This window comes from Homarus americanus, unplaced genomic scaffold (genome assembly GCF_018991925.1).
Source record: "Homarus americanus isolate GMGI-L3 unplaced genomic scaffold, GMGI_Hamer_2.0 scaffold25483, whole genome shotgun sequence".
Lineage (NCBI taxonomy): Eukaryota > Metazoa > Arthropoda > Malacostraca > Decapoda > Nephropidae > Homarus > Homarus americanus.
Genome location: NW_024726235.1, coordinates 6,530,230 through 6,602,318, shown reverse-complemented (window position 1 = coordinate 6,602,318; position 72,089 = coordinate 6,530,230). Strand labels below are relative to the sequence as shown.

At 37.6% G+C, this 72,089-nt stretch overlaps 2 protein-coding genes across 2 annotated transcripts; one reads left to right on the top strand and one right to left on the bottom strand.

The window, feature by feature from the left end:
• Nucleotides 1–1,302: 1,302 nt before the first annotated feature.
• LOC121865486 (paraplegin-like) lies at nucleotides 1,303–23,431 on the top strand. Its single transcript, XM_042364980.1, has 15 exons — nucleotides 1,303–1,361; nucleotides 2,031–2,154; nucleotides 2,794–2,915; nucleotides 4,061–4,325; nucleotides 4,502–4,639; nucleotides 5,082–5,315; nucleotides 5,696–5,863; nucleotides 6,309–6,460; nucleotides 6,855–7,077; nucleotides 7,287–7,449; nucleotides 10,944–11,074; nucleotides 12,733–12,912; nucleotides 15,097–15,216; nucleotides 20,964–21,155; nucleotides 23,161–23,431. Exons 2-15 carry the CDS (start codon nucleotides 2,044–2,046, stop codon nucleotides 23,311–23,313), a joined length of 2,352 nt encoding a protein of 783 aa, XP_042220914.1. The 5' UTR covers nucleotides 1,303–1,361; nucleotides 2,031–2,043; the 3' UTR covers nucleotides 23,314–23,431.
• A 3,761-nt stretch (nucleotides 23,432–27,192) lies between these two features.
• LOC121865485 (zinc finger protein 277-like) lies at nucleotides 27,193–67,627 on the bottom strand. Its single transcript, XM_042364978.1, has 13 exons — nucleotides 67,531–67,627; nucleotides 62,980–63,176; nucleotides 61,318–61,489; nucleotides 53,259–53,461; nucleotides 52,332–52,467; nucleotides 51,339–51,512; nucleotides 44,641–44,757; nucleotides 37,746–37,867; nucleotides 33,843–33,948; nucleotides 32,457–32,720; nucleotides 31,523–31,644; nucleotides 28,619–28,724; nucleotides 27,193–27,664 (listed from the first exon to the last, which is right to left on the bottom strand). Exons 1-13 carry the CDS (start codon nucleotides 67,531–67,533, stop codon nucleotides 27,545–27,547), a joined length of 1,842 nt encoding a protein of 613 aa, XP_042220912.1. The 5' UTR covers nucleotides 67,534–67,627; the 3' UTR covers nucleotides 27,193–27,544.
• Nucleotides 67,628–72,089: the final 4,462 nt, after the last annotated feature.

The following is a 72,089-nucleotide window of genomic DNA, read 5'->3' as shown; positions in this document are numbered from 1 at the left end:
GACTTGTGGAATTTTCCTTGCGGCTGCCCTAAAATTCTAATTGTAATCTTATTTCTTTGTGATCGCTGTTCGTCCCCTACCTCGACATTACTAATGAGGTTTTCTCTGTTTGACAGAACTAAATCGAGTATATTATTACCCAGGGTGGGTTCGGTTATGTTGGCTTAGGAAACAGTCCTGGATTGTTTCAAGAAAATTCTCTGATTCTGAGTTACCCGTAAGGTCAATCCAATCTATTTGGCTAAAGTTAGTCGCCTACTATATAGACTTTGCTATTATATGGAAGCCCTGTGCATTTCATCCCAAATAAGTCGCTCATTAACTCTATCAAGATTAGGAGGTCTATATATTACTCCTGTGATTAATTTTTCCCTACCATCGATTAATTCTATCCCAATTGTTTCTGTATTCCGCTGTTTTTATTTCCTTATTTATTTCACACTTCAGATTATCCCTGACATAGATTACTACTCCGCCTTCTTTCCTAATCTGCCTATCGGTATGGAATAATTTGTAACCTGCAGTTTGGTATTCGACAGGTAACTCACCTGAGTCTAGGTTTATTCGTGTTTCGGTGAATGCTAGTCTATCGATTTTTTCGGTACATACAAACGCCATGATTTTCTTGAACTGAGTTTGCCATAGGGCGTAAATAATAAAGAAAAGGATATCAAACATGACAGTTTATTAGTCTCTGCATCTGAAAATATTCAGTAATCATAAAGTACCTTTGTGCTAACTTTTACCTCGTCAGTGCATTAAAAAAAAAAAAAATAAAAAACACACGATGCGGCCAGTCTATTAACATAATAATTTATACAATTGTACCAGAATTTGGGTAATCTCATGTCAGTGGTGGAAGTACCGGCGGGGAGATCATTGAAGAAACAAGAATGGTGGAGAAAAAAAACTAACAACACAATTATCAAAACGAATGAAGATAAACATACCAACACCTGTGGATATAGACCAAGGGTTCTGCCGTGTTCTATTTGATCCAATTGTTTTCATCACCACCGCCTGAGTTTATTGGGATGATTTTTTTGTTTATGTACTGTAGTAAACTATGAGTTGTGTTGACAGTAAGCGCCGCCAACAACTCTGCCGCTCAACACCAGTGACCAAACGACAGTCTGTCTGTAGCCGGAAATCATGTTATATTATGAACATAATAATATTTATTTTAAATTAAATTTAGCTGCAAGAAATTGTCGATTAAATATGTTTTTATTCTATAGATTTACGTATTTATTTACCAGCTCAGGGAGATAATATTTGTCATTACTTACCGTTAACAGCTGACCTTACACAAGGTAAACAAACGGATGGTTGACGTCATATAACTTAACACACACTGCCTGGTAAAGAAGGGGTTTTCATAATTCTCATGTAAATAACAATTATGAATAAGAAAAGACGTGTTACACTTGGTACAGCACAGGCATAGAGTTGCCACTTTTCTCGTAATATTTGAATAATCTTTCTGAAGAGTAAGGTTTAGTGTATTCAGCTTGGAGGACAAACAAAAAATGAGTGTGGACTAACGAAATTAACGTTATGAAGCTATAGGAAGTGTCGTGATCTTGTTAGTAACTCATCCAAGGTTACCTAATGATCTTAGGTAATTTTGTAGGCACAGGATATAGATACAGCAGCCGTATGCGAAACCTCGATCTCTATTGGTACGGCAGCCTAATGCTCATGCGTGGTGGACAGACTATACAATGATAGTAACTATGGTGGCCTCTCTGACTAACTTAACCATGAACAACACCTGATATCCAGTGTGGTTTTTAGCTTATCTTCCATATCCACGGTGTTATATACCACTAAGCAGGTCTACTGTATATCACAATAAATTATTTGTAATTTTCATCCTGTTGAAAAATACTGTACTTGGTTAACATATGAATTATGTATCTTTTCTGCCCCTTTTTTTTAAATTATCAACTGTGAAATAGTTAAAAATGGTAAGTGTTAGTCTATGGAGTATTTCACTTACTGATTAAATGCTTGTCTTCTTTCTACAGATTATTATTAATCATGGAAAGAGTAAGTCGAACACTGCTCACTGCTTTGCTGGGTCATCGCAGGACTATATGTTCCCTAATACACAGACTACCCAACATAGTCACTTGCAGTGCACAGTCACAGGTACAGTATATAAATTATTTCATACCCTTCATCAATTTCAGACTTATTTTTCTAGGGAATATTTTATGGCTTACAGTACATGTTGCAATTGATATGTGAGATTACATTGCCAGAACACCCATGACAAAGCCTGTCATCCAGGAGTATAGGAGCACCCGTTCTTACGATTGGGAGCCCAGTATATTATCACAAAAATCTGTATTTAAATTTGAATACCGTATTAATTTATATTTAACATCACTTTATTTACAGTATTTACATTATTTGTTATGTATGGTATATATGATTGTTGTTTTGTAAGGGCAGGGTTGTGTTTTAACAGAGGGCTTTTATAGCTGAGTACCCTGGCTATTTAATATGGCAAAGCTGGCATAGCCGAGTACCCCAGCTGTTTAATGGAACTGTTTGCATAGTCATGTACCCCTAATAGCTAATACAGGATTTTAATTTACAGTTTACTGTAATATATTATGTTAAGTTACAAATTCTAACATTAAATAACCGGGATACCCTGCTACACAAACTGGGGTACCCAGCTATACAGGATTTTACATTTTATTTGTAGGGTACCCGGCTATGCAAGCTCGGCCTTAAAATAATCAAATTATATTATTTACTTGTAATTTTTATATCACCCAGAAAAATATTATGTGTGCACCTTTAAGAAGAAATCTTATTGAAAGGTCTTCACATACATTGAGCGCTGTAGCATGGAAAACCCTCAACCGTGAATTTATTGCTGTTACTAAGCTTTTGGAAAGGTAAGATTATTTCCTTTTGTTCATATTTTTCATAATTGCTTTACTCAGTGTTTCAAGGGTTTAGAATTATTATACTGTATGATAATTTGTTATACATGGCTATATCTAATATTTAATAGCTAGACTTGCTAGAGGTTGTCCCACTAAGAGAGTAATCTTATAAACTGGTAGCCATTACCTTTGATAAAAAAATTATGTAAGAACAAAGGATTCCAATAGAGAATAACTGGTTAGACTATAGTATACTGTACAGGTAACACTGTTTGAAGACTAAAGGTGCCAATAGGCAGTCACTAGTCAAAGAAAAATAAGCAGCATTAATTAAAGAATAAGAGACAAAATAATACCAACCAAGACTTTTTTTGAAGCAGAAGGTTGGGCCTTTCAATTAGCTACTTAACAAAACATTGGTGAAATTAATATAAAGATTGCTATTGTAGGTTATGAAGGAATATAGACTGCTTTTGTGGGTTGTAGAAGTGCAGAATAAGCATTTAGGAATTCTAAATCTTTCATAAATATTTGAGATGAGTTTTCTTAGCCCAGGTGTGCCCATAGGAGTTGGTTTATTTCTATGAAAAAAAAGGCAGAAGGATTTAAGTGATTTATCAACTCAAACAATCATACTGGGAGTGAGACAACCCATTCTTTACCTTAGCTAATGATCATAAACTTACCTCCCATTATTTCTGCTTTGTTTTGGTGTTGAACCACATAGTCTTTTCCTTTCTTTAGAAACTTTTCTCTGATGTAAACACTTGGCCCACACATCCTCTTGTTTTTCTGGATTCCTACTGCTGTTCGTTCCTGTAATACACTAACTTTTTGCTACAGTTCTGTCTGTAATAATAATTTTTACATTTAACCTTGTCACCTTTCCCAAGGAGACTTTAAATTCTCTCCATTATTCCTTCGATGAAAAGAATAAGTTGTATAGTTCCAAAAAAGTTGAGTGGAATTTTTCAGTAGAAAATTTAAACCTGTTGAAAGTATCAGTGGACTACTGAATTATTTTCAGGTTAATGTTAGAAGACATTAGACAACACAGTAATTAAAGTAAAAATCTTATTTTTCGTTTATTTGTGTTTTTATTTCATTATAATTTTATTCTCAAAATACTAAGATGACTTATGTTTTCTGAAAAGGTCTGGGGTGCCCCGATCAGAGCAGATGGCACTGTTACAACGCAGTTTTCACACCTCTGCCTCTCAGTTCAATCAGCCTGGCCGAGGTGGGCCAGCTGGAGGAAGTGGAGGTCCATCTCAGGGCAGTAATGGTGGTAATGATAATAAGAAAAATGATAATGATGAAAGGAAAGGTATGTTAGCCAAGGCAGCCCTGTGGATGTTGACAGCATATATGTTTATTGCCATCATCTCCCTCCTCTTCCCCAGCAGTAACCAACCTGAGGTCAGTAAATAAATCATTTGATGTGTTCTAAAGATCTTCATGATAATTCATTTATATCATATTGATGTACATTCTAGTTTTCTTTTTTCAATGTAAAATCAAAATGCATCATTATATAAGATTGAAGATCAGTTTTATCCTAAAGCCCCTATACTGCTTCTACACTCTTATCTCAGATGGCACGTTATGTCTCATGGAATGAGTTTGTCCATCACATGCTGGACAAAGGAGAAGTGGAAGAAGTAATTGTGCGCCCAGATTTAGACATTGTTACCATTATCCTCCATGAGGGGGCAGTCATCAAAGGCAAAAAGGTGAGTGTCATTGTTGACAATAAAATAGACCGTAGATGGATAAATTTGGCTGACTTTTATAAGGAGAGATCATTATCCTCATTTGGCTTTTAAAGTATTTTATCAGATAAGATAGTCAATAAAATCTTTAATTTTACTAGTGTTTAATACAGTAAGCTTGTTTCTGCTCAGCAAAACTCTGGAACAAGCATCTTCCTCCTGTTTTTCCTCCACCACACAAACCTTAATTATTCATATTTTACATCAACCATTTTATTCTCTCCTAAGCTTCATCACTCCTATCTTTCATGTTTCTTTTATCTTTAATACAGGGTATAGTAGCCTATTTATTCCCTCCTGTGCCCTCTACAAAAAAAATCGTAAATACACAGTTGTAATAATAATAATAATAATGTGTACAAATATACCCTTGAGGAACATCAGTTTATATTTTGAGTTACAGATGGAACAGAGAACTTTCCACATGAACATAGTTGATCTTCAGCACTTTGAAGACCGTTTACGTGAAGCTGAAGCCAAATTAGGAATTCGGCCAGATCAAGGAATACCAGTAGTGTATGAGAGAAGTGGAGATACAGCAGGTAGACTTCTAGCATCTATCATTGTTGTGGCTATTATTGTCTCACTTCTCTCAAGGAACATGAATATCAAGGGACCACTCAGCATCGAGGGAATGGTTAGTGAAGGCCAGTGATTATTATCCAGTGTATTTCGTTTTCTAGAAAAGAATTAGATTTTTAAGACAAAATTAAATCACTGATGATATGGTAAGTTAGACGTTCACATTTCCATAATCTTTGGACATAAGGCCAAAATAATATATTTTCATAACTGTACTGTATATCACAAAAAAAAAACAAGGTAGAAAAGGGAAACTAGAACCTCCAGGGCTATCTTGATCTAAGGATGGATTGTGCATCCATGTGCTTGAATCATAAAGTGACATGTGATCCCACGGGTATTATTTTTAATTTCACTTTTGGAAATGCAGTGATTTTGTACTCAGACAAGTAATTATTTACAATTATTATTATTATTTTTTATTCTTGTTTTCAGTCTCAGATGACACGAGCAAAGTTCACAATCATTGACCCTCTTATGCCTGGGTCTGGACGAGGAGTCAAGTTTTCTGATGTTGCTGGATCAAAGGAAGCCAAGCAAGAGGTTATGGAATTTGTTGACTTTTTGAAGAATCCAGATAAATATAGGTCTCTTGGAGCAAAGGTGAGTATTTGTGTTTTAAATACTTACTCAGATACTAAGGGGGGGTATCTTGGCCATTGCTGCCCTGATATTCCAAAGTGCATACACACTCACTCACACATTTCAAACCATATCTAAATGTGGATGAGAAAGATTGAGTTATTTCATAGTTCCCTCCACTCTATTGTATTCTCTGGGCGGTAGTCTTTGGTACACAAGTAGAAACCAGTTTATAGTCAGAGCTCCTGGTAGCTCTCATTCTGATCTTGTCTTCATTACTCCTTAGCCACAAAGGGAATTTTACAAATCAAGTATTTTCTTTCTTATTATGTTATTACTTACATAGAGATTCATTCTCTACACATTTTGATACATAAAATACTGTATGTACTTTAAGGAAGATTAATTTTAACTGCTTTGTTTTTCACTGTCCATTCCTAATGCTGTTTATGATTTCTCATGGCAGGTTCCAAAGGGTGCTCTCTTGTTGGGTCCTCCTGGCTGTGGTAAGACTTTACTGGCAAAAGCTGTGGCTACGGAGGGTCGGGTGCCATTCCTAGCCATGAATGGATCAGAGTTTACTGAAATGATTGGTGGTCTTGGTGCTGCAAGAGTAAGGTGATTCAAATATCCAGTAATTTTGAGGTGTGAGATTAACAAAAATATATGGAATCTTTAATGATTCTTTGCCTCAAAGCAGAGGTAGTAACTGTTATGGACCCAGTAAGTGGATAATTTAGAAATTATTAATAGTCCCACTTATAAAATTCTTTGTTTCTTTGTCGGTGTTAAATCATAACCTCTTTCATCACTGTAATATGAGAATTTTTTTGGTTACACCCTGTATACAGCATTAGTATCTACCTTCAACCCTTGCTGTTATTCAAGATGTTAGTTCTCCATCATGTTCAAACAGTTAGATAAATGTCTTACACCAAGATAATGAACCCATATAGAAACTTGTCTGTGCTGTAGTTGGATACTTTTTTATTACCACATTGTTGTTTTTCAGAGACCTTTTCAAAGAAGCAAGAAAACGGGCTCCATGTATTGTTTACATTGATGAGCTTGATGCAATTGGTCGCCAGCGCTCCAGTAATGTCAGTGGGTTTGATGGTGGGTCAGGTGAATCTGAACAAACATTGAATCAGCTTTTGGTGGAGATGGATGGTATTGGTTCAAAAGAAGGAGTTGTCCTTTTATCTTCAACAAACCGTCTTGATATACTTGATAAAGTGAGTTTTAATTGATTTAGCTGTAGAGAATACTGCATAGCCTGTTTGCAGGTATCTTAAAACAGGTTCATTACTAATGCTATTATTGGGTGTAATAACTTGAATTAAATTATATACCCATACAGTACTGTACTGTACCAGCCTGCTGTAACTGCTGTTAGTCGTGTATTGGCTGTGATATTTAAGATGGGTTTTTATTTTTATTTTAGGCACTACTACGGCCTGGAAGATTTGACCGCCACATCTTGATGGATCTTCCAAATATGGAAGAACGCCGTGAAGTTTTTGAACATCACCTGAAGAGCATAGTTTTGGAGAAACCATCGACTTACTATTCTCGACGAATGGCTTCTCTTACTCTAGGATTCAGTGGTAAGGACTTGAAAGCACATTAATATATAAAACCTCACTTTTTATATCTATTACAGTAGGCTCTCGCCAGTAACGTCTAATAGGTGCCTGAAAAACGCTGTAATTAGCGAAAATGTTATTTGTGTGACATTGAAATACATGTAAAAAGGGTTTATTGGTGCTGCCGCCCCAAGAATTTCACCCTGCTAAAATAAAAAGATTTGTTATTCGATCATCAGAATAAAGAATTTGAGTAATATAACACTTACCCGTAGCTTGGGGGAGTTTTGAGGTGCTTCGTGTGTTGATTGTTCCGAGGCTGGGCATGGAGGCTACTGCGTCGAACCTCCGTCCCCGTGCTGGTCTCTCGCACCCGGTTCACCCACTTCCGCTAACACTTCATCAAACCCCACAAAGTCAAAACCTTCAGGCATTTCCCCAATGTCATCAATGTCTTCATCAACTTCAACCTCTCTCTGTTGGTCTTCCTCAGCTGGCCGGCGTTGTGAAAGAACGCGAGTGATGAGTGACTGCTGCCGGGCATGCACTCGCTCGTTGTACTGCGTCTGGTATTTCCTTGAAATATATTCTATAACTCCAATCACTTGCTCCCTTTCACCTGATTCACTCTCAATGTCTTGGATCATCTCTTGAAGGCTGGTAAAGACACCCAATAAGAGTGACAGCTTCTGTGTCGTCACTTTCCTCTGCTCGGTCTCCCCTGCATCACCACATTCTTCATCCTCCAGGAGACCCTCGACGTCATTTGTGTTACCTTCTTGCATCATATCTTCTAAATCTTCCCGAGTCACTTCTTGAAATCCTGGGGCTGGGATACTGCGGACGGTTTCCAACACTTGGTTCATTCGCTCTGCTGGCTGCTGTCTCTTCGTCTCGGCAAACTTGAGTTGTGGCAGGAGTACCGACCAGGCATGCCTAACGGTTGCTTTCGTAGTATTTCCCCAGGCTTTTACAACGAAATTGACTGCCTGGCGAATGTTAGAATTTTTCCAGAAGGCAGTAACAGTCATTGTGGAGGTTGAAGGTATGCCAGGAGGAGGAGTGGAGGCGGAGGCTGTGAGTGAGGCAGGGGGAGTAGCGGAGGTGGAGGGTGTGAGTGAGTCATGCAGAGCAGCGGAGGCGGTGTGTGAGCCAGGCGAACTAGCGGAGGCGGCGAGGGGTGGACCCTCCTCCTCCTTGCTACTGCTCACAGTTAAAGCGATTTCCTTCACTTCTTGCTTATCAGTTTCCTTCCTCATCTTGTCATGGACATATTTGTAGTACAGCAACTTTACATTCGCTATGATTTCTTGGTCTAGTGGCTGTATTTTGGAGGTTGTATTTGGTGGTAGAAACACAACCTCAACGCTAGGGTGACGCCCTACTAGAAATCGTGCATGACTGGGGGCATTGTCTAGAAAGAGCTCCACTTTGAAGGATACGTTCTTCTTCCGGCAGTATTCTTTGGCATCCTTAACAAAACAATCATCAAACCACTTCTTTGTTAACTCCGTGGACATGTAGCCTTTATTTGTCTTTTCCCAGTAGACATTCAGTTTGGACATATCACATCCCTTGTAAGCTCTTGGTCTTTTATATTTGTAGACCACCAGAGGCTTCATGAGGCAGTCACCTGATGCATTACAGGTTAGGAGAACACTAAAGCAATCCTTTGCCATTTTCACACCTTTTGCCTGTTTTTCTTTCTTAGAGATAAATGTTGCTTTAGGGGATTTTTTCCAAAACAACCCGGTCTCGTCACAGTTAAAAATCTGATTCAGGGTATAACCTCCCTTTTGAATGATTTGATTGGCAATTTCAGGGAAGGAATCTGCAGCCACTAAGTCAGCAGACGAAGCCTCACCCTGATACTTTGCATACTTTGTGCCACTTCTAGCCTTAAACTTATGCAGCCACCCTACTGAGGCATATTTCTAAGCCAGTGCAATACTCTTCTTGGTCTCCTAAGTTCCTCTTAATATTTAGCGCTGTAGACTCAGGACAGTTCAATTTCTTCACAATATCAATGTTCCGTGCACCACTTTCAATGAGCTCATCAATCTGTTCTTTATCCTTGACCGAGTAGGCATGCTTCTTGTGGCTTTGTCTCTTAGCTTTGGGGTCTTTTTTTTCATTCACTTTAAAAGTTTCCGGGCATTCAGGCGGTAAATCACTCCCTCCACCACCTCCTCCAGCCCCCACAGGCAAAAACACGGAAGCCATTGTTGATCACCGACCCTCGCAACCACTGGTTATAGAGGCGAAAATCTCACACGTGGGCGCAGTGCTGTATTCCACAGAGGGTGTGTGAGAGTGAGGCGGAGCGGACAACTACGTCATCAACATGGCGGCCAAACAAACGCTATCATTGATGCGCTCGGACGCTTCCCGCGAAATCTCCGTTATTCAAGAGAATCCAGACGTTATTATTGAAAATGGGTATCTATTGTAACTTACCGTTAATGTCGAAAACGTTATTGTGGAAGTCGTTATTGGCGAGATCCTACTGTATATTCTTTCCTACCAGTCAGGTTACATAGGATAAATCAATCAATCCTGACATTCCCAGTCCTTACACTTTTCCATACATGCATTTATGCTAACACTTCTCAGATGAGATCTGCATGCTTCTTGGGTTAAACTATCTACCTAAGTCTCAAGCTCAATATGCATCTTGTTATTTTATTACATGATTTATATATACCCTGGCTTGTTATCCTATTTATATCTCCATTAACTCTAAACTTCATTCTATTAACCATCATCTCTAAATGTTTGATTCCTAACATCTTCATTTTATACCCTTAGGCGATCCTGGGTGACAATCCTCAACTTTCTTAATTTTTTCATCATATTGTGAATGTCTAGGCTGGACAAAATACTTTAAATGGGATATTTATTTACTTGGCAACTCAACTTGTATGTAATCTGTCTCAAATCTAGTGGTCCAGTTACCCACCAGTTATCAGGATGGATGCACATCCTTCAACATCTCGAGACCCACCTCGCCCCTCTACACCCTCGACAGTGGTGCTATTCATCAAGAGTTGCTTGATTTGAGTGGCATTGATATAGTATTGGGTAATGAAGACAGTGATGGGAGGAAACAGACCCAGATGATGTCGAGTTTGTTGAGGTGGCGTTTGCCTCTTCCTGTACAACCTGCTTTAGTTCTCTGCCAGCTTGTCCAGTAATTAATTTTTCAGTATGTAACATCTCAACCTTCCTGTCTTTGAAATCATTCCTGGACCTAATCCTTATCTGTTTCAACCCGGATACTTTTTTCAGTCTAATTTAATCTTTATTAATATGTCAACTCTTTCAATGTGTTTTTCCTAAAGCATCAAAAAGTACATGCACACTTTTAATATTTTAATTCTTTAATATTTTATCTTGGGATATCCTAGGACACAATAAAGACATGGAACTTGACTTGACTCAACAAAATGTACTTGTAGACATGTGTGTTGTGTATACAAAATATCATTGATTTGGAGTAACTTTTTTTTCCCTAGGTGCTGATATAGCCAATGTTGTCAATGAGGCAGCACTACATGCTGCCAGATATGGCAAGAAGATGGTAACAGCCCTTGATTTGGAGTATGCAGTTGAACGTGTAGTTGGTGGAACTGAAAAGAGATCTCAGGTAAATTCAGATATGTAAAGGCAATTTAATGTTTTCTCAAATGTTTCAGTGAGTGTCTTATGTGTTGGTGTGCATTTGGTAGTCTTTTCATGATAAGAATACTTGGGCTTCTTGCATATGTGGCATACTCTCCATGCACCTGCCTCCACAGTTATGGGTATGCTGTGAGATCCATTGTCACCTATGAGACAAAATAGATAGACTTTATCAAGATACAAAAAGTAATACTGTACAGGCATCACAGCACAGTATAGTCTCGATTTACACAGATTTTGTTTACGCGTTTCGTCATTTACGCGGTGCCTTGCCAGAATAAAATGTTTGAATTACGTGGAAAATTTCATCATTTACGCGACGAGCGGCTGGAGAGGTCCAGCCATTTTGAAGCCATGTGCACTTGATATTAGGAGATATTCTGCAGTCAATAGTAAATTCTTTTTACTATACAAAAATGCCTGAGTACAATACTGCATTAAAGAAAGGGTACTGGAATTTTGTGGTGAAAAGGGAGAGTCCGGATCCCCAGATCCGCCCTTGTGAGCTCTTTATGAATGTGCATTTATACCACTATTGCCTCATTTAAATCACTGTTAACCGTATTGATGCCAAATACTGTCAATAATATCTTCTTTTTTTTCATTTTCCTTGTTTTTATTTTAATTTTAAGAGCACAACTGATGATGAAAACATTATTATTAAAAGAAATAAAGAATTTCACTTTTCCCAGGTATCTATTGTATATGAAGGCAAAAGAATTTTGTTCACTAGAAATTCTCAATGTCCATGGCTAAGGTCTAAATGCCTGTTGCTTAAATGGGAACATATGTTGTTATTTTTCAGAACTGAAAGAAAATAAGTAAAGTCTTTGTAACAAATATAATACTGTATCTGGGTTCCTTGAACAATGACCATTATCAGGAGCACTTGATGAAAATTCTACCAGTGGGCTTTTCCTCTGAGCTGTTGGGGCACATTACAATCAAATGAATGCACCTTGTTGACAAGTGTTTGTTTACACTAAAACAATGGGGAGTCACCATCATGCATGTGTTGTGATGATGTCTCCAAAATTTTCTGAATTTTACTGTAAAGCATCCTCCTTGTCCTTCAGAATGTCAACTTTTTATGGCTAGAAATGAAAAGCTATGGTTTGACATGCTTAATAAAGAAGAGTCAGTTGATAAATCCCTACCTTAGCATCTAAAAAAAAAAATAGAATGGTTGGATTACTTGGCCAAGAATGGTGATCATTCATTGCTTTTGATGGGAGTCAAGGATATTTACACTGCAAGTAAAACCTCTTAAATGTTATTTAAAAATTACATTTTAGGTATGATAAAAATTTTAAGAGCGTTCTCCTTCTAACCCCTTTCTTCCCTTTAGATGTGGACTTTGATCCATTACAAATCAAAATTATCTTAACTCCCTATTTAACATCCTTTAGGGATCGCTGTATTTAAATTATGTTACATCTTGCCGAAGGCTTAGGAAAAAAAATTGACATAATAATAATGACTGTTTTTATGAGGAGAAAGGTCTCATTCTGTTGAACTTTGTCGGATTTACTTTCCAAAGTTAATTAACATATCAAAATCATCTGTGCTTTATATATTTACTGGGTAGTGTATTTGTATTGTATCTAAGAATCATTCCTACAGGCACTATCTCCAGAGGACAGGAGAGTTGTTGCTTTTCATGAGTCTGGCCATGCCTTGCTTGGCTGGTTGCTTGAACACACAGACTCACTGCTCAAGGTCACCATTGTCCCAAGAACTAATCAGGCACTTGGATTTGCTCAATATATACCAAAGGATCAAAAGCTCTACACTCAGCAACAGGTAAGCAGAGTTATTTTAGTTTCCTTCTTATGCATAATGGTAATATTATAACAATAGAGTACTTAGTTATTGAAGCCCCTTCCAAAATTAGAAAGGAAAGTAAGAATACCATAGTACATAATATTCCCAATATTAAATAAATTTTTTTATCTAATGTACAACTATAAACTTGGCTTGTGATACAGAGCTTCAATTTTGTGGTTTTGCACTTCAAGCGAACATATACTGTGCAGCATTTCTACAAATCCATAAAAATATCTGTTACTGTACAGCAGAGGTGGCCAGACTTGTGTGTGACTGGATCTGCTTTTTCCATTGTTATCCAAATGTGACATACTCGCAAAAATTTTCTTAACCGCCAACAGGTAATACAGTTGACCCTCGTTAATTCGGACCCCTTTAATCCGGATTTCGGATAAATCGGACGAAATCTGAGCTGTCAGTATCAAATTTCTGGTTCTGGGATTGTCCCAGTTGCAATTGGGATTGCAATTTCAAATTCTGTGTCACTACTAAGGAATAACGAAGTCTCTGGTACACTGCACTCTAAGATTAAGAGAAAACGGACGACTCAGGCGTCCTGAAGTGAGAGAAATCGGAGTCCTATGACGGGGCACTCAAATAAAGAGACATGCCTACATGTTTTGTGGACTACCCACTGTACAGTATTGATCATATAATTTTCATCACTTTGTAATAAACCTAGTCATGCCTATGTGTGTTTCTGATAATTACCATAACATTATATATTTATATATTTAGCAGTTGTACAAACACAAGGCCTCACACATGCCACTCAGACTGACAGACTTGACAAGTTTTACCAACCATAAAGACAGTTGAAGCTTTAAACATCGTTCACAATGGATCTTGCAAATTCTAACTGTAATCAGACATACCTAAGTTAACTCAACAATTGCAACCCCAGTTGCAATATCAAATTCTGTGTCATTACTAAGGAATAACGAAGTCTCTGGTGCACTGCACTCCAAGATTAAGAGAAAACGGAGGACTCAGGCGTCCTGAAATGAGAGAAAATGGACTCCTATGACGGGGCACTCAAATAAACATACACATAGCTGTATAATGCAATATTAACCCCTAATTCGGACAATCGGCTAAAACGGACATCCTCCCCCCCTATTAGTCCGTTTTAACGAGGGTCGACAGTAGATAAATTTTGAGTCATTTGTTGAGAGGGGGTAACCAATAATAAAATTAAATGAACGTACAGTCTCGTTCAAGATTTTTCGAACACTGCTAGAGACAGCTGGCAACTCAAGGTCGTTTGTTTACTATATTACGCAGTAAAAATTACGATTCAATGTAAAAGTGATCGGTGATTGGTCACTTACTTCCCCATTGCTTAATTAATGGTTGGGCTTTGTTGTTTTGTATTATATTATATTACGTACTATAGTAAACAAACATCCATGAGTTGCCAGCTGTCTCCAGCAGTGTAAAGAATCTTGAACGAGACTGAACATACATATTTTGTCAAATGTTTATATAATTTTCAATGGATAATCATACATCTAATAATGATATGGGGAAGAACTTACTTTACTGATGTGATGATTTGCACTGCATGGTGTCAGCAAGGTGAAAATTGACGGATTTTTCTGTTAGCGGTATCATTTTCTGTGACATTATTAATTAATTATTCCCCAAATTATTTAAATGTGTCCTTCCTTGGTGAATTACTTTTAGATGCAAAGGCAAAACAGGTCTTGAATGTTGCTACCAATAATGAAGATAATTTTATTTATTTATTTTTATTTTTTTAATAATGGATGGGTCGCCCATCTGGCAATTTACCAGGTCATGATCGACATTTTGGCCACCCCTTCTGTACACGGATTATACTTTATGGATATCCATAGGGCAAACCCATACCCTAATACAGTACCAATTTTACATAATAGGAGTACAGGTACTGTACTGTATTAAGTGTTACAGCATTTAACCCAAGTCATTTATGCACCCATTTGTGGTTTTATGTGATTTGTTGTGAGATTAGGGGGGTGAAAAATACATAAATAAAATGTGTTATTTCGGATAAGCCAGTTACTTTTAGTCAGTTACTCTCAGTGAACTTAGTATATTTTCAAAAGTAACAAATAATATTATATTTTGTAGTCATTAAAAAATATGGATAGAAAGTAATTGCTATTTTATTTTCAGATATTTGAGAGGATGTGCATGGCTCTTGGAGGTCGTGTTGCAGAATCTTTGGTATTTAATCGAGTAACTACAGGTGCACAAAATGATCTTGAAAAGGTCACCAAAATGGCATATGCCCAGGTAAATTTTGTACATCTTGATCAGATTGATTTATGATAAGAATTTAGTTTTAGTGGTTATTCCCTACAATGCCCTTCTTTTTTTTTTCTGCCAACTAGTACAGTATATCTCTCAAGGACTTCAAAAGTTGCCACATGTAGAAATATTCTCAAGCACTTCAAACTACTAACACTTATGTGATATTCCCACTGATTTTAAAGTGTGTTGTCTCAGATATTTTTAATGAACAACTGCATATACAGAGAAGGCATATCGACTTGAACATGTTTCTAGAAATTGTTTTGTAAATAAGACAATTTTCCCATCAATTTAATGTTATAATTGGAAGGTGCATTCCTGGACCAAACTATTGGACAGGATGCTCATGTCTCCATCCGTACAAAGTTTCACTCACTATAATGTCTTCATCCTCCTCATTAGAGCTTTTCTCATATTCTGAATCATCAGGATCAGACACCTCACCAATCCCACTATGTGTAGGTTCATCACGGTCTGGACCACTATGAGTGGGAAGCCTGAATAAAATCTCGTGAATAGCCAGAGTCTGGAATGAGCATAACCTTGACATTGCCAAGAAAATCAGATGACTAACATCTCCAGTACTCTGCCTGCAGTTTGAAAATATGACATAGAGGCTTCAATGTGACTAATTATATACTTCTCAAATATTTTAGAACTATCCTGCATTCTGCTGAATCATTCGGTTTACAGATGTAACCTGCAGAGGGTGACATCAGTAGCCCATGATATCACCAGCATAACCACAAACGGGTTAACAAACATAGATCATTTGCTAAAGTGTTTGCCTCACAAGCAAATGGTAGCATGTGTATTTACCGACCAGAGTGGAGGATTGGGTTACCTCCTTGTACATTGGCATGTGTGCACTCGGCAGTAAATGAGTACAGTAAAAAAAAACATAATTCGAAGTAACGGCCCTTATGAATTTTGGGATTTTACGAATTATGAGGGACACCCCCCTGAAGGAAAAACAAACAAAACAATGGTACTTTTCCCTTAAGTGGCCCAATCACCATTTTAACATTTCTAAGTACAGTACCAGATTTAGGGTTATCAAACAATGGCTCAAACACTGGACAATGATGTAAAAACAAGTAGAAAAGGCTTGCGCGGTAGACCATAGATGTGTCCACGACTGACCCACGTGAACTGACCGACAGGTCCGACACATGTATTGTATACTGTTTAGACTGAGGTGGGCGGTCGCATCTCACAGAGACATGTGCCTTATACATACAGTATTTGTAAATGTCTCTCATAATTCACAACTGCAACCACAATGCATAATTATCACAACCTGTACTCAAGTGTACCAAGTTAATTACTAAAATTGTTATGTCTAGTGCAAACTGTAGGATGTTTATACTCAAATTAATTACTATCTCGCAAGAATTCTAGCAGTACACGTTATATTCTGCTAAGTCAAGTCGGTGACATTTTATAAGCAAAAAAAACTTAAAATCCCTGTCTTTTATAATCCCCAGTCCCTCCTGACCCCTCCACTGATAACTACACACCCACCTCCCTCTCCCCTACCAGCCAGCAGGGGAGGCAGATGGCAGTGGGTGATAACAATTAATGGGATGAAGGTGATTTTAGGCTTAAAGTTTTTCTCTTATGAAATGTCAGACTTGAATTAGCAGGATTTAACTTGCATTGCTGGAATCCCTGCAAGATAGCAATTAATTTGAGTACAGTATAAACATCTCAAAGTTTGCACTAGAGATAAAAAGTTTAATCCTTTAGCTTAGTACATTTGAGTACAAAGTGAGTACAGTAAAAAGTTGCTCAAAATTATGACTTTTTCACAGAGAAAAGTCTGTATAACTAACCCCAGTGGTCAGGATATTATGGCATTGAATGTTCAGAGTATTTCAAATAAAATCTTTGTTTAGTTCTGTACATAGACTGGTGGTGGAGGAGGAGGGATGGAGACCCTTAGTGTGAGAAACTGACCGTTCACCCCCCACCCCTGCCTCTTGTCATTCTTACTGTAATTCAACAAAATACTGTTTATTTGTTATTTATTAATTAGTAAAGATATGTTACTGTAATAATTTGAGCTTATTAATACCAGTACCCTTCATATACAGTATATTTATTTTTTCTAAAGCAGTATTTAATATTTTATATTATCAATTATAAAACATACACCATAAGAGGCTGATCATACAAGAATAAATAATAATAAATGTTGGAGGGTGGGTGTGTGTATGTGATGTTGAGGTGTGTTCCTGACACACACACACACGAATTAAGAAAACACGCAACTCTCTAATCACCCACACCTTTCTGCTTTCTCACTCCATATTTTAAAATGTTATGTACAGTAATACCTCGCTTTACGCGGTCAATTGAACCCACAGAGGCCCGCGTAAAGTGAACAACAGAACATATGGGATTAATTGAAATAGAGACTGGGCCGACCCCCAAACTCCACTTTTTCAGACACAATACCTACGTTGTAGTAAAAATAACTTCTTAATTTTATGATGGTATGCACACACAATTAATAATTAAGAGAAATATCAATAATATTAGGTTTTTTAACACTTACGGTAGTAGAAAAACGTTAGTAGAAAAGATGGCTGGGCACACGGGGATGGGGGGTTGGTTCCGAGGCAGAGGGCAGATTATTGGCCCTCACCTGTATCAATTGTATCACTATCCACCACAGAGGCTTGCAGGGCCTCTTTGTCAAACCCCTCAAAGTCCATATCCTCACTATCACTGACTTGGGCCGGCTGTGGTGGGTGGCGGGTGAAGAACTCGGTAATGTTTTGATGACTGGGCGACCTTGTGCGCACCCTGCCCGCGCCGCTTCCCGCGTATATGAGTAGATGCACCGCGTAAAGTGAACATTCTGGTTCTGGCGAGGTACCACGTAAATGTAGAAACGCGTAAAAAAAAAAAAAACGTGTAAAGCTGGGTATTACTATAACAATGTTGAAGGATACAACTTTGCAAATTTATACTTATCACATCTCCTAAAAATACTTTAGCTTTTGTATTTTTTCAAGACATCTTCAGGTCATGAGACCCACTAATCCCCACCCAAGAAAAAGAAAAGGCAACCTGAAATTCCATCCCTGTAAATTCAACTGCCTCTGAAGATTTCTTGAATAAAGACAAAAGCTAAGGTTGACAGAGAGCTCGATTTAGCGGAAATTTCAATTCAACGAATAGGGTTGGCTCAAATTAATTCATTAAACCAAGAAAATACTGTATTTCGTAACAGCAAAACATTACAAATTATGAGTGATTTCGAATTGAGGGAATATGAATTTTTTTTTTGTACTGTATACTATTGATACTGTACTGTAGGGGGCAGGGAAAAAACACTTTTATTTGAGTTGCAGGCTGCACTTTTCAGGCATCGTTTGTATGGCTGTAACAAACACCTGTGCAAAATTTCATGCCATTTCATGCATACTTACCCTGCCGCATCGCGAACTACTTTTTGTCAACTTTTAGTGTATACCAAAAATTAGGTGTCATTTAATGTTTTCCAGGATAATGATAAATTTTACATGGGTGACATCGATTTAATTCACATGTTATTTTACAGGTACACCGTATAGAAAATCATTACAAGTTCATATTGAAATTCTTTTTTGTGCGGAACCTTGGCATCATTTTCCTAGACAATAATCTTTGCCTAATATATCCATCTCTCGATTCGTATCCCGTCACTTCAGTGCAAGCTTCAGTCATCACTTTTATGCCTCTCTCGACCGCCTGAGTGCTGTTTGGCCACTTGGGCACCACTAATGGTGTCTGAAGAATGTCATTAACCTGTAGATTTGACAGAGAAGCAATGTAAGGAGGCTCAGTCTTGAGTTCATTCCTCCAGTTAATCATGGAATGATAGTTTTTTGCTTGCCACTTTAGTTTCGGAGTCACCACCTTTCTCATGTTGACTACAGGAGGCACATCCTCATTCCCATCTCCATCTTTACCCTCCTCATCAGTATAGTTTAACAAATTCTCGTCAACAGCAGCATCAGAATCTTCCTCCTCCTCTTCAGATCTGCCAGTGCATTCTTCCTTTTGCTGATTCTCCTCTCTAATTTTTCTTATCATTGAGACAGCTTTTTCTCTAACAGTCATGTCCTCATCTGCACACATACCAAGAAGAAGTTGATCTGTGTGGGCGAAGTATGCATTTCTCTGGACAGCCTTCTTCACTATCGTCTCCTCCTCACTATTCAGGTGTTTCATATATAGCAGGGACTGGAATACGTTCCTTGAGCCGTGTGTTACGTAAGGGTGTATCTTGATGTAAAACCACATTGGAGCACTGAACTTTATTATTGTAATGACAATTCTTTTCAACTCATGGCTGGGTCTTGATGTTGCTACATACAGCCTGAGGATTCTACTCCATAAGGTGTTCCACCTTGACACACAGGGAGAACCTGGCTCAATAGCAGCCAAGTCATCTTCAACAACACCTGTGATAACTCCTTTACAAATCCTATACAGGTATTTCTGATCCCAGGACAGATCTTTCTCCACTTCATCATTAAACACAGGGAAATCAGGGAAACTGACTGGCTGGAAGGCGACAACTGGAAGCTCAGACAAAGACTCCTTGATCTGCTTTCCAATGGGACCACGCCAATGCTCAGGACCACTTGGTTTACCATCATAGTGATAAAAAACTGCGCGGAAAGGCAGCTCATTTCCGTGAAGCTGACATATGAAATAATGGAGTGGGTGACCAAGTAACATTTCAAGATGATGAATGACTCCATTTTCTGATCCTACATTTACATTGGTTCCATCACAACCAACACACACAATGGGCTGCTGGGTTAGATTTTTCTCCACCAGAAACTCGTGAATAGTTTTGGCAATCTGCTTTCCGTGTCCAGTCTTGGGAGTCACATGTGTGAGATATTCATTGCCAGGCTCAACCATGATGACATAATGATCTTTCACCATCATCCTCGAACTCCATTTCTCGGTCTTCTCATTCTTTATCATCACACGAGTGGCGGTCTTCTTACCATCAAAATAGAGTGACGTCAAATTATGAAAAAAAAAGTTGATAAACACTGAACAGAACATTGCACCGCCACAGCGGCTGTTTGGCTAGTACTGTAGGTAAATTTAAAAATTTCAGTAGAAAATGCGGAAGACTAAACCTCGACATATCAGCTTCAAATTTGGCATGGAGTCTTAGATATGTATAAGGAACAATGCCTGAAGAGTGCAGCTTTGAGCAAAATTTCACTGCCCCCTACTGTACTGTATACTATTGAGAGCACTTGGCAGTGGTGGTACAACTCCTTAAGTAGACTAGTATCTTTCCAAGTGAGTGGTGGGTATATTATTATTTGCTGAACATAAAAAAAATCAACAGCAGCCATTGTGCACCACAGAAAGAAAACATTTGCATTTGTAATAATAGTAAAAGCAAGGGGTTTCACCCAGAAATGTAATATTGTCTCTCAAAGTAATTGATATCCTTTTCCATTAGAATTGACCTCTGCTCTGTAACCATGTTTTTAATTTAGGCATGTATCATCATATAGTTGGGCAATTTACTGGTTGAAGGCGAATGCACTTGAATACTCAAAATTACATTTTTATTTTAATGAGGACGGACTAATTTCGTTACCTTTCATTGTACAAATATGCCCCTCCTGAGCCAGGCATGTGTGTGAAAGGCACTTATCACATTTAGACAAGAAAATAAAAAATCTCAAACTTTTTTTCAGATACGATCATTTGGGTTCAGTGAATTAGTTGGTCAGGTGTCCTTCCCTGAAGAAGAAACTAGGGAAGTTGGGCGACGGCCATTCTCTCAAAAGTTAGCAGCAAGTATTGATGAAGAAGCTTCCCGGCTAATATTTGATGCATATAAAAAAACAGAAGAAGTCCTGAAGGCAAATATGGATAAATTAAGACTGGTGAGTACACTAGAATTGTTCAAGTAGGAAAACAGCTGTAGTTGGTAAACTTGATTATGAATCAACAGACAATACATCTAGTATTACAAAGTGAATATATTTGGATTAGGCCCATTATGTAGTCCCGCCAAAAAAGCATTGTTAGATTTTTAGTCGCTACAATTTGAAACGCTAGACAAAGTGCTTTGATATGATCCCCAGTGCATCATCATAAGTTGGTATGCCCACCCATCATATCAGCAACAGCTAGTACGGCATACTAAATACTCCAATATAACAAAAAAATCTATTAAGTATATTAATGTATGTATTGTGTTGGGTATAAGCAAGGCATATGTAAACAAGTCACTGACTGATGATTACAATAACATTGAAACATACAGTACAGTGACCCCTCCGTTAACGAACTCAATCCATTCCAGAAGGTCGTTCGTTAACCGAAAAGTTCGTTAACCGAAACCATTGTTTCAATGGGTTTTTGGGTAATTGGTTCCAGCTCACCGAAAATTTCCTAAATTCAACAAAAATGGTAGAAAAGTTCACTTACTTTGAGGTGTGTATGTAGAAGGCTCCTGGATGATGATGATGATGATGGGATTTAGAATGGGGGTGGAGGAGAAGGAAGAAGAGAAGGCATTGGGGTGGAAGAGAAGTCACCCCATGGCGCCATTTCACCCATAAAATTTTAGCTCTCTTGGTGTAATTCAAGATTATTTTCTTTAAATCAACACTGCACTGCATTATATATTGTCAATATGTAAAATATATTTCAAAATGACCAATAATTTGCTTGGAAACACAGAAAAAAAGTGTTTAGTTGAAGAGAGTCTCAAGCAAGATGTTACCTCCAGTGAAAACAGAGAGAGACTAACTCCTGTTTGCTGTGTTAAGAGGCTGGATGCCGCGCATTAAACTAGTCACTTTACCTTCAATTATGTTCAATAATTGTTAAAATGACTAAAAAATTGAATATTAAACTTTTAAAATTATTGAATAGTATAAACTTCTTGATATTTACTAAAATAGTAAGGAATTTAAGCCCTAGAACCGATTAATGTATTGGCGGACTGATACTAAAGCTGGTTGCCCGGTCAGTGCAAGCGAAAACATGTTGAGGTCGGTTCGTAAGAACTTCGTTAACCGAATTTTTTTTCGTTAACCGAATTGAAGATCCTTATGGAAGGCAGTTCGTTAATCGAAATTACGTTAACCGAGGTGTTCGTTAAACGAGGGGTCACTGTACATTAAATGGAGATGTTTCAGAACATCATAACCGAGACCTCAAAGTAGACATTTCATCATTACGTCATTGTACTAATGGAATTTCATTCATACCGAGTTTCACAATATGCCGACTCATATTGTTCACTATTTGTCTCGTTTATAAAGTGACTAACCAAATAGTACTTGATAGTAAAGTGAACAGCTACAGCAATATACAATATATCGGTCTACATGGGGATTTGCCATGTTACTGATATGTAAATTGCATTAGTTCCAGCCTAATCACATGATGACTGGTTTAAAGGGCAATTTAGGTAAATTCTATCCTGTCAGAAAAACCTTCCCCCTTCTTTGTTACAATAAATTCTCATATATAGTCAAAGACATTATTCCTCATTTCAATCAATGTAAGATCCCTTTGATGTACTATATGTAATATAATCATTCATGCTCAAAGGTTGCGGATGTATAACTACCAACCGTTCAGAACTAGGTAACTAACATTCCTCGGACAGCCTCGAGTCACATTGACCCCATGGCTAATGTTACTTTTTGGGGGGAATGTACAATACATCATTGTGTTAGATTGTGAGATTAATACTGTTCCAAGTCGGCATGTTTGTAATGTCTGTTTATTTCAGATTTCACGTTTATAACCCCATTGTAAATATTTGTAGTTCTTGTCAATTCCTCCTTTAAATTATATTTACAGTATGATATTTAATTTTATTTGGGTAAAGAACAGCCACCCTGTACTGGTCATGTATCTTATCTTTCCCAGCTGGCCGAGGCTTTGCTGCAGAAGGAGACCCTAAACTATGACGACGTTGAAGCAATACTTGGTCCACCTCCATTTGCCAATAAAGTAGCTATAGAACCAATACAGTTTGAGGGGGAAATCAATACTTGGAAAGAAGCTGGTAAACAAAGTTGAGGTGTCTAAATTATACATTCTTTAGTTCATTTATATCGACAATATAACCTCTGTCATATATTTTTTTGTGTGATCTTTGTTTTTGTATATAAATAAATAATAAATCGTAAATAATGTTTCCCTTGTTTGCTGAATACTGTACATAAAATATTTTCTCTTTAATTTTCACCAAATCTAATAAATATTGATAATTATAAGTGATATTATGGAAAATTTATTCAATGTTTTGAGTAGCCTCTGAAAGACATGATGTTATCATTAATAATCTTCTAAGCATACACAAATTTCATGAAACCTTCCAATAATTGCAATTTGTACCTAATTTCTCTTTTTTCCAAACATTATGCTAATCCATGTTACCTAGGATTCACATAATTGTTACTTTCCATTTTCTATCACAAAGGAAAGATTATTCATGAAAAAATATTTTTAACACAGAAATCAAGCTGCTTTTATATGTCTTGCCATTTCCCAAAGTGAGGAAGGTTCAACTTACCAATGCATAGAGAGAAGATGCTAGTGTTTTTTTTTTTTTTTTTTATATATATATAAAATACTGTATACAATTGCATTGCATTAGCAAAATGGAAATTCTAATTACTTGTTGTCTTGTCGTGTAAGAGGGTAAAAGTGTCAATGCAAAAATGATGAATGAAAAATAATTAGATGTACCAGTAACTGAAAGCCTCTGTTTCTATAACACATTTGCCCCCATTGGTCCAAAAGTAATCACACAATATGAAACTTTAATCTTTATATGCATCCAAGGATACATATAAAGAAGCCCACAGAATTTCATTATTATAGACCAGGTTTTTTGCTTCTTCCATCTCATGTTGGTATTACAAACAATGACACTGTAGACCGTCTTGCAAAGAATGCCTGTAGACTGGCCCTCCCTCCTGCTGGGGCTACACCCTCCCTCCTCTGCTACCGAAAGAGAATACGTTCAGCCGCTATTTTCCCTACAATCCATCACAGAGATAGTGAACGGGCCGAGAGTATACCCGCCCAACACTATAATCACTTTCTTCCGTATCCAAGTACTTATGGTCCGCAGAAATAATGTTGTCTCGGCTTGTATTAGGTTAGAATACATACACACATACCTGGCAAGTATCTGAGGCGGGGGATGTCCCGCACTTCTCGTCTTGTAAACTCTGTAACTGTTCCAATACTAACACCCTTCAACACTATTGCCTTGACTGTCCCACTGTCAGGGACCTCCTACCACAGGAAGAGTCACTAACCACTATACAGTGGTCCCTAGTTAACGAGCGCCTCGGTTAACGAGTTACCTTCCATAAGATTCTTAACTTTGGTTAACGAGCAATCCCCCGATTAACGAGTTTCTTACGAGCCAACCTCAACATGTTTTCACTTGCATTTGGCGGTCCACCAGCTGTAGTATTAGTTCGCCAATACAGAAATCGGTTCTAGGGCTTATATTCCTTACCATTTTAGTAAATATCAAGAAGTTTATACGATTGTAATCAATAATTTTAAAGTTTAATATTAAATTTTTTAGTCATTTTAACAATTATTGAACATAATTGAAGGTAAGGAAACTAGTTTTATGCGCGCCATCTAGCCTGTCAACACACCAAACAGGCGTCAGTGTTTGTGTCTTTTCAGTGGAGGTAACATCTTGCTTGACTCTCTTCAACTAAATGATTTTTTTCCGTGTTTGCGAGCAAATTATTGGTCATTTTGAAATTTATTTTACATATTGACAATATATAATGCAGTGCAGTGTTGATTTAAAGAAAATAATCTTGAATTACACCAAGAGAACTAAAATTTTATGGGTGAAATGGCGCCATGGGGTGACTTCTCTTCCACCCCCATTCTAATTCCCATCATCATCATCATCATCCAGGAGCCTTCTACATACACACCTCAAAGTAAGTGTACTTTTCTATCTTTTTTGTTGAATTTAGGCAATTTTCGGTGAGCTGGAACCAATCACCCAAAAACCCATTGAAACAATGGTTTCGGTTAACGAGCAACCTTCTAGAACGGATTGTGCTCGTTAACCGAGGGACCACTGTATATATATATATATATATATATATATATATATATATATATATATATATATATATATATATATATATATATATATATATATATATATATATATATATATATATATATATATATATATATATATAATATTCAGAAATTTCAGAGTAATTTCAAATGCCGCGCCATTGGCGATACTGAGTTTTCAAGGTCGTCTGAGGGAAGAGAGCGCTCCCCGCACATAGGAGAGGTTGTGGAACTAGGCCTATATGATATTAAATGTAATTTGCCGAATTAATAATGATGCGAATCATGAAGTTAAGGGACTATTATTGAATTTGGAATTATTATAGATCGTTTATCAGTCTGAATAATGTTGCAGGTGTCCCAAGGAGTTATTAGTTAGGCGGAAAATATGTCACGTAGGCCTAAGCTAACGCCTTGAGAGGACACGAGGTTGGCTAGCTCTCAGTAACGCGAAAGCATTCGGACCAACAAGACGTCCCTGCGCGTCCGTCACAGAAATAGTCACGTGGCCTAGTCACCTGTGTTGCACTATTGCAGTATAACAAGTAAGTCTCATTCGATCTCAGACAGGGTTTAGATAGGGCAGTGATAAAGTTAACAAGAGATAACAGTGAGTTCATTTCAGGGTTTCCGTCAGAACCCACTTGACTGCGAGAAATTGACTGCGAGACATTGACTGCCGTTGATGATTGAGGATTGGCGATTGTTGCCATTGGACCGATCAGTGTAGGCCTGTCACTGTTTAGCGGGGTATCAAAGGATCTCTTGAGTGAATCTAGCCGTCTGGGTGCCCAGCTGACGACGGGACGATCGTTGGGGTCATCAGCTCTCCTCTACCTCGGCTCACAATACCACATATCTTAAGCAGCTTAGTGAAACCCTCTTGCTAACAGGAAGCTAAAGCTTCTCTCAACTGTACAAGGTCTGATTGGCTCACTCCCTTCCGCTTCATGGATGTACTGGGGGTAAAGTGAAGCCAGCTGAGTGATACAGGGCCGCACACTGGGGCCAAGAGTCAGTGGAGTTTAGAGGTACACTTTCCAAGGTGGAGAAAGGCTGATTTGGGCCTTAAACTACGGGTGCCTGTTGGTTGTGCCTTAAACGACTACGGAGTGCAGGTGGAATCTGTGTGTGTGTTAGGTTAGGAAGCATGGTTCACGGGTATTGGTGGACTCAGTAACTTCTTAATAATAGTGACAATATTTTTGTGTGTAGTTAATACTATTTTTTCAGTTACTAATGTATGCTGTGTGCATTTAATATTTCTTTATAATCTCAATCTCAGGTATCACCTTTGTTCCCCAGAGTAGTGTTTAAGTTAGGTTAGGAGGTGTGTATCTGTTGGGGGTAATATAATTTTGTTGAGCGTCCTGAAGGCCTATTCAGGGTGGAGTTAATACGCTCTGATTTTTACTCGGTATACCATTTTCTCAGTGCTGGATATAATTTTGGTGAGTGCCCTTGAGGCCTATTTATTGTAGAGTTATTAATTTCTTATTTTTTTAATACCATTTTCTCAGTGATTGATATTTTGTTGAAAGCCCTTAAGGCCTGGTTCATGTGTGCTAGCAACATTTCTTAATACTGTACTTTAAACTTATTATCCTCTAATGAGGTTCTAATAATTTCAACATCATGTATAACTTTTATTCCCCAGAGTAGTATTTTAAGTTCAGGTTAAGAAGTGCGCATATTGGTGTACCATTATTTGATTGTATTTGTAGTGTTGGTAGGGAATATAAGTGTAAATTTTACAGTGTGTCTCATACATCCCAGTCACAGACGCTATCCTTCCACGGGTCACGGACAATTCATTTTGGTTAGTAAAGTTAAGTGCTCTTGTGCTGGTTCAGGATTTCTCACTAAGGGGCGCTTCCACTGCAATTACCATCTAATAATCTTTAATAAACCCCAAGTCAAGTAAGAAATTAAAGGTGGAAATAAACTTGTAATGTCTAATAGTGGCCTCATTAATATTCCTTCGTCTAACAGATTTGCAAGCAAGAAAAGAAAGTAAGCTTATTTATCTGCATAAATTTATGAAATTGTGAGGTACCTCATGAAATGTGGATTTATGTTTAAAAACAAATACTTTGCTGTAAATGTATGTATTTTTTCTTTACTAAACTGGAACCAACATCAGAAAATATATTAACCTTTAGTCTTTAAAATTATTCCTTCAGTCATCTTCTGTAAATAACACTGAAAGATGGGGATGCACGTTTTCCAACAGTTCCTTCCGCACAGCCTCGTCACTAAGAATGGATGGTGGCAGGTTAACCTCCTCACTGAACACAACCTACAAGAAATATTAAAGTTAGTTTTTAGCATGAGGTCACTATGATTTAAGGAACAAAGCTCCTTCAGCACAATTACAACTTGGGAGCATAAAATCAGATATATGGGGTGATTGTTTATGAAAGCTAGTGGATAATCAGTGTTGAGAATAGAATACTGCAAGGAAAATTGGAGGTACCCTGTGAACACTGGTAAATGGTAAATTTGTCAAATTTTGGTAAATTTGTCAAAATTTACAATGTGCTTGGAGCATAAACAGTATGAGGTACAACATCACCATTTCTTTCTATTCTGTATGGGTGTGAAATCAAATGCTTCCAAAATAGATAAGATGAGAATGAGAGCAATAGAAATTAGTAATGTATGTATTCAGTTTTACAAGACTTTAACAAACTGGTAGGGTATGAGAACTATAGATTTGGTGGAGAATCCTTGGAAACCTACTATAATGAATGTACAGTCAACAAATAAAATTTCTGCAACTTTATGGTGTTATACAATATGACACACCAGACCAAGAATTCTGAACAACAATCATTAATGCAAATGATTCCTGGTAATTTCTCTGTATTAACTATGTGATATAAAAAATACATAATACTGGTTATACAATGCATCACATAACCAGAAATACCAACCTTACCAAATTAACATGGCCTCAGCCAGTGTTCGTTGCAGAGGCCATCAGACCAGGGGGGTGTAGAATTTTTTTTGCTGACTGTACATCTATTTAGGCTTTACAGACATGTGATTATTTCAGAGTACTGTAATACCACACAAGAAAGCAGTGGGAAGATCTAAGAATTTACCATTTGGGCATGACAAGGATACTGTCTATAAGAGAGTTAATAAAGATGGGAGTCAAACAAGTCAGGTTACCCAAAATAGTCTTGGTGTTTGTGTTTCACCCCACTTATATGGTAATGGAATATAGATGACATACAGACACACTCACTTCATCACGACTTGAGTCAGGATGGTCGGGGTCTTCATCGTCCGAGTCTCCAGCTTCACGAAGTCTCTGAAGTAGACCATCCTCCTCCAAAATAGGTTGCAACCATCTACAACATAAACACAATAAAAATCTTAGGATATAGCCACCCTTATTTACCTAGCTAATCTCCAACTCTTATAACAAAAAATAAACCTACCCCATTTACAGCTATGGTGATTATTTAGCACCTTAAGTTGTGGTGACCAAACATTCTGTGTAAATAAGCCTTTATTCTTTATGTTGACATGATGATGTGATACAGAAATGTACAGTGCCATCATAAATTTTAAACCGATATCTCACTCCATAAAATATCTTTATGATTTTGTGTGAAACAACTTGACACAACGGATGAAGGATTTTGACAACCCAATCGAGTCAACTGGAGTTTTTATGTTCATTCTGAAATACTTTTTGGAGCAAGTGTACAGTGAGAGAATGAAGTATCTTCCCAGCTTTGGCTAAAGTATAATGAAACCTGACTACCCAACACAGTGAATGGTGTCCCTGGCAACCCCTTTCCAAGGTTCCACAGGCCTGCCACCTGTTTATGGGCTCCACAAATGCTTGTGCTGAGTGGCTCAACCTTTCTGCTTTGTAAATTAATTTCACCATTAGCCAAAATAATTAGTGCGGAGTGGTTCTGGGTTTGAGAGATTTCTGGGTGTGCAGACAAGTTTTCTCACCCCCAGAATTTCTCCAGGTACAGTATGTCCTCGCTTAATGTCGTGGTTCCGTTCCTGAAAACCGCGACATTAATGGAAACAACATTAATGGAATCAATTTTTCCCATAAGAACTAGATAAAATACAGGAGTTATGTTCCCGAGCCTCCCTTTGGCCCATGAAATACATTACATATACAGAAATTCGATGTCATTTTTATAGAAAATAGTATATACAATGATCCCTCGGTTAATGAATGCCTCGGTTAACGAATTACCTTCCATAAGAATCTTCATTTCGGTTAACGAAATTCTTACGAAATCATGTCAACATGTTTTCGCTTGCTCACCAGCTGGAATATTAGTCCGCCAAAACCGTAATCAGTTCTAGGGCTTAAATTCATTCCCATTTGAATAAATACCAAGAAGGTTGTACTATTCAATAATTTTCCAAGTTTTATTTTAAAATTTTTAGTCATTTTAACACTTATTTAACATAATTGGAGGACAGGAAACTAGTTTTCGGTGCGCCAATCAGCCACTTGACTCACCCACCAAAGCATCAGTTTGTATCTCTGGTCAGTGGAGGTAACATCTTGCTTGTGGGTCTCTTGAACATAAACTATTTTTATGTTTTTACAGTACAATTATTGGTCATTCTGAAATTTGTTTAACATATTGACAATATATAGTGCAGTGCAGTGTTGATTTAAGAAAATAGTCTTGAATTACACCTAGTGAACTTAAAATTTTATGGGTGAAATGACAGCATGAAGCATGGGGTGATTTCTCTTCCACCCCCACTTCCTTCTCTTCTCCCTTCTCCTCCACCCCCACTTATAATTCCCATCATCATCATCATCATCATCATCAACCAGACGCCTTCTACATACACACTTCAAAGTAAGTGTACTTTACTGCATTTTTTTTTACTTTGTATGTAATTTTCGGTCAGCTGGAACCAATTACCCAAAATCCCATTGAAACAATGATTTCGGTTAATGAACGACCTTCTGGAACGAATTGTGTTCGTTAACCGAGGAACCACTGTACTGAATTGGCAGACTAGCCCATCAACTGATGCTCACAACAAAACGTGTTTGTCATAAGGATTTCGTTAATCGAGGTTTTGTTCGTTAACCGAATTGAAGATCCTTAAGGGAGCTAATACGTTAACTGAAATTTTGTTCATCGAACTGTTCGTTAACCGAGGGACAACTTTATGCCTTATTACATCACATCGCATCAAGCTGCTGGAACCATCACTGGGGCAATTAGGCATGATTGCCTAACACAAGTCAGAAATAATGAAAAAAAACCCACAAAGTAGAAGACACATGGCAAGTGTAAACAAGTGCAGAGAAGCGGGAATGAGTCCGAGGCAGTGCGCAGAGCCCTTTCGTGGCAAGAATCTGCACCAAACAACCGCTCCTCCCCCAATCATTGAATCACCAGGGTATCAACGAAACTTGCAGGTATTTTCCCAATATATAATCATTGGTTACGAGAAATGGCGGTCAATGGGACATCGGATTTTTAGGTATACAGTACAGAATGTCCTTCAAATTCACGGGGGTTAGATTCTTAAAAAGGCCGTGAATCGACACATCCGCAAATAACATTTGCTAACGGAGGGGGGGGGGGGGACATTTTTAAGTGTGTACAAAGAAATGTATATTCCCTTTATGTGTGTGCCCTTGGACAATTATTTCTTATACCTGTATTGTATATATGTGTGTATGTGTGAGGATTTTTCCATTATTATATATTTGTACAGTACAGTATATGTTTTGCGTGTGTGTCTCTCTCTACACACACAAACACATATATACAATATAGGTAAAGGAAATTACCGTCTCTAGAACGAATGGCTCTCTGTCCCGGCCGCAAAAATGTCGGCAACTTTAAAACTACCCGCAGACATTCTTGGGTACATCCAGTGTCATCTGCGAATAATAGAGGACCGCGAAATAAAAATCCGCCAATTATCTGGCCGTACTGTACCTGTATTCATCAAAACCACGAAATGATACCCAATTCTCTTACTGTACTTATACAGTATTTTTATCTGTACCAGTACTTTGTTTCTGATTTAATTAAAAATAAATATATACAGTATATTGAATGTACTTTATTACTATTAATCACACACATACACACACGGCCACAACCACAATATTATATATGCACATTAATCTTACCTTTTGTCTTCATATAACTCTGAATCTGGAAGAGTGATGTGATTGGCTAAGACTCGGTGCTCCTCCATTGAATCTGTCCTGCTGAACACTTGCCCACAGAAGTAGCACTCACTTTTTGCTGTCTAAAAGAAAAGCATGAAAATTATATAATGGCCTTGTATATCTGCTTCATACATATACACAAAGGAAATAGAATTGCATATAAAACTTTTTCTGTGTCAATATTCAGTGTACAGTTTTGTAAACTTGTAAAGGCTATCTATGTATCTACATACTGGTCACACTGTCTTCACAACTAGATGGTGTAGGGTACATCCACCTATAATATTAAATCAGTTCATAAAAACCTGAAGCATACCGATACGTTAAAAAACAAAACATATACGGTACCTAAAATTATTTTTCAACAAGTACAAGGAATACTGTATTAAATACCAATTAGTATACAAACAACAAATGTGCATATGAGCATACAGGTTAGCTGGGACTTATTATGGTAGTCATTCATACTACCGTACTAGCAAAAGGTTTTGAGGTCAGACAACACGAAAAGATGTGAAAGTTAGTTGTGGAAATAAGACGAGGCTGTTTAGCTTTATGAAAGTTCTCAAATAGTGTGGGAATAAGATATGCTGTATATCTTTGTTATTTGATATAAGGAAGGAACAATTATGGAAACGAAAAATAAGAATGGATGAGGCAGGTGTCAAGCTGGTGACTGAAGAAAATACTTGATGGATAACAGAAGAATGACAAATATAAATTTCAGAAAGAGAAATGTGGTTTTATAAATAAGGGAATGTGAAACAGTAGATTTCCCTGTACCAAAGAGAAGTGGAAAATTGGGATGGGTTCAATATTGGAGGAGATGATGAAATTTAAGACCTTAGAATTAGCTGTATAGATATACGGCATAATAGGTCAAAATCAATACCTTCCATCTGATATAGTTGATGAGTTTCACTTGGTTATAAAATGAGAGCTCCTTCATTACTTCAGTAAAATCAAAGCAATGCAGAGATCGCATGTGACTGTAGACCTGCACATGAGCATGGTCTCCAGATGCTGTGTACAAGCAAAATAAACACATCACAGAACCATACACATCTCCACTGTCCATCCCATTTATTTCTTCCCTCAGTCTCGAGTCTTTTAGTATCGAGTTGCTATGTGGTAAAATGTCTTCTGGAACAACCATCTGTAAGAGGATTTAACATCATTAGTAAAATTAATTATTTAGATATACTGTACTGTATTCATTAATATATCACCAAGCACTTAAATTAAAAGCAAGTTGTATTTTAATCTAAAATTCACTAATGGTAATTAAAATAAATAAAACTTGAGACCAGGTCTATTCTCAATGCATGATGATGGAATGTGAATTAAATCCATAAAAGTAGAAGTATGACATCATTGTAATCATCATCAAGGTTTTATGGACATTTTTCATACAGTATTTGCATGGGTTAGCAGCAATTAATTGATGGCAACTACTGTACTAGTTAAACAAGAATGGGATACCATCCCTCCCCTGCTCACCACCACACACCTAGGGTACTAGCCCCAAAAATGTAGCAGAGACTAGGGGATGGGTACAGCTCTGGTCACCCAGTTGCTATAAGACATGTTGAAGTAAAGCTTTACAGCTGGATGGCCTTCCTAATACAACCCATTGTATGGGAACAGCTGGCAAGGCAGGGTCGCAACTCCCCGAGGTAATCAAAGAATAATTTTTACCTATTCAAAATTCTCATGAATGGAGGAACTTTTTACAAACAGTGAAAACCAGGAGAGAAGACTCTACATGACTGCCAACTCACAAAAGTAAAGTACCCTTACTTTTCTTAACTTCAAACAAATTGCAAAGCTTTCTATCAATAAACAGGTTTTACAGTAGATTAAAAAAAATTGTCTGTAAATGTACGAAGGATAAAATTTTTCCCCTTTTTAAACAGAGTATGATGTACAGTCAATCAAAAAACTACAGTACAGGTATCTGTACTTGGGAGGTCGACGAATTTCAGAATGAACACTGAAACTCCGGTTGTCTTGGTAGGGTTGTCAAAATCCTTCATCCGTTGTGTCATATTGCCTAACATAATTTTGTATGGATAGTTTTTTGGTCAACTGTACAATATATTATATGAGCAAAAGTTACAAAAATTACAGCTCCTGTATTGGCTTTAGAGAAAAATATATAATCTTTTAACTGAATCACTTTTCACCCTCTAAAATATATTTCAATGTGATCTTAACATGGCCCTCATCCAGTCACCTTAATCAAGAGATTGGATACTAAATCAAAATTACATCTTACAACATCATCCTGAGGTGAGCAGCAGCTTCCAGTCTCTGCATCATGCATTTCATTGTCATCTAAATGGCATAGCAGACCATCATTTTCAAATACTGGGATGTGATATCTGTTTCAAAAAGAACAAAAAATCATTTAGCTGTGTATACCATATGCACATGTAATCACAGTGTAATGAATATTAATAAAATGACTTACTCTATATATATCGAGAGTATACAATATTTCTAATGCAAGTACAGTACAATACACCACATTATACACATACAGCCTGCCCTGACAATTCGCGGATTTTTAATTCACAGACCTCAATTATTTGCGGATGGCACCCTGGATGTACCCAAGAATGTCTAAGGGTAGTTTTAAAGTTGCTGGCATTTTTGTGGCCAGGACAGGGAGCCTTTTGTTCTAGACACAGTAATTTCTTTTACCTGTACTGTACAGTATATGTAAGTGTGTGTGTGTGTGTGTGTGTATACACACAAACTCACACATAAAAAAACTCACATACAAATAAATAATAATAGGAAAATCCTCTCACAAATAATCAGAAACAAGTCGACTCCGTCCTTTGTTATTAAATTTAACTTTTAATAATAAAGGAGTTGACTGGAGGGTAGACTTCTAATGACCACGGTCATACACGTCAGTTAACGCCAAAATCAGACGATTCATATTACGCTCAACAGCCCACAAAACATGCCTTCGTTTGAGTCCCACATCTGAGGAGTCTTTTCTCATCGCCTCAAGACGCCTCAATTCTCCGTTATCCCATTTTCTCTAACTTACTGAAACCAACCTCCCTATAAAATGAATTTGAATGTTAGAGAGAACACCCTTGTTTTGAGTCAACTTAGATATGTTTGATTACAGTTAAAGCATGCAAGATTCTTTGTGAGTGATGTTGAATGCTTTAACTGTCCTTATTGTTAGTAACATTGGTTAAGTGAGTGAGTGTTCAGTCTGCCAGTACAAACGATACCCAAGGTATCGTCCCTAAGAATGACCATGAGTTTCCAATTGCTACTGAAGTCACAGTATTTTGTTGCCCAAACATCAGAGAATCTGATGATTGTAGTTTAGAGTTAGTCAGTTGTCTATTTAAGAAAGTATTTAATCTCCTGAACTATTCTGTCAACCTGTATAATCTCCAAGATCTAACGTCTCCCCGTGAATAGCTCCTTGTTCGCAGCAGCCCTGAGCTCGCAGAATTAATGTTTTCAACGTGTATATTCCACTTTTTCCTGGCAAGCTCAACCTCTGATTGGATTATATGAATAGACATAGGAAATTACCCTGATCAGGAACACCGGAGTTCATAACTAAGTATACTGTACAGTGATCCAAAATGGTAGAGAAGGTCTGGCGTTGGTGAAATCAACCTTGCTGGTATGATTACGGGCGTATGTATATACTGCTACACGAGGGAGAATCACGCATTCGTGACTCTTCCTCAACGTATCCAGGTATGTTAACCAGTGTTCCACGCCGCCAGATTAACTTAGTCAATTTTGTGAATATCAGTGTTCATGTTGTAACAGTGAAATTGTCATTTACCCAGTGAAAGGATTAATATAAAGTAAGTGTCGTCTGGACCGTTACCAGACGTATGTTTTGTATAGTTGAAATTAGACATTTACGCATTCGTGACTCTTCCTCAACGTATCTCCAGGCCAGTGTGTTGAGCTGAATACTCATCGGCTACCGTGGGTCGGTAGCCGGGTTGGACGATGCCATTAATTCAACAGGATTAAATTGGAAAGTCCGTTTCCTGCAAATCAGGCCCCAGCTCCCTCGGCGTGTGTCGGTCTACAACCGACCCCTAACAGCGATCTTCATTTGTTATGGAGACACCATTATACCCCGGGGCACTCCTCACAGTTACATGGGCCTAAGTATTATTGTATCTTGATTGAGGGATTACTAACAGAAATATGGAAATCCCTGGTTAAGTAGTGAACCCATAACTATTAAGAGTACCAGGAAATATGTTATGTGAGTTGAGTACATGAACTGAAGGAAAAGTACCATGTTGTTCATGCTGATAGAACGTGATGTTATAAGTTGATTTGAGATATTGTCAAGTGTCAAATAATCATCTGTAGTGCCTATGGAATAATATAATGATTGTTAAATGTTGTAACCATGAATTGAAGATATAATTTGTTACTTAAAGTAAGACCTGAGGGTCCAGTGTTATCTGACCGTGTATAATAATTACTGAATCTTATTTGTCAGAGGAATAATACAACAATTGTCTAATGAAGGATTAAACTTAATAGTTGTTAAATGAATTAATAAGTACTTGCGGATCTGTTTTATCAATGGTACAGTAAGACCTGAGGGTCCAGTTTGGTCTGAGTGGATTTAAATAACATCTTATTCACTCACTGTGTTAATAAATATTGAATTAGTAGTCTACGAGTGTGAACCAAACATCCTGAACCCCACAAATGGTGACTCCCGGAGATTCGCACTCACACAGAATGGAGGAGAAACAAATGGTGACTCCCGGAGATTCGCACTCACACAGGATGGAGGAGAAACTGATCACGCTCCCAGTCTTCAAGCAACATGGAAGACTGGCTTATCCACACAGAAGCAGCTCTCATCGGCTCTACAACCACTGTCTCTACACCGCAGGTTAGACACCCTAGAGCAGCTCTGCTACTCTGAGCAGACACCAGCTCCTCTTCCTGCCCCAAGCACCACGTTCTACCGACCCCAGCACACCCGTCCTGCCTCAGACCCCGGCCCAGCAGTAACCCCTGCCGCCCCTGACGCGGCCTCTGTTCCTGAGTGTGGACCCACACACCCCTCTTTTCTCCCTCAGGTACTCCCTGCTAATGTCCTGCACCCTGCTGCTGTCGTGGACTCGGCTGCTGTCACGAGCCCTCATCCGCTTCTGCTGACCAGCCCCTGCTCCTGACCCAGGCCCACACACCCCAGCAGGCGCATCTGACGAGTCTGTACCTGCCGTGAGCGAAGCACAACATTCATCGCCTCCACACACCCTTTTTCTCCCTCTCTTCTCCCACAGATAGTGTGTATATAGACAGTTGTATCCAGCGACCGGCTCATCCACGCCATCGCCGTTGTCTCACATGAGGCATGCACCGCCCGTTCTGCCTCACATGTGCTAAGCAACCCTGCAGACAACAAGTCTCCTACACCGCCTGGAGGGAAGGGGGAGTATTGTAGTGGATTTCTCCCCTACAAATGCTGTTTGTCGCTGAGTAGCCGATCCCACCAATTCCCCAGTGTATGCCTCGTGGTCGAGGTCAACCAGCGCCGCCATACATCACGGAGCGGGGGTCAATTACTAAGCCACGCCTACCCCCGCTATTTAAGACCTGACCTCGTGGTGACCTGCCTCTTTCTACCTACACCAACCAGCCAGCAACACCTCCTCCTCCGCCGCTGCCTGGCGGCCCTCGCTCCTCCTCCGCCTGCCTGGCGGTCCTCTCTCCCGCCAGTGAGCATGGCGACCCACAAGCTGTCCTTCTCTGAGCGTCCTCACCAACCAGCTCTCTCTGCATCACGCTTGTAACCATGCTGCCTTCCCAGCACCAAGCTGCATTGTACATCCAATACAACATGTATATAGAGAGCACATTGTGAGTTTCCTTTCTCCATCCATCCTGAGTGTGAACCCCACAATGTTATCATATGTGGTTAAACTTTATTGTGCCAATAAAATAGGACTTTCAGTCAATAGTAAATAAATATTGTCTGAAATTATTATTTTTAAAAAAAAAAATTTAGTTTCAAATGCTTTTCCGAATGACTATGTAAGTAAATGTATCAATTTCTCTTGTTTTCATGAATCAATATATTTCCCAACCCAAACAACCACCTCTTAAATACTAGTCTTATCTCAAAACAAACCATTTTAAAGAAGTTTACCTAGGGAGATCCCATACACGCCTATCAGGCAGCTTGCAGTGATCTGATCCTGAAAGGTGATGCTGCAGAATTTCTGATGTGGCAAACACTACTTGACATCTCACACACCTATGTTCAACCATCTGAAATTGACCAAGTCTAGTTTATTTTCCTCTGTAAAAGAATATTTGCAAAACAGAGACTGTGAGATAGGAAAGCTAATATGCAAGTGATTGTCACAAACAGAGGTACAGGTATCCCTCAATATACAAATGAGTTAGATTTCTGAAATCCCATTTGTTAAGTGAATTTTTGTACAGCAAATAAAAGAACTTAGGAAATTAGGGTTCAGTCTCCCAAAGACAAGAAAACCCCAATATCACATCCCAAAAATCCAGTTCACGAACAACAAATAAACCTACATAAATAATGATAAATATTACACAATTACTGTACCGTTATTCACAACCGAACACATTAAAAATATTAATAAAATACTATTTAGATGAAAATATGGACCTAATACCATATAGTGAAGGTCAAAAACATAAAAGGGAATAAACTTTTTTCATATGCTAAGGGTTAACCCTGAGCAGAGGGGGGGGGGGGTTATAAGAGCCGTGTGTAGTGAAAAGATGGACAAATTTCATTGTCCAGCAGCCAAATGGCTTATACAGTGTACGGCTAACCCTCTGATCTGCCCTTAAACATGGGTCTCACTCTCGTGTGAGCCAACCCACCCAGCATCTCTCACTAGCTCAGCGTGTTTATTACTTATCCGTACGTGTTCAAAAATAATAAAAATAAAATCATCACAATATTCTAATGTGGCTTGGAAATTAAGAAAATATAATATAAAACTATAAAAATAAGAAAAATGAAGAGCATGGGTGTGGAAAGTTTGTGTGGAGGCAGTGAGCTGCAAGTGTAACTACTGTACATCACTCCCTCCCTCACTTTCCTGATGTGAGCCAGCTGGGTGCTTGAACTGTGTCATGTCGCCCAGAGTAGCTCTTCTTTGTACAAAAAAATATGAATATTGTATACTGTACCAGTAAATGTGAGTAATAAATAAAAATAATACTAATAACTAAAATAAAAGAACAAATATTGCATTGCCATTTTGCAATCATTTCACTCCACACGAAACATGGGAGACAGCGCAGAGCCAAGATCCCCACACAACTCCCCACTTCCCCACTCTGCGTGCTAACTCCAGCGGAAGAAGAAATGTTTATCCCCTTCATGTTTTTGATCTTATGAAAATTATCTTTTTTTAATTTTTTTCACATTCTCTATGAAAGATTGTGTGTGCATATAACAGTAAAAAGATATGAAGAAAATTATGTTTATCTACCCGAAATTATGAGTTGAAAAATAAGTGCCAAATCTGGTGACCTCTGCTTTGCAATGGTTCCGTAAACATTTCCCAGCAATTCGCACTGGTAAAGGTTTTCTCAAATGGGGAATTTTACCGCAATCATGGTCCCTAAGACTTTTCCAACTTCCCTCCAAAATTTTCCCAGTGAATTGAAGATCACTTAAACAGAAATTGCAGATCAATAAACAACAAGGGGAGCTTCAAATTTCATATCGCTAAACCGAAATATCTCTAAGTAAATGATCACTAAACGACGGATACCTGTATACAGTACTGTATCTTGTATAGTTCAACTCTTGCTTTTGAGAAATGCCAGGTATAATCCTGTACATAATTTGTAGCAAGACACCAGATTCAGACCAATGTGTCTTGGTCGTGACTCCCACCACAACAGCTGCTGCTATAAACAGTGTTACCAACTATGAAACTGAGTTCCCTCCAGTTACCAACTCCTATGAGGAATAATATTAATTTTTATTATGCGAGGAATAAATACAAATAATACCAATAAATAAAATCCTGTAAAACAAAAAAATTCTGTACAGTAGGGTCTCAAAGTACGCGAGGGTTATGATCCGGGGGGGCCTCGTGTAAGAGTGAATTTCGTGTATACAGTACAGTATTTGGGTGCCACTGTATATATACAGTACTGGTGTATGTAAAACCTATTTTCTATATTAAAATAATACTACCCAAGGTAAACAATTGCATGAACTCCCACAAACCATGTGCCCTGTACAGTACAGAAACAGCATAAATGATCAATAAATGTAAATGTACATAAATATTATAAATAAAAATTTTATAAAAGAAAATTCAAAAGGGCTTTGCATATCTCACTTTCAGGATACACTCTGGTATTTGATGGAGTGCACGGATGACTTGTTCATGTGGAATAATACACAATTTCAGAGTTAGATATATGCTACTCTTTAATAAGTCCAATATCTTAGACTTTTTCTTTAAAAGTTCTCAAAATATACATTTCTTTCTTTTTATCACTCTCACTGCCACTAATTTTTCTCTAAGGAGCCATGATTGCGGTAAAATTCACCAGCTGAGAAAACTTTACCAGCTCACTACCTTCACATACGTTCACCTCCTCCCCCCTCCACACACACACACACTCTTAATTTTTCTTATTTTATATATATATATATATATATATATATATATATATATATATATATATATATATATATATATATATATATATATATATATATATATATATATATATATATATATATATATATATATATATATATATATATATATATATATTACATCTACACCTAGACCCCGACTTACGACGGGGTTAGGGACCCAAATCCAGGTCGTAAGTCCGACATAGATAAAAAATCTACAATGAAATACAGTACAGTAAAAGTAATGAATAATGATGAATGGATACAGTACAGTGAAAGTAATAAATAATAAGGAATGGATACAGTGTGACTGAGCACTTAACCTTTAATGTAGTCAGCTGAATGCACATGGGGCCCCCATAATTTTCTAATTATACATGGAGACTACATTAACTGGAAACGTTTCGGTATAGAAAATGCGTGTCATTTGAAATTTTTTTTTTAAACAAAAATAAAAAAACGGTCGTTCTATTAAGTATACATATATATATATATATATATATATATATATATATATATATATATATATATATATATATATATATATATATATATATATATATAATACACAGTAGAAGTCCAAAAATACGGACTGCTTGGGGATTGGGTCGGTCCGGATTTTCGGATTTTCCGTCCGTATTCTCAGGCAGTACTTTTAAAGTTCAAATTTAAGGAGGAATAAAGAAGAGATGAACAGATACATTTTGATAGTTTATTCATTAGCAAATATAGCATGCTTCATTTATCAAAACGAGCAGTTTTAAAGAAAAAGCTGTGAATTCTAGAATTTTATTCTATGCCTTTTATATATCATAAATTGTAGACTTTCCAATGTTGTATGTTTCCATTAGAACAGTATTGCTGACACCACGTTCTATTTTAATTATTTAAAAATTTGTCACTCAATTTCAACGTGTTCTTCTTTCTCTTCACACAACGAAGTTTACCTACTTTAGGAGCCATTATTATGGGCTCTGTAAATGGAAAGAGTAGGACTCAAAATTACATACATTGTCACAGTTTGATTGCTTGTTTTAATGTGGCGACCGCGTGGTCGCTTGTTGTCGCTGTGCAGCTGTGGCACTCACGCATGCGCACATACACACAAAAGCCAGCTAAAAAAAAAAAAAATTGAGTTTTCGAAAAGTCCGGATTCTCGGGTGGTCCGGATTTCTGGCATCCGCACTCTTGGACTTTTACTGTATGTATGAATATATATATATATATACATATATATATATTTATATATACAGTCATGCGCCGGTTAACGTCCGATCGCATATACGTCCGTGGCCCCCCCAAAAAAAAATAAAATAAAAAATCCGAGACGCCTGCTGGATCGCCACTCCACGACCCCCTGACGGAGACACGATGATCCTCCCCATACTGGTCAGATATTATGTGTTAAAGGAATATGCTTCCTATCTTAGGCTATTTTTAAACAATTGCCTACAGGTGTAATGTTAACCTACATCTATTGAGGATAAAATCTTTCTCCTACAAATTGACAATAACACATTTGATGTAATCAGACATATCTAGCTGCCTCAACAATTGCAACCAAGGTGAGGCGGTATATTTGACTTGGCACCGGCCCAAGGTCTAATGCGTGTTTATTTATCAATTCTTAAGTGACTTAAGCTTCTCTCTTATAAAAAAACAGTGAAATGACCTAGGTGAATATAATTTACATTGTTGGGATTCTTTTAAGATGTTGATTAATTTAAATATAAAAAACCTATAATTCACACTAGACATAACAATTTTAGTACCGTAATCAAATTAGTACATGTGCACTCCAGCTTTGCACTAAAGTCATTTATTTCTTTCACGTTTCTTTTGGTATGGTGTGTGCCTGTAAATGGATGAAAATAAAAGAAGAAATTTATGTAAATCTACCCAAAAATACAGTTGAAAAACTTTATATTATAAAATGTACTATAGTATAGTACACTAATGTACTACAATTTTTATCTCTTGAACAAAATATATGACGTTTATATTTAAATTAATCTTTGTCTTGCAAGGATTTCAGCAATGCAAATTATATTATCCTAACTTTAGTCTGAGATATTATATAAAATAAACACCTTAAAGCACAAAGAAATCACCAATCTTTTGCCTGGGAACACAAGGAGGGAGGTAGCCAGTGAGCGTGTAAAGAGGGGGGGAGCAGGGGGGAAGTGGGAGGTGAGGTGACAGTGTGTCTGGCGTTTGTTTGTTTATTTATTTGAGATAAGATTTGACAGTTGGCGCTGAAGGCCTGTGTGTTTATTTATCATTACTTAAGAGTGACTAAGCTCTTCTCATAATTTGCCACCAAAACGACCTGGGTGAATATAACTTGCATTGCTGGGATTCTTGTAAGATAGTGATTTATTTGAATACCTGTATAAACAATCTATATTTGCAATAGACATAACAATTTTAGTACCGTAATCATTTAGTACATGTACAGTACAGGTTTGCACTTAGGTCCAATGTTAACCGAGGGACCACTGTATTGCAGTGTACTTGTACTGTACAATATTGACTAAATTCACTTGATAACGTACACAACTAACGGTTGGTAAAACTTGTCAAGTGAGTGAGTGTCAAGTCTGTCAGTATGAGTGGCACGTGTGAGTGCTTGTGTCCCCCATCATAGGAGTACATTTTCTCTCACATCAGGACGCCTGAGTCCTCCGTTTTCTCTTTTAATCTTAGAGTGCATCAGAGACTTCGTTATTCCTTAGTAATCACACAGAATTTGAAATTGCAACCCCAATTGCAACTGGGGTTGCAATTGTTGAGGCAACTAGATATGTCTGATTACATCAAATGTGTTATTGTCAATTTGTAGGTGAAAGATTTTATCCTCAATAGATGTAGGTTAACATTACACCTGGAGGCAAATGCTTACTAAAGCCTAAGGAAGGATATTCCTTTAACGCATAATATTTGACCAGTATGGGAAGGATCATCGTGTCAGGGGGTCGTGGAGTGGTGGTCCAGCAGGAAGTGGTTTTTTTTTTGGGGGACGCCACGGACGTATATGCAATCGGACGTTGTTTGGTTGGACGTTAACCTGCGCATGACTATATTTTTTATTTTTTTCCTAAGCCACATTAGAATATTTTAATGTTAACTCTTTTGCTTTGTAATAAAAATAATGGTTTTACTAGGGTGGACTATAATATGATTAGGAATTAAGTTACGTGTTTATTTACATACTCAGACTTGAATTATACGTAAAAAAAAAACTATTATTTTTGCAAAAATTTATTCTTTATTTTGTATGAGTGACCAAATTACAGTACAGTAGTATACATAAGTGCCGAACTGTTTACGGGCTATGTAGCCATTCCCCTCCATCACCTACCATTCCCCTGCATCACCTACCATACCTCTGTGTCATCTACCATGCATCTTGCCTACTACAATGTTTCATTCTTCACCTACAGTGATGCGAAGCGTTACTTTTTTTAAATTAGTAATTAATGTACATGTATACTTATATGGGTAGATAATGTTTTATTGTTGTATTTTTGTAAGGGGGGCTTGATAAGTCGGAATTTGGGATAATTCGGCAAGGCCAGACCACCATACGTGCCGAGTTATCAAGGTTTTACTGTATATATTTTATTTACAAAAAATAGCTCCTTCCACACTCAAACCATCCACTGGACAACACGACCTACTTCAACCAAGCAGTCAACCAGCTGACTCCCAATCGTGTGGCTGCCGCTCTGTACTGTGAGCATGCCATGATATCACATCGGGAGGGAGCGCAGTCACATAGTTGTTGCCCACCGCCTCCACACACATACACACCCATGTACAGTACTTCATTTTTCCTATTTTATTCCTGTACTATAGTTTCATATTTTCTTTATATCTAAGCCACATCTGAGTCCAAGTGAATTGTATTGTCATGATTTTTCCACAACTTTCATAGTTTCATTGCATGTAATAATGGCAACTTGCCATCTCCAGATATTATTTTTCTCATTTGATTTGTGAGTATTTTGGAGTATGCTTTGTGAATAATGAATATGGGTGTAAAATAACAATTGCGAATAAGGAAGGTTGCGAACAGTGAAATGTTCCTGTATATGAGATTGGTTTATAATAGGTGGCCCCGAAGGACTCTTATAATTTCAACCTGGACTTCAGACTTCAAAAGTTTCCCCACCTTTGGTTTAAGGGTTAAGTAACAAAAATAATAAAAATCTTGAAAGAAGTGCAGTAGTACTATGAATACATTTTGACTTTCTAGAAGCTCTGTTACTATCGAGACAACTACTGTACTAGTATGGCAAGAGCTAAGGTGATTCAGAATTATTATAAAAAAATAAATCAAATTTAAAGAAAAACAATGTCAACAACACATCAAAACATTACTTACACATAACCTTATGAAGTTGACAATCTTGACTTGCTGATAAAAGCTGAATTTTTTGGTGATGTATTCGAAGTCAAACTTGTGGTGAACCCTCATATGATGAAAGAGTCCATTAGGTACCTAATTAAAGAAGTGGCTTTAAGTTCCCAGAATGGACTGGCCTCATCAGTGTTATGATAGTAGAATAGTTAAGAGTTACTAAAAGCTTTAAGCAATGATAAGTCAAATGAAGAATTAAGCACAAGAAAATGTATTATAAATTCAACTAAAATTACTGTGGTTGTAACTGAGAAAGGTGAGGCAATGTATGGAATACTGGACTGAGAGAAGAAGACATTACAAAAATCTAGGTACTGTTATCTTGATAGTGCTTTTATAAAGATAAACTGAGAGAAAAGACATAAGAATCGTTCCCAAAAAGTGAACTGGAAAATTTTAATAAAAGAACAGGAAAAACATGATTAAGACATGTTCCAAAAGATTAGGTCGCTATGATTTTCTTGAAGTAGAACATTACCCAAACTTTATATAAACAACCAAACTCCACCCAAACCATCCAAATCTGAGACATTCACCTTATGTTCTAATCAGTCTTTCAAAAGATGAACAACACTCCTTCCTTAAAGGGAGTGTCCAGCTGAAAATATTCAGAAAATCAGAAAATTACGAAAATATTCAGAAAAATTCCTGAGGAAAGCTGCTGCCTATGGCTATCTGCTGATGCATTTTGATTGTGTAATTCATAATACTGTAGCTAAACATGATTGTTCTACCCCCCCCCTTTCATTTAGAGCACCCTTCTGTTTATGTAGCAAAACCTGTAGAAAAGTATATTTTGGTGTAAAGTAATACCAATCACTTGGTAAAAATCAGTATCTGGCAACTTTCTCAGCTAGCTAACAACAGGACCAGAGTCTTGTAGGCACAGTTACCTACGAAAGAAGCCAGAGTAAGGTTCGACCGTCTGTTGCTCTCGCGCCACCCGATCGGCACGTATCTCAGAATGAGTTTTTCTAACCTTCAAATCCCTAAGGCTTGGTCATTTATGGGCCGATTCTAATAAAACAAAAACTAAGTAGTAGAATAACATATTGTGCATGGTTGAACATATAGATTTTCTTTATATTTGGCTTGGTTTATTATTTGCCGAATTATCTTTATAAATATTTGGAGGAAAAGCAAAAGCTATAATCAGAAATATCTATATACAGGTTGTACCTCTCTAGTCCGGCAACCTCGGGACCTGACCGGTGCCGGACCATGGAAATTCACCCTTTTCCTGGACAGATAGTGACTTGCGCTTACGTTTGCACCACTTTCACTGCTTTATGGTCTCTTTGAAGACATATTGAAGGGTTAAATGTCGTACAGTAGCTTCTCAAATTTCGCGAGTTTTTAATTCAACATTTTTTATTTGGACACTCAAAAAAAAACACTAAATAATTTAAAATTTTGACGGCGGAAACTCGAATTTCGACGGGCTTGAACGGCCCGCCAACGTACAGACGACGTGCACAATCGTGTAAACAGCGTCATTTCTCTTATGTACAAAAGATTCATTATTGTTTATTACTGAATGTCTCTTTTATTGAATTAATGTTTTTGTGTGCAAAATGAGGAATACAATTCATTAATAATAAGTAGAATATTAAAACACACGAGGAAATGAGACAGCATTGTTTTCGTTGATTACAAAACCAGTGACTGATTGGTTCTACATATAAAACAAGAAAATAAGACCCTGGTTGTAGCTGTAGTAAAATTAATGTAAAAATTAATATGGTTGTTTGAAGTAATGTTATTTAATGTTAATAAATGGAACAATATAAGTAGCTAACCATTAATGTTAAAGAAAAAAGTGAGATCGTGTATGTAAGTGCGCACATGTGAAAACATATCGTCATTACTCTACATAAGAATATGAAAGCAACACTTATTTACTGTTCATATATATTGAAGGGTTAAATGTTGTACTCTGTATAGACAAACAGAGAGAGAGAGAGCCGAACTGCTGGATGTAAACAAACCTTAATTTCCCGCGGCTTTGTTGTGGTTTTTTTTTACAGGGATTAGCCCACCTGGGCACAGGTCACTGACCCACATTGGAGCCTGAGGGTGCGAAAATGTAATACTCCTGTAATAATAATAATAATTCAGACAGATAAGTAAAAAAAAAAAGCTGGTTATCTACCAATTGGGCAAACTAAAATCGTTCTGGACCACGGGAGTTTCCGGACCATAGAATGCCGGACTAGAGAGGTACAACCTGTATTACCTTTAAGAAGAGTAAATTACCTATACTCCACGTGAATTTCAACATAATATAGCAAGAAGTTTTGGAGAAGCAGGATTTTGAAAATTGATATAAAAGGGAAAAATCAGGTACAGTGGTCCCTCGATTAACGAACACAATTGGTTCCACAGAGTCGGGTATTTACCGAAAATTTTGTTAACTGAATCTATTGTTTCAATGGGATATTGGGTAATTGGTTCCAACTCACAGAAAAAGTATATACATACAAAGTTCTGTATACCGGTAAAAGAATTAACAAAACATTAAATATAAACTAAATACAGGTACAGTAGTGTACTGTACTGTACAATAACAAATAAAAAAAATAGAATACTGTATTTTAACTTACTTTGAGGTGTGAATGTCGTATTCCCGGCAGCTTTGTTTACATATGAAACCGCTGATTGTAGAGGCAGTGGATGATGACGTCATATTCTTTACAGAGTGCATTGGTTCTAATGCCTTCTTCATGTTTCATAACAATTTCTGCACTGTATATTTTCATTATGTTAACTAAATTTCAGAATAACCAATAATTTTAATGTAAAAATGCAAAAATATTCAAGAGACCAACAAAATCGATGTTCACTCCACTGTAAACAAAGTTAAACTGAGAAGTGTTGTTGGGTGATTCAATCAGCTGATGGGCGCACAAAAACTGTTCCCTGTACTTTACTGTATAGATTATCAATACATAAACTAAATTTCAGAATGACCAATAATTTTAATATAAAAAATGCAAAACTATTCAAGAGCACAACTTTCTTGATATTTACTCCACTGGAAACGAATGTAAACATAGAAACAATAACTGTATTGGCGGACCAGCCAATCAGCTGATGCACACAACAAAGCGTGTTTCTCGTAAGGTTGTCGTTAATCAAAGTATTGTTCGGAAATTCCTTATGGGAGCAAATTCGTGAACCTAAATTTTATTAATTGAAAATATTTGTTAATCGGGGGACCACTGTATTAGGGATTAAGCAGAACCGATTCAGAGGTATAGCAACAATGTACCTGGTGTCCTTAAATGTCGACAGGAAATATAGATTGATCAATTATTTACGAATTTCTTGCTTCAGCCGGATGCTCCCCTTAAGGTTATTTACATATACAGGTACAGTATATGCAAAAAAAAAAAAAATCTTCTTTACTGCTTTAACAGACTGGAACAAATCACCAGACCATATCAAAACCAGTTATGATATTAAACAATTCAAAGCTAAAACAAAGAAATACATAACAGATGAAGCTATAGCAAGTGAAGAAAGCGAGTTTCTATAATATTAACCACAGAATGGTGTACACCGGTAGGGACCCCCCCCAGCCTCAAATAGTCCAAGTGCAATGTAATGTTTGTTTAATTTTACCAAAAAACCTTCAATAATACTCATGCAGACTTACTACCACTGATTAGAGACCTAGCATAAGCAAAGGTCCTTCCTGGAAATAAGCACCTGACAGCGTTGTTGGCTATCCTTGGTCAAGTTGCCTTATTGTTTACCATTGTTGTTTACCTGCACTGTCTTGGCATACATGAAACTGTACTTACCCGGCCTACTTGCACTTTATACCTACTTTGTCTTTAATTATGCACAACAGTAAAACTGCATAGTTTATAAACATGCTTATCCAATGGTAAACCTGTATAACAATTTTACTGAATAAATAAGAGCTATTATTAAAATAATTACTATTTATGTAAGAGCGAGCTACTCCAGTTAAATGTGGTTTATGTTTGGTGGGGTTAGGTTATTTGTTTAAATTTTGGGCTGCATCAGTGACCAAAATCAAACACCTTAACTAACTGATTCTTTTCTCAGTATGCATTACTCTAACTCCACATATCTCTTTTTCAAAGCCCTGCCACCTTATGTCACATTAGTAAAGCCACAAGCTAATAAGAAAAACACAGATTATTCTCTTTCCATTGAATGACTTTAAAACGTGATTACTGTATAAACTCCTCGGTGATAAATAAGTTACCGTACATAGATTGAGGTGGTGAATCATATGGCTCAATAACCGAAAGGGTCCAAGGTGATGAATCATATGGCTCAATAAATGAAGAGGCGTTTCACTAACTAAATGTTCCAAGCTAAGCAATGTTAACAAAGAGTACCAAGTAGAATTATAATTTACATATACAGTATTTACAATATAAAAGGCAATACATATACTGTATATTGTGATATATATATTTTGTCATGTTTAACAAATACAGTGGTCCCTCGGTTAATGCACACAATTCGTTCCACAGAATCGTTCGTTAACCGAAAATTTCGTTAACCGAATCCATTGTTTCAATGGGATATTGGGTAATTGGTTCCAGCTCACCGAAAAGTACATACAAAGTACAAAAAAAAAAAAATGCAGTAAAATACACTTACTTTGAGGTGTGTATGTAGAAGGTTCCTGGTTGATGATGATGATGGAAATTAGAAGTGGGGGTGGAGGAGAAGAGAAGGAAGTGGGGATGGAGGAGAAATCACCTTTCAGGGGACCCATGCTTGATGCCGCCATTTTACCAATAAAATTTTAAGTTCACTAGGTGTAATTCAAGGTTATTTTATTTAAATCAACACTGCACTGCATGATATATTATCAATATGTTAACTAAAGTTCAGAATGACCAATAATTTCAATGAAAAATGCAAAAATATTCAAGACACCAACAAAATAGATGCTCTCTCCACTGTTTTCAAAGCCCAACTGATACCTTGTGACCGACTCATGCATCTGATGGGCGCACAACAAACTAGTTCCCTGTACTGCATATATTATCAATATGTTAAATAAATGTTAAAACGACTAATAATTTTAATACAGGTTGTACCTCTCTAGTCCGGCATTCTGTGGTCCGGAAACTCCCGTGGTCAGGAACGATTTTAGTTTGCCCATGGAGAAAATTAATTTGAGTCTGGTACTGTACTTTCGATTTTTGTCTAAATTTGGCCTTATTTACCCTACTTTTTTGGCGAATTACTACCTGTAATAAAGCAACATACTAATAAGCCAACGAAAATAACACAATAAAGTTAAATAAAAGCTAAAAACAACATAGAAAAGTTCTTATGTTCTACAGCTTTAGCTAGAGTTGAACCTGATGGCTTGGCAACTTCGTCATCCGAGTAAAAACACACACAACAACATTGGCTGTCTTTATGTTTTCAACTTTACCACCACTGGTGGGTAGAATTTTTTTTTTAAATTCAGAAACATTAATTAAAATATATATGAACAGTAAATAAGTGTTGCTTTTATATTCTTATGTAGAGTAATGACGATATGTTTACACATGTGCTCACTTACATACGTGATCTCACTTTTTTTTTTACCATTTATGGTTAGCTACTTCCAATGTTCCATTTATTGACATTAAATAACATTACTTAAAACAACCATATTAAGTTTAGTACAGCTACAACCAGGGTCTTATTTTCTTCAGTTTTATATGTAGAACCAGTCAGTCACTGGTTTTGTAAACGACGAAAACAATGCTGTCTCGTCTCCTCGTGTGTTTTAATATTCTACGTATTATCAATGAATTGTATTGTGCATTTTGCACACATAAACATTAATTCAATCAAAAAGACATTCAGTAATAAACAATAATGAATGTTTTGTACATCGAGAAATGACGCTGTTTACACAATTGTGCATGTCTGAACGTTGGAGGGCCGCTCAAACCCGTCGAAATTCGAGTTTTCGCCGTCAAAATTTTAAATTGTGCAGTGCTTTTTTGTGTCCAAATAAAACACGTTGAATTAAAAACTCACGAAATTTGAGAACCAACTGTACAACATTTAACCCTTCAATATGTCTTCAAAGAGACCACGAAGCAGTGAAAGTGGTGCTAGTGCTTCCAAGTGTATGCACAAGTCACTATCTATCCAGGAAAAGGGTGAATTTCCATGGTCCGGCACCGGTCAGGTCCTGAGGTTGCCGGACTAAAGAGGTACAACCTGTATAAAACAAGCAAAAAATATTAAAGAGCACAACTTTATTGATATTTACACCACTGGAAACGAATGTAAACATAGAACAGATTTCTGAATTGGCAGAGTAGCCCATCAGCTGATCAACTTATGCTCACAAAAAAACGTGATTTTCGTAAGGATTTCATTAATTGAATTTTTGTTCGTTAACCAAATTGAAGATTCTTATGGAAGGTAATTCGTTAACCGAAATTTCGTTAACAGAACCGTTCGTTAACCGAGGGACCACTGTACACCTGAAAGGCTAGTAAACTTAAAAATATATAAACTAGTATTAAAGAATTTAAATATACACCAAGACAGCCTAAACGGAAAAGATAAACCTTGTTGACTCATTCAAACTACTGTATATAAATACTGATATCTGGCAACAGCTTAACATGTCCTACACAAGAACAAACAACCCTAACCTTAGTTGTTGTGAAATGGCAAAAAAGACAGGTAGTTGGAAGTGTATCATCCTCCCGCCAGTCTGTCCAAAGCAATTCATCATGGTGGCTTCTCTCTCCTCTATCACCACTGAAACTCTCTGTGTCACTTTCTACATCAAGGTCACGCTTGGCCTCTTCCCATGGAGTACCCGGCTGCATTTTTTAAAACATAATACAGTACATTAAATGACATTCATATTGGAACACTTTAACAGTAAATTGTTACTATCTTGAGAAGCTGGATATCTAATGAAACAGATTCATCCATATAGATGTATCATGACTCCATTTCTAATAGCTTTACATGCACAGAAGAAAGTCTCACTACTTTTTGCCACAATAGTGCTTACAATCTAGTTAACTTTCTAAAAGCATCCAGAACTCTCATGTTAGACTGAAGATTCACCAACAATTTTCTAACAGCTTGTCAAAAATAAACAAAAATGGTATGTCTTCTTCATTATGAACTTACCATACATACACCCACAAAATCCTTTCACTGAAATTTTGTTTCATTCACAATGAAGCCTTGTGATACTAGTACAGGACTACTTTTATCTCTTTAACAACACATACAAAAGCCTTAATACCTGTATCATAAAGCCTCTATATAACCGACAGAACAATTAATTGAATTAATAAAGAAATGGGGTTTCTCCCTCTATACGAGACTACTACTATACATACAGTACAGTACCTACAATGTGGTCACCTTATCTTTCTTACATGTCTTAAATGTGTAATAAAAACGGTCATCCTTTCCAATGATTGAAACCCTTACATCAGTTTCTCAATATATTCTAGTTAAACACACAGGGTGTTTTGGGAATACATTTCATAATTCTTGGGGTGTATTCCCGAGACATACACAAGGATAAATGACTTCACGACCATAGTGTCAATACCCAATAGTTTTGTTGTTATAACACACCATTTGGGGTTGGAATGTGATAAAACCTAAAGAGTACTCACCCGCAAGTAGTTTCGGAGATAAAACTTGTCATAAATCTTATTTTTTGGGTTTAAGTGACGGTGCTGAAGTTTACGCATGTGTTCGCGCAATACTTTATGCGTTTTAAATGTTTTTTCACAGTATAAACACAGCAACCTGAAAAAATAATTATAATGTATTGAAATGAAGCAAATAAACACAAAATCAAAATACAGTACTGTAGTGTAATACTGTACCACAAATAGGAGGGCCTGTCAAATGAAATATAAAAACAATCTATACAGTATACCTTACTTGAGAAAAGTGATAGAGGGGAATGAATGGTGGTTCATTTATTCATATGGATAACCAGATTAGCCCACATTGTCAGGTATATCACAATTTCATGCCAATACCTACAGTGCCATCCACTTCACCACCTCTTTTACCACCCAACACATTAGAGATCTAAGCTACTATGAGTTTTTAAACATATGCATATGCATCTACAGGAAAGTAAATATTAATTCAATATATACCTGAGTATTTAATACACATATCAACCACACCCAGCTTGTAAATACTTTGAACATACAGTAGTGGTGGCCAAGGCAGCCATAGTAGGTGACATTCTGTGTCAACCTCTTTACAACAGTATTTAAGTCAATTAACTGGGGTAAAATAGGATCCTTGACCAACACATAGGCCTTTTTGTTACCTAAAATTTTTTCTCTTCCCATTTTCACTAAATATATTTACAGAAATATCTTTTCTAAAACCTTCTTGCTCCTCACTTACAATACACTATAAATTAATTCATCTCTCAATTATGATTCGACCATCAGATATTTCTAGATTACTTAACAAGCTTTATTCACTTTGTAGATTTTTCATTGATCCTTATTACTTTAACACTAACATGCAGATAAGCATACCTGTTAATAGTTATATCTAAATCCAGCACTTACTTATGTAACTTTTCTTCTAGAAGATCTAAAAGCTTGGCACCATAAATTATGTTGTCTGGGTTACCCACAGAGAATCCATGCTGAAAGGTGAGGTGGTGGAAACAGTTGGTAACACCTCCTGTTACAGTTTCACTGCAGTAAATGCACTTACGGGAGAAGCTTATATCACTGCGCTCTTTTTCTTTCTGCTCAACTATGTACTTCTGGAATTGTAAGAAACATTTAAGGATAATGAAGTTGCCAAAGACAGCTCATGTTTATCAAGCGGTTGAACTCTTTATTACAGAGCTGTTTGCACACTTAATACCAAAGACTTTGGAATCAAAACAGTCTGCTTTCAACATTCTAGTCCTCATATATATCTGCATATCACAATGTCTGAAACCCCAGCAATTTTATTCCGAAAATGTGTACGATACTTCTAAATTAGCTTAGTTCTCACAAATAAAGCAAGAGTGTTGTTCTCCTGGTTTAATTTAATAACAATACTGTACATTATAACATAACAAAAGACAATACAAGTGTCAAAATGGATATTATTCATATTTCTCCAGTAAAAATTTCATGGTCAGTTACTTCATAAGTTTCTTAAAATTACTTGTTAACCTACTGTACCTTAAAGATATTTCAATACTCTATTACTATGCAGTTGTAAAAAGTACGGGACATTGTTACTTAAGTAAAAAGTATTGTTACATTGGCAAAATGTTACTCAAGTAGAAATAAACGGTATCTCATTCATAAAGTACTCCACTACTGAAAGTAAAAAATACAAAAAATTATTGTCTCATATGAAAATAAATCCACAATAAATTAAAAAAAAATAGTTCACCAAGATTAAAATAATAGATACATAGCACTGCACAGGTGTTTTGCAAATCTTTTTATCGAGATTTATAAATAACCAATTCTCAAAATTACGGCTGTGCAATCATGATCTTTTAGGCCTTAATATAAGGGCAGAATGACCTACCAGAAAAGAATACGTTCAGCCGTCTTCTCCCTTTAATGCATCGCAGGGATAGTGAATGGGCTAAAAATATATCCATCCAACACCAAGATCACTTTCTTCCTTATCCACACAAGTGTCGTTGACTTAGACTTATGGTCCGCAGACAAAATGTTGTCGCTGCTCGCATTATGTTAGAATACAGACATACCTGGCAAGTATCTGAAGCAAACACCCTTCAACACTATTGCCTTGACTGTCCCAGTGCCAGGGACCTCCCACCACAGGGAGAGTCACTATCCACTGTATGTCACCACCTACTTATTTATAATACAGTGGTCCCTCGGTTAACGAACACAATTCGTTCCACAGAGTCGTTCGTTAACTGAAAATTTTGTTAACCAAATCCATTGTTTCAAAGGGATACAGTATTGGGTATTTTATTTTTTTTACGAGGATTAGCCCACCCGGGCACAGGTCACTGACCCACATTCAGGCCTGGGGGGCAAAAATGTAGTAATAATAATAATAATAATAATCTAATAAAAATCATAATAATACAGTAATAATAATAACAATAAAAAATACAAAATTGAAAATAAAAGAAAATAAAAATTATAATAATACAGTAATAATAACAAAGAACCATAAAGAAATACAAAAATGAAAAAATCAAAAGTGAGAAACATTATAATTTATGTATGTTGTGTTGTCAATAGTAGGAGAAACAATTGAGACCAAGCAATTGTGTGTAATTGAAGCAGAAAGTCAGATCAGCAACCAGGGACTAGGTCAAAATTTTCGTGTTGCCATCTGGCAGCAGGGTCTACCATTAGACAATACATTATGCTTCCAATATCTTCCCAGGTGGTAGTACCTCCTCACAGAAAAGCCATACAAAGTAAAAAGAAACTGCAGTAAAGTACACTTACTTTGAGGTGTGTATGCAGAAGGTTCCTGGATGATGATTGGAATTAGAAGTGGGGGTGGAGGAGAAGGGAGAAGAGAATGAAGTGAGGATGGAGGAGAAATCACCTTTCAGGGGACCCATGCTTGATGCCATCATTTCACCAATAAAATTTTAAGTTCACTAGGTGTAATTCAAGATTATTTTATTTAAATCAACACTGCACTGCACTATATATTATCAATATGTTAACTAAATTTCAGAATGACCAATAATTTCAATGTAAAAATGCAAAAATATTCAAGACACCAACAAAATAGATGTTCACTCCACTGTCAACATAGCCAAACTGACGCCTGGTGGCTGAGCCCAGCGGCTGATGGGAGCACAAAAAACTAGTTCCTTGTACTGCATATATTATCAATATGTTAACTAAATTTTAAAATTACTAATAATTTTATTATAAAAAATGCAAAAATATTAAAAAGCACAACTCTCTTGATATTTACTCCACAGGAAATGAATGTACCTAAGCATAGAACAGATTACTGAATTGGCAGACTAGCTGATCAGCTGATGCTCACAACAAAACGTGTTGTTCGTATGAATTTCGTTAATTGAAGTTTTGTTTGTTAACCAAATTGAAGATCCTTATGGGAGGTAATTCGTTAACCGAAATTTTGTTAATCGAACCGTTCGTTAACTGAAGGACCACTGTACTGTAGTTCCATTCCAACTCTTGGACATGCCAAGTAGCTGTCAAGCTCCTCCAGTTGAGAAGTTTGTGGGTGAATGTTGCTTCCATCGTGACCGAGTCTGACTGACTAAGACTCACCGTGAACTGTCCCTCTAATTAAAGTATGGCTGTGGTGACTTCACTTTTTTATTCTAATTGACGAGTGGCTGAATTTTTCGCATCACATAACATTTGGTGGGCGTTGGGGTGACAGTGGTACTTCATTATTTGAACAGAATTTTAAATACACTCTGTCTCACACACATATGTATAGATGCAGGCTTTATAATTATCTAAGATGGAATTATGTAAAGCATTTTAGAATCACAGCCTCTTTGAAATTAATTTTAGGTACAGGTATACACAAAGCGCAACTGATGTGTAATGGAAAGACCAAACCCTGAAGGAAAGGTGGGGGAAAAGAGGGGAATCGATGGGGTAGGGGGAATAAAAGGGTAGGCTAGGTTGTTGTTGTTGTTGTTTTTTTTTAAGAATAGCCACCAGGCGCAGGTCATTGACCTAGCGGGGCCTGGGGGGGCCCAAAAAAATATGAGAGAAATTAAAAATAGAAGAGAAAAAGACTACAGTATACTGTACTGTATTAATCTACACCACAAAGATGACAGAAAGCCAGTTTTTTGAAGCGAGACAGATTGTACAAGTATGGAAACTCGGAAGAAGGCAGAGCATTCCTCAATTTGGGTGTTTGAGGAAAGAAGGGTGTACTATAATGGGTTATTCTAGTGTGACCAGCATCCACACAGAAACGATGGGCATCGCAGGCAAGACGAGTGTTACGAGCCCACGGCCTTGTCAGCGGTAAACAGGATGCTAAATCCACCGAACACTGCCCATTAAGTGCCTATAAAAGAGAGTTTATCAACATTGCGGCGAAGAAAAAGGGAAGAGAGATTATCGACTAAAGGAGGAGTCAGGACGAAATGCCTTTGATTCCACCCTATCTAACAGTTGGACAAAAGAAGAGCCACCCCAAATATGAGAGCAGTACTCTCAAGTTAGGACGAATGAATCCTTTATAAACATGAAGCAACTGCTTAGGAGTGAAGTAGATATGGCATCTGTACAGCATTCCAAGCTTTTGGGAGGCAGCTTTAGTAATGTGGAAATGGCGAGGCCTAGCATATCTATTTTAGAATTTGGCAGAATGATTGCATCCTGAAATGTGATTGGTGGAAGATCTCTATTTTAGAAAGTGTAATTGGTAAATACTGTGTTATATTACTATACAATTTAACCAAATTTCTACCTCCCCATTCGGAGATGCTGCACAGATCTGTATTGATAGACAAAATGATATCAGCTCTAGAAAAAGATCTAGTTTGAGAATTAGGGGGAAGGGAAAAATGTGAAAAGTGAGAAGTAGAATCATTAGCATAAGAATGGATAGAATTAGGAGTACACTAGGGTCAGGATATATCGCGAGATAGGGTCCAATGATGTTCGCTATATACTAAATCACGATATATTACATGTAATCAATGGGGAAAATAGGGTTAGGTTCTAGAGGCCAATAAAAGTGACTAAACTTGACTTAACAAGTTCATTTTTTTACTAACTAAAGCACCAAAACACTAGACTCAGGAACAACAGGCTATTTCAATATCAATATCAAGGAACACCAGACTCGGCAGCAGACGCCACACTGTCACCCTCACTAGACAATCCTACACCTACATAAACGAACACCAAAAATATTAGTTCCAGTATTAAATCTTTCCCATTAGGCTTTCCATTCTCTTCACTTCACTTTTCACATCACTAGCAATCCATTTACACTTGCTTTAGAAATTGGAATCTGCACCCGACTCGGCAGCTTATGCGCCATCCCGAGAACAACAGACGACACACTGACACCCTCACTAACAATCATAAACGAACAAACCAAAAATATTAGTTACAGTATTAAAACTTTTCCAGTAAGCTTTCCATTATCCTCACCTCACTTTTCACGTCACTAGCAACCCATTTACACTCACCTTAGAAGTCGTAATCTGCAGCAGTCGGCTGCTTTCTCGTCACTTATTCAGAAAGATGGCGCCTCTGGTGAGCAAATAACGCATTTGTTTGCCGTGGCGGTACATTCAAAATATTTCCAGCCCAATTTCCCTCGCGAAATAAAAAAAATTATCGCTAAACAGTCGGCCCTTAACATACGCGGGTTTAGCATACACGGATTGCCCCGCCGGAGGAATATTCTGTACATTGAAGTAATTGAAGTACATTCAAATCGCGCGCCATTCAATTCGCGCGCGGCACCGAACATGGGACACCGCCTGCTCCCACAACCTCACACACACACGCATAGCTCTCCCTCACTCAGTCAGTCTCGCTGTAACCACGCTTGTGTTGACATCAGCATTGTAGTTGCAAAAATATTACATTTCCGTGAATGTATTATATCAAGCACAGTATGAATAGAATATCACTAATATAACAGTATTTTAACCGAAAACTATTCAAAAAACGAGTAACATATCTTGAACATCGGAAGGTTAGGTAAAGTCTTTTGTTTTCATGTAGTTTATCCTAATTTACATTGAAATACATTACGTTTCAGCAAAACTACTATTTATTTCTGAGAATATGGAAATGTAATATTTTTGCTGAAATGACGTACTTATTACAGTGGAAAGTGGGATAAAATTGTGACGAAAGCAATGACTTTCGTTTTCTTTCGTTCAAAAGATGTTACCGTAATCGCTTTTCGAATGGTTTTCAGTTGTGGGATTATGAGGTTAATGATAGGATAGAATATTATTGTAATACAGTACGGTACAACAGTTTTTAACTGAAAACCATTCGAAAAGCGATTACGGTAAAATCTTTTGAACAAGGAAAGAAAGCGAAGGTCATTGTTTTCGTCATGATATTATCCCAGTTCCACTGTAATATGTACGTCATTTTAGCCAAAATATTACATTTCCATATTTATTTCTGAGAATATATTCATTCAGTCACAGTTAAGGTAAAATATACTTGTGATGTAATATTTTAATGAAAATACGGTATCGTAGTTTTCTTTTGTTTCAAATTTAACAAAGATTGATGTTTCAAATTTAATGAACAAAAATTTATGTACAGTATCTATAAATAAACTTTAAAAAATGAATACTTTGTTTTACATTGTCCTGTGCTACCATACCATGCATTTGGCTACTTTGGGCTTGCTATGATGACGCAAGAGATCTGCCCTGGCAACTGTACCGACACTCACAGCTGGTGGTGCGTTGGTGCGTCGTTTCCATTGTTTATTGGTAGTTACTGGTAAATATTTTTCAACCTAACGAAACTATTACCCGTTTAGAGGCCGACCCCCAATTTTTTGCCAAATAATTTGGTCTTAAAAAGTCGAACTACACACAGGTATATTCGTTAAATAAGCACATGGGGGGCCAGGGGTTTTTTAGGTGGGGGGCAGCAATAGAACACGGATTTTTAACATTCACGGGTATCTCTGTTACCTAACACCCGCATATGTTAAGGGCCAACTGTATATAGGAAAATTTTGATAATTTTGGTAGCCGCGATATAAAAAAAAGTCGTTATATAAGGTCGCAATATAACCTGACACTAATGTAGTGTGAAGTAAAGAAGGAAGAGAGAAGGTGAAAGAACAGAGCCCTGTGGAACACCGCTATTGGTAGAGAAAGAGCGAGATATCAATCCCTCGACAACAACTGCCTTGAATTGGTTCTCAAGAAAGCTAGAAATTAGAGAAAGTGGGGGAGAGAAACCATACGAGGGAAGTTTATAAAGCAAAGACTTGTGCCATACCCTGTCAGACGCTTTGGAAATGTCAAGGGCCACGACGAAAGTTTCCCTATGATCCCCAAGAAAGGATGACCAAAAATGGGTGCAGTACAAGAGCAGATCACCAGTAGATCTTGCATGGTGAAAGCCTTACTGGTGATCCGACAAAAGAGAATGTCGTTCAAGGTGACGGAGAAAATGAGTTTAATATAGTTTAAAAAATCTTAGAGATGGATGAAGTTAAGGGAATGGGGCGATAGTTAGAGGGATTAGAATAGTCACCCTTTTTCGGAATGGGCTGAACTTAGGCATGCTTCCAAGAAGAAGGAAAAGTTTGGGTTTTACGGCAAGAGAAGCGAGCAAGCACAGGGGCCAGAATTTCAGCACACTCCCTCAGAACACGAGGGGGTCTTCCATCCTGTCCATGCGCCAAACTCACATCCAGAATGGATAACACACCAGCAACCCAACGAGTGGAGATTATAGGAAGGTGCATAGGTTCAGTAGGAGCAGGAGGCAAAGGTTCAGTAGGAGCAGGAGGAGTAGAGTTAGAATCATCTAAGGTGGAGTTAAGAGGAGAATAAGGTGCCAAAGAAATTGGCTTGTTCAGAGGGAGAGTTGGCTATTGAGTTATCAGTTTGCATTTAGAGGGGGGTGGGGGAAGTGGTCGTGCCCAGTTTGATTTATTAGAAATAAGATTGTGATCAGAAGACCCTTAGGGGGTAGAAAATGAGTATGAATAGTGTGAAGGGTTAGAGGTAAGGTGGGTGGTCAAGGTGCTAATGGACACAAGAAGACCAAAGGGAAAGTCCGCTGTCATGGCCACTGCCACTCGACGTCACCTCACGAGACCTGTATGTATGTGACCACGTGGGGTCTCCCAACACCCACACCATACCCTTCACGGCCCCACCAACACCATATGTACCCTCCACCCACACAACTCTTTTCCTATGGTTAAATAATGAATTAATTTAAAAAATATATTATTAGTTTGCATATAACAAGCAAGAATTTTTGTTTTTCAACTGTATTGGAGTAAAAGTATTAGAAAACCACACTTAAGTAAAAGTACTAAAAAAATTGAGTACTTTTTAAAAAATAAATACCCAAAAATGTTACTCGGGTAAATTAATAGTTACTTTACAACTCTAACTTATGTTCACCCACTCAAATCAATAAGTTTTCAGAAATATATGTTAAACTATGCACAAAACTTCATAAAAGCGCTTAAACTTAAATACTGAAATTAAACCAAATCCGAGTAATTTCATATCTATGTACTTCATCATCATCAATTCTTTACATGCATGGCCATTTTACATGCATGAATGGGTTAGCCGCGATTCCCTGACGGCAACTGAAGGGTAAAACATGAATGGGATGTCCTCACCCTCCTGCTCACCACTGCAAACCCAGGGTGCTAGCCCAGAAAATGAGCCAGAAGATAGGCACAGCTCTGGTGACCCAGTTTCCATCAGGGATGTTGAAGCCAAGTTTTATGGCTAGATGCTCATCCTAACACCAATGCACAGGATGGTAACAGAGGCAAGGCAATGTCATAACTCCATAATGTAATCAAAGATAACCCACCTACCTTAAGTAGAACATTATGTAACAAACCATCCTCCTAAAATTAAGCTCTTTAGAAGGAGAATAGATAAGCTTTTGAAACAAATCACAAATAAACACTAACCAATTTCATATGGCTGAGAGCCAAACGTAACTTGTTGTCTTCAGGTAGTTTGTTACATAGAAGATAAAATGTTTCAACTGGTCCTTTGGCACCTGGTTCACTGTTAGTATTAATAACAACACAATAATCCTGCAATTCCAAATCCCGAAGTTTGCCCCAGTAAAGAACATACCTGCAAAAAAATATCAGTATACCTGTATATATATATACAGAATACAGTACATGTATATTATTGAAATGTTGGATATGTAGTTACTATACACACAAGATATATCACTGGTAAAATGACAGTATCCACAGGAGTGATTGTTCAACAAGTACAAAGATCATGACCAGAAGAGAGAAAGAGAGAAAAAGAGAGATGCTGGATGACATGTTCTTCAGTACCTTACAGATATTAGAAAAGATAAACATTGTCCATAAATTCTACTCACTGACACCAACTCTAGAATAAACAAGGAAAGTTATGGTAAGGATATTTATCAGTTTAATGTGTAATTAATAGGGCCCGGATAGTTATGCACTAAAAAACCATGAAATATGCATGCAAATATGCACTAAAAACAGGGGAAATATGCATGCAAATATGCACTAAAACATGGGGAATATGCATTTATATGCACTAAAAATGTCACTTATAAAGCCAAGAATGCAGGTTATACGGAAACAAAATAGTTAATATAAACTAATGTTAATGTTTATTAAGCAATATACGTAATGTATTTAACATATATATGTGAAAGTGCTTCAAAAAATATATATGAACATGTATTTACATTATAGACTGACATATTTTCAGATATTACAGATTGTGGTTGCATTTGATGATGACATGGTGGCGTAAGTTCTCAAAGTTAAAACCCCGCCTGTTGTCTGTCAGCATAGCTTTATATTCTGAGAACACCCTTTCTACATCACACGAGACGATTGGTGCAGAAGAGAGTAGCTCCACACAGCAGCACTGCTCCTGACTGACTAACTCACTAGTCCAATGAGTCATGACCAGGTGTGGAAACGACAGATTAAAGCGACGTGACCTCACCTCACTTCACCTAACCACACCTCACCTCACCTCCCAGTACCACGTGTGCTCATTCAGTGGCAACAAAGAGATACTGCCAGATGAATATTTTACCAAAATATGCATTTATATGCAGTTATCTAGGTAATATGCACTTATCATAGAAATCATTTGCAAAATATGCATTTGCATATGAAATATGCAAATGCATAACTATCCGGGCCCTAGTAATTAACATCAAAGCATGCCCTTGGCTTGTGAAAATGTAAGAAATCCAAGAAATTATTAACCCTTTGACTTGTATAGTATAGCATTTTCTTTTAATTGTGGTTTTCAGTGTACAGTACTGTACAAAAAATTGTTTTATACCTAAGGGCTGTAATACAGCATATAAGGGGTAAAAAAAAATTAATTTACAGGAACTATTGGTTGGTCTCCGTACCTCCCAAAACCTCCTATTCTCATTACATAAAGGACTCATAATTACATGAACTGTACAGAAGTGCATCTTCATGAAAAAATGGGGGTTTACTGTTCTCAACAAACATAATGTAATGAATTACTCATAGGTTTATATATATACATATATATATACACTGCTGTGACAGAAAATTCTTATTACTAACGACAAAGTAACTCACTGTCTGAGATCCGCCACTTGCTCCACAGCTCCAATGGTAAACTTGTGTTCTATTGATAAGTGCCGCAACAATGGCTGTTCATCCTTCATCACAGTGAACATTTGATTACACAATATGCAAGGCACAGCATCATCGCAGTCAAAGTCGAAGTCAAGTGCAGCAAAATCCGAGCCATAACTGTTCGCACCTGGACACATCTGCAATTGAGGTAAGATAAAATATTTAGATACAGTACAGCATATATGCCAAATACAATGGAAGTGGCAACTATGCCAGGAATTCTTGGTTGGGTAGACTGGAAGCTACATAGCTGGGATGTTAAGTTGGAAAAGTTATGTATCTTGACATATTTAAGTCATTGGGTTTGGTTCCTTAGGTTTATGTGAATACAGATGCTGTATAGTCAGTGTTGTGGCGACCTGTGGTGTAATGGTCAGCATCCTTGCCTCGCAAGCGAGCGGACCCGGGTTTGATCCCGGGCAGGGTGAAACTATGGGCAAGTTTCTTTACACCATTTGCCTGTCTACCCAGCAGTAATTGGGGACCTGGATGTTAATCGACTTGCGGATCGTATTCCAGGATAATGGTTAGCCAGTGCAGTTGGCGAGTTGTCCAGACACTGGGTCACGCAACTCGTTAACTCAGGGTGTGGTTGTTGTGTTGGCGACAGCTTCTACACCTTAAACAAATTCATGCCTAGGTGGCCCTTGGGCCGGCCATCCTCGTACGAGGGGCAACCATTATAGTCAGTGTTGGCCTATGTTTGCTATTCTGAAGTTTAACAATTACCAAGCTAACCTAACCTAATCATTACAGAAAACTTTAAAAAGTTACCCAATAATTCTTTAGAAGAGATGTGTCGGTTAACAAGCAGCATTTGGAAAATTTTCAAGAGAAGGAAGGTTTTTCTTTCCTCAAGAACATGGTTAATTAAGGTACCAGTATATTTTTTTTAATTAGGTCTTATTGTACAAGAGGAAAGGTTAGGTCAGGTTGCCAAAGGTTTGATTGATATTTTTTTGTGTGTGAGTACTTTTACCCCACAACTTATCTTAGTTTCAAAAACCTGTCTATTTGGTGCAACCATTGTCATTGCTAGTGGCAAGGATTCATGTTTACAAAAATATTCATTGGTGCAAAAAAAAAAGTTCATGCAATATGGTATTCTTTCAAATCATCCTAAAAAAAAAAGAAAACCTTTTTTCTTTTTTACGATTATGTACTCTCCCGAATATTTACCAGGATCATCCACAAACAATGATGGAGGAATCAATTTTTGCCATACCAAAAAACCAAAAACGAAAATCAAAAGAACCTGGCGACTCATATCAGGATACATGATTTTTCGAACCTAACTTAACATCCCAGCTACATTGCCTCCAGTCTGCCGAACCAGAAATTCACAGCCAAGAAGCCACTTCTAAATGTAGCTCCTCCCCGAGTTACGACCTACTCGACTTACGACCACCCGCACTTATGACCTGCCTCAGTCATACCCAAATTTTGTCAAATTACGTATTTTTGAGTCCCAACATCAGTACACAGACAAAATTTTTGTTGGTAATTCACTTTAAAATGGCTGGCAAGCTTAAAAGTGAGAGACTTGTGGTGCTGAGAAGAAAAAGAGACACCCATTTTAGATTTCCTATGTACAGTATTATTTAAGCATTTTCGACTTATGACCATTTCGACTTACGACCTGGATTTGGGTCCCTAACCCCGCCATAAGTCAGGGAGGAGCTGTAATTGTATAATACTACAATATACCTGAATTGTATTTTGACTTGTTCCTACTAAATCCACAATAAGGGTTTAAAACACGACAGGGCCCGGTCAACAAAGTGGTTAGAGGACTTCACTGACAATGCAGTTAAAGGGACTACTGTATTTGAGGAGTCAGGAAACTAGTTGATAATGCAGCTATGGGTAAATATTTTGAAGCTGCCATGCATGGAAATTACTAGCATGGAAGGTTTTTATGGTGCATTTCATTATGGTTCATATGAATTCTAAAGTCAAATGGCTAATATGGACGACTTCACAGCCACTTCCCCCATTTCAGTTACAGTAAGTTTGCCCACAGCAGGTGTCAAGTTATGCTAGGTTGGATTAGGTTTAGGTTCGGTTAAGTTAAAGTTAGGTTTGGGGTAGTTATTGACTACTGACCCACGGCTGATTTTTCACAGAAAGCGATTATAAAAATGCCGCAATTTCACAGTGTTTTATAGTGGATGCTGTCGTAGTTTGTGCAAATGTGTTAAAACGTGATTATTTTTAAATTAAATGTAACCTAACCTTAGTTGATATGAAAAACAAGCAGGAGAAGCATTGTTAGAAAACCTCACCAACCTAACCAAACCAACCTACTGAACCTTACCTAACTTCCCCAGACCCCCCGGTATATTAAACAACGAACTTACTATGATACGGTGCAATTTTACGTTTTTATGTGGATGTGAGAGCAGCCGCCCGTACCAAACAGTTCACGAGCATACACTGAGCATCAGCATTGATCCGGCCTGGGTGACAGTGTTTTGAAATATACCGATATGATTGGCTGTTTACGTCCTCGGACAAGACGTCACTGCTGCATTACCGCCAAGTTAAAGTAGCGTGCACCTTAGGTATCTAAATATATTCCAGCAAACAAATAACTCGTACGCAGGTCAGTCATCAGTATTAGCCAGGTTAGGTTAGGATAACTTAAAACTATTAAATAAACACTTTAGCACATTTGCCATAACTATGACGGTGTGCACTATAAAACACAGAGAAATTGCAGTATTTTTAAACTAGTTTTCTATGAAAAATCAGTGGATGTGAAGTCTTAGATAATTACCGGTCAAATTCTCTTGAAATGCAACAAAATTCACTATTAAAACCTATTTTGGTTAATATTTAGTAGTTTAAAGCCCTGTTATTCTTCTCATAGAACTTGGAAATGGCAGCAAATAGTTCCAGTTGCAGCATGCACACAGAGACATCGCTGGCCAAGGACTGACTTTTCATAATAAAATCTGCCGGGTTGTAGCCTCAAGGAAGACATGATATTGACAGCTTTGTCCTCTTCCACCCTAATACAACCCATGTTGTACAGCTTCTCTCCCTTATCATATTTATGTATATCAACACCACTGTAACAAATGTACAGTATACCTGTATATGGTAAAGTATAATACATATATACTTAAATATAAAATGTAAAAAAAAAATAATAAAAAAAAATAACTAAGTGATAACTAAGGTAACATTCTGATATGTTCATAATACCACCATGTTAAGTGTACTATTACAGATGATACTAAATGTTATGGTTCATATTCGCCCATTGGTTGTCCGCAGGTTTCCGCCATATTTACCCAAGGTTGTACTCCTCACTTAAGAGTCAGTTGTCTCCTCCTTACCTCCTCCTCCTTGTAGGTTAGGTTAGGTAGGTTGGTTGGTTCCTTTGGTATGAAAATAAGTTTGCGTATTTTTGGCGTTTTACTCAAATTTGACTTTAATTTTTGTGCAAATTAGCAGTTTGTTGAAAATGAAAATGTTAATTTGTTTGCAAAAACCGCTAATTAGCATATAAAATGAATGTCAGATTTGAGTAAAAAACACCGAAAGTCAAAAAAATCTTATTCTCGTACCAAAACCCGAGGACAGCCAATGGCTGAATATTTACCAATGCTACATAATACTTCGAGATAAATGTACAGTATATTGAATTGAAACAGTTTATTTAGCCAGAAAAACACAGATACAGAGTGGATAATAATAACAATATTAACATGGCTGAGCCAGTTGAGAACCTGAGCTCTCTTTTAGGCACCTGATATATACGGGTCAGACAAATTACCCAAATGTACCCGCAATGAAGTCAAATAATGGTCCTACATGAATAAATCGGGTTACCAATCACTTCTCGACTAGTATTTGGTGTCACGAAGTCACAAAAAATTGGTAAACTTAATTTAATCTGAGTTAATAGATCAAGTGCATGTACCTAACCTAATCTAATCTAACCTAACACAACACAACTCAGATTAAATTAAGTTTACTAATTTTTTGTGACTTTATGACACCAAATAATAATCGAGAAGTGATTCACAGCCCGATTTATTCATGTAGAACCATTATTTGACTTCATTGCGGCTACATTTGGGTAATTAGTCGGACCGGATATATACTATACATTTATCTCAAGGAAGTATTAGTATCATCTGGAATAGTACATCTCATAATGTTACCACGGTTATTACTTCAATATTTATTAATTTTATGTCAGGTGCCTTCAAAATAGCTCAAGCTCTCAACTGGCTCAGCCATGTTAATATTGTTATTATTATCCACTCTGTAGGCGTTTTTCTGGCTAAATAAACTTTCAATGGTACTCACAATCCCTGTGCACCGGGTGTTCTTTTCTAGTGCTCACTTAACAACAGCTGACACACATATAAAATACCTGATAATACAGCTATACAACGCTAAGTAACAAATTCCAGGCTGATATTCTATCGATACTTAATTTTTGCTTAAGTTGAAATTTGTGTGAGTAGACCTTACCATTGTAAACAAATATGGTCTAGAAATAGAGAGGTTACTTTTACATATTATCGGCTGCTTTACTGTGATGTCTTCCCTGGTGTCTGATCCTGCCAAGTTTCATCTAGTGTTGAATTTCAAGTTGTAAGTCATAGAAAACTGATTGATTAAAGGATAGACTATTGTTATAAATGGATACACTAATGATTGTAATCCAAAGACAGGATTTTCTTTGATTTATTCAATTTATAATTCTAAAATTTAGGAATCCAATTAACTGGCTCGGGATTTGAACAAAAGCCCACTAGGATAAAAGACCCCCCCCCCCCCGGACAAAAGCCCCTCAGTTTAAATGCAAAGTGGATTAGGTTAGTTTAATAAATTGTAAGGTTTAAATAATAAAAAAATGAAAATAATGGTATAAAAATGGTATACAAAATGACCTTTACTGTTTGATCGTTTTGCAAAAAAAAAAAAAAAAAACACATACAAAAATCAGCCACTTTGCTAAATCACCAATAATCTTGTCGGTGTATTTACAAAATATCTTGTTCTAATAGTGTAGAACCTCCCGTACTCACTCTTTGGCAACAAGCCTGATGCATAATACGATTTTTCTTTCTCTGCTTGAGCCAGCACGAAGTCAAATATCTATTTCCTTCCATCCATAGTTGGTCACACTGCTGATCACAATGAGAGTCCAATTTTTTTTTTTTTTTATTGGGCACTCCCCTACATCCTTGTGTAAGGTGAAGCGCAGAAACGTTTACAGCGCCCGACAGGGAAGCATGCTAAGTTCATGCTTGCCTTTGTGTCTCATGAGTTAAGGGCATAGAAGCCTGAAGAGTCAGTGGTTTATGTCATCAAGTTATTGGAAGCTCCAACAACTCCCTGAATACGAATTCGCAACTTTCAACAGGTACCTACATTACTGTTACGTGAACAGGGACTATTGGGGGCTAGGAAATAAGTCCAAACAACTTCCACCGGCCCGGGAATCGAACCCGTGACATCTCGCTTGCGAGGCAAGAACGGTATCGCTTTTACCACCGGTCGAGGCATAAAAGAGTCACTTGTGTCGCAGGGGTCTCTTCGTAGCGTAGTGTATGTGGCCAGTTGTCTAATTTCTCTTTCTGTTTATCTATTTCTCTTTTTTAGGCTCACATACTTACGTACATGTAGGAGATCTCGCACTTAGGATGGAGGTGAGAAAGGATACTCACAATGGCGTTTTCTCTCTCTCTGTATATATATATATATATATATATATATATATATATATATATATATATATATATATATATATATATATATATATATATATATATATATATATATTAAGGTTTACCGCTGCTCGTAAGATTCACCCCAAGTTAGGGTTTAATATGTTGTGTTTTAATTCGGCTTGTGTGTGTGTGTGTGGCAGTGAGGACCAGCTAACAAAACATCCTTGACATGTCCTTCCCTCAGCACTGTCTCCTAACCCACACAATGTTTTTTTTCTTAACACTGCATTGTAACAGACTGTGTGTTGTTCACTCTTGCTCTCCCTCCCTCTCAGTCCTCCTTCCCTCTCAGCCCCCCTTTCCTCTCAGCCCTCTCCCTCTCAGCCCCCCTTCCAAGATGAACCCTTGCAACACGTGACCGAAGATAATTATGTCCACCAAGGTTATGAAATTATCTCTTTACATTGTTTACTTCTCCAAGATGCAGAAAATTGTTTACTTGGCGTGTGTGTTTAATAACCGGTGAGAGACGACTGTTTTTTTTTATTGTTTGTTACTCTTTTAAATATGTAAGTTAAGTTTTTGTTTATTGCAGCATAAATATAGATAACATATTGTGGATTCCTATTTTGTTGTATCGTCATACTGGTTCATATTGGCTTAGTGTGTAAACAATATACACAGACACTTCAGGTATATAAACAATGTACACAGACACTTCATGTATATAAACAACGTACACAGACACTTTGTAGTGGACGTCTCCCCTACAAACTGCGTAGCTGCACACCACCTGCTACCGTCTTCCCTAGCAACCAAGAGTATCCGCATTCCAATGCCGCCGTATCCTAGCAACCGAGCCAAAAGGCCGGCGACTTCTCGGGTTTTCCCAACATGACTCATAGCGGCTGCTGGGTATATAAGCTCTGTCTCTCCATTGAGATTCATTCTGACCATTCTTCTTGAACAAGCAACACCTCCTCCTCCGCCGCTGCCCCTAGCATCTCCTCGCCTGCCTGGCGGTCCTCGCTCCCGCCAGCGAGCATGGCGACCCACCAGCTGTCCTCTGAGCCTCCCCACCAACCAACTCTCATTCTGCACATCTACCTCCTTCATTACGCTACTCACCGAACGTCTTCTACTGAGCAGCTCCCCACCACACGGCATCTCCAGCACCAGACTGTCTTCATATAACTTATATATTATACAAGAAAACCACATTAGAGTTTCCTTCCATCCTGAGTGCTAGACAGCATTAATAACTCGATACCCCTACAATGGTGACTCCCGGAGATTAGCACTCACACAGGATGGAGGAGACACTGATCACGCTCCCAGTCTTCAAGCAGACACCGGCTCCTCTTCCTGCCCCAAGCACCACATCCTACGACCCCAGCACACCCGTCCTGCCTCAGACGCTGACCCAGGCCCACACAACCCCAGCAGGCGCATATGACGACTCAGTACCTGCCGTGAGGGAAGCACACAACATCCATCGCCTCCACACCCCCTCTTTTCTCCCTCAGGTACTCCCTGCTAATGTCCTGCACCCTGCTGCTGTCGTGGACCCAGCTGCTGTCACGAGCCCTAATCCGCTTCTGCTGACGCAGCCCCTGCTCCTGACCCAGGCCCACACACACCCCAGCAGGCGCATCTGACTACCCTGTACCTGTAGTGAGGGAAGCACAACATTCATCGCCTCCACACACCCTTTTTCTCCCTTCTCCCACAGATAGTGTGTATCTAGACAGTTGTATTTCAGCGACCGGCTCATCACGCCATCGCCGTTGTCTCACATGAGGCATGCACCGCCCGGTCTGCCTCACATGTGCTAAGCAACTCTACAATCAACAAGTCTCCTACACCGCCTGGAGGGAAGGGGGAGTATTGTAGTGGACGTCTCCCCTACAAACTGCGTAGCTGCACACCACCTGCTACCGTCTTCCCTAGCAACCAAGCGTATCCGCATTCCAATGCCCGCCATATCCTAGCAACCGAGCCAAAAGGCCGGCGACTTCTCGGGTTTTCCCAACATGACTCATAGCGGCTGCTGGGTATATAAGCTCTGTCTCTCCATTGAGATTCATTCTGACCATTCTTCTTGAACAAGCAACACCTCCTCCTCCGCCGCTGCCTGGCTGCCCCTAGCATCTCCTCGCCTGCCTGGCGGTCCTCGCTCCCGCCAGCGAGCATGGCGTCCCACCAGCTGTCCTCTGAGCCTCCTCACCAACCAACTCTCATTCTGCACATCTACCTCCTTCATTACGCTACTCACCGAACGTCTTCTACTGAGCAGCTCCCCACCACACGGCATCTCCAGCACCAGACTGTCTTCATATAACTTATATATTATACAAGAAAACCACATTAGAGTTTCCTTCCATCCTGAGTGCTAGACGACATTAATATCTCGATACCCCTACAACTTCATGCATATAAACAATGTACACAGACAGCAAACAGATCTACACATAATAGTAAACAGTAATAGGAATAGCTCAATAAAGCAACTAAATGCATATATCTGGTAAACCCTTTGAGGACGATGGTTTAACCCTTTGACGATGATGACGTAACCCTTTGAGAACACTAGTTTGACCTTTAATGACGATTATTTAATTCCCAAGACTCAAAGGTCAAAGGGTTAATATATTCTATCTTTACATGTCACGGGAAACTATAAATATCAGCCGGATATCTATACACAGAAGAAATACACCATATCCGGCAGGTTTACCAGAATTACACCTTGCTCCATTTTCAATATCCGTAACATCGTCCGGGATGGACCATTGGCACCGGATATCTATAACCAAACACAGTGTCATGTTTTTCTTCTGATTAATATAATTATCGGTGTATTTCGTGGTAATAGAGGGCGGTGTTTTTTATTAACTAGCAACAGAGGGTAACGGAGGAAACAGTCGTCGGATGTCGCCTTTAAGGGAACCCATATATAAGGTGATCTTTATATCCAGTATACTGCCAGATTCACAGACGTCCATACAGTGATCACTTCTCTTAAGGGTACAGGGATACACCTAATGGGTTATCTTAAGTTATAATACAAAAATAACACCCTAGTATTAAAATTACTGTATACTCAAACTACGGATAATTAGTTCCTATGGTTAAATTTTATGGAAAGTATCGTAATTTTCTCTCCTAATTGGTGCTAAGTGAAGCTACCGTGTTAACTAGCGTCTTTGTTTAACTTAGATACGATATTTGGATAAAAAAAAAGTTGTTCTCGCTTAATTAATACTTGGGTAAAATGGAAGATGTTCTGAAGCTCAGTAATAACGAAATAACTAGAACAAATGGCTTTAAATTAGATAAATTCCGATTCAGAAA

Coding starts and splice junctions, on each gene's coding strand:
- LOC121865486 (XM_042364980.1), top strand. CDS start 2,044: ATGGAAAGAGTAAGTCGAACACTGCTCACTGCTTTGCTGGGTCATCGC. Junction 5,864..6,308: donor ATAGGTCTCTTGGAGCAAAG/GTGAGTATTTGT, acceptor TTCTCATGGCAG/GTTCCAAAGGGTGCTCTCTT. Junction 11,075..12,732: donor GAACTGAAAAGAGATCTCAG/GTAAATTCAGAT, acceptor TCATTCCTACAG/GCACTATCTCCAGAGGACAG.
- LOC121865485 (XM_042364978.1), bottom strand. Junction 51,513..52,331: donor ATCTCCGAAACTACTTGCGG/GTGAGTACTCTT, acceptor TAAAAAATGCAG/CCGGGTACTCCATGGGAAGA. Junction 44,758..51,338: donor GCCATTTCACAACAACTAAG/GTTAGGGTTGTT, acceptor TTCTTTAATTAG/GTACCTAATGGACTCTTTCA.